This window comes from Papaver somniferum, chromosome 2 (assembly GCF_003573695.1).
Source record: "Papaver somniferum cultivar HN1 chromosome 2, ASM357369v1, whole genome shotgun sequence".
In the NCBI taxonomy this organism is placed as follows: Eukaryota; Viridiplantae; Streptophyta; class Magnoliopsida; order Ranunculales; family Papaveraceae; genus Papaver; species Papaver somniferum.
This window is the reverse complement of record NC_039359.1, coordinates 203006926-203079014: the sequence shown is the minus strand read 5'-3', so window position 1 is coordinate 203079014 and position 72089 is coordinate 203006926. Positions and strand designations below refer to the sequence as shown.

General features: G+C 35.9%; 4 protein-coding genes and 1 non-coding gene across 5 annotated transcripts; 2 read left to right on the top strand and 3 right to left on the bottom strand.

The window, feature by feature from the left end:
• Nucleotides 1-22060: 22060 nt before the first annotated feature.
• On the top strand, nucleotides 22061-22857 carry LOC113352598. The gene is made up of 2 exons (XM_026596405.1): nucleotides 22061-22670; nucleotides 22796-22857. Exons 1-2 carry the CDS (start codon nucleotides 22061-22063, stop codon nucleotides 22855-22857), a joined length of 672 nt encoding a protein of 223 aa, XP_026452190.1.
• Nucleotides 22858-23073: 216 nt separating this feature from the next.
• LOC113354396 (putative ubiquitin-like-specific protease 1B) lies at nucleotides 23074-26200 on the top strand. Its single transcript, XM_026597738.1, has 9 exons — nucleotides 23074-23887; nucleotides 23983-24062; nucleotides 24363-24456; nucleotides 24648-24746; nucleotides 24838-24930; nucleotides 25033-25152; nucleotides 25253-25356; nucleotides 25468-25540; nucleotides 25723-26200. The coding sequence occupies exons 1-9, from the start codon at nucleotides 23291-23293 to the stop codon at nucleotides 25783-25785; spliced, it is 1323 nt and encodes a 440-aa protein (XP_026453523.1). The 5' UTR covers nucleotides 23074-23290; the 3' UTR covers nucleotides 25786-26200.
• Nucleotides 26201-26906: 706 nt separating this feature from the next.
• Nucleotides 26907-26986, bottom strand: TRNAL-CAG. Its single transcript has one exon. It is a non-coding gene; the product is annotated as a tRNA-Leu (tRNA).
• A 1055-nt stretch (nucleotides 26987-28041) lies between these two features.
• On the bottom strand, nucleotides 28042-31202 carry LOC113352596 (uncharacterized mitochondrial protein AtMg00810-like). The gene is made up of 2 exons (XM_026596404.1): nucleotides 30426-31202; nucleotides 28042-28539 (listed from the first exon to the last, which is right to left on the bottom strand). Exons 1-2 carry the CDS (start codon nucleotides 31200-31202, stop codon nucleotides 28042-28044), a joined length of 1275 nt encoding a protein of 424 aa, XP_026452189.1.
• Nucleotides 31203-34998: 3796 nt separating this feature from the next.
• LOC113354394 lies at nucleotides 34999-37278 on the bottom strand. The gene is made up of 5 exons (XM_026597737.1): nucleotides 36960-37278; nucleotides 36746-36863; nucleotides 36421-36655; nucleotides 35694-35825; nucleotides 34999-35368 (listed from the first exon to the last, which is right to left on the bottom strand). Exons 1-5 carry the CDS (start codon nucleotides 37043-37045, stop codon nucleotides 35247-35249), a joined length of 693 nt encoding a protein of 230 aa, XP_026453522.1. The 5' UTR covers nucleotides 37046-37278; the 3' UTR covers nucleotides 34999-35246.
• Between the last annotated feature and the right edge of the window lie 34811 nt (nucleotides 37279-72089).

Sequence of the window (72089 nt, the reverse complement as noted above, 5' to 3'; positions counted from 1 at the left end):
GCTGATGTGCAAATTATTGCAAAAAGAGGTTATTTTTGACTTCAACAAGGAATGCAAGGATGCCTTTGATAAAATGAAAGAATTATTGACAACTGCACCAATTATCAAGTCACCGGATTGGAGTTTGCCATTTGAATTGATGTGTGATGCGAGTGACTATGCAGTTGGAGCCGTTTTGGGTCAAAGAGTAGAGAAGCTATCTCATGTGATTTATTATGCATCTAGGACCCTAAACGATGCACAAATCAACTATTCTACCACCAAGAAAGAATTTTTGGCTATAATATTTTCACTAGAAAAATTTAGATCATACTTGGTGGGTTCAAAAGTGGTTGTGTATTCTGATCACGCAGCACTTAGGTACCTATTAAAGAAGAAATAAGCTAAGCCAAGACTTATACGGTGGATACTACTATTGCAAGAATTTGATTACAAAATTAAGGATAAAATAGTTGTTGAAAATACTGTGGCAGATCACCTTAGTAGAATTGTTGTTTCCGAAGAAGAACTTACTTTATAAAATCGTTTTCCAGACGAACAACTTTTCTCAATTGAAGATTCAATACCTTGGTACGCGGATATAGTGAACTACTTGGTTACAAGACAAGTACCTAGTACAATGTCTAATTTTCAAAAGCTTAAGCTTAAGAAAATAGCCAAGCAGTATGTGTGGGATGATCCCTACTTATAGAAATACTGTTCTGATCAAATCATCCACAAATGCGTACCTAATTCTGAATTTCAATCTATTCTTACCTTTTGTCATACTTATGCATGTGGTGCTCACTTTGGTTCTAAACGTACCGCTTTCAAAGTACTTGAAAGTGATTTTTATTGGCCTACCTTATTTAAATATGCATATATTTTTTTCGCAAATCTTGTGATAGATGTCAAAGAATGGGCAATTTACGTGCTCAAAATCAAATGCCACTCAATCCTATTCTCACTGTAGAGATTTTTGATGTATGGGGTATAAATTTTATGGGTCCTTTTGTCAGTTCTAATGGAAAATTTTATATACTTCTTGTTGTGGATTATGTTTCAAAATGGGTGGAAGCTAAAGCCACCCCTACTAATGATTCTCAAGTTGTTTGTGAGTTTGTGAAGGAATATATTTTTCTAGACATGGTACACCAAGAGTGGTTATCAGTGACGGAGGCTCACATTTTCAGAAATCCTTCCATGCTCTACTCAAGAAGTACAACATAACACGCAAGGTTGGTACGCTGTATCACCCACAAACTAGTGGGCAAGCCGAAATCTCAAACCGTGAGATTAAGTCCATTCTTGAGAAAACCGTAAACACTACACGAAAAGATTTGAGTTATAGGCTTAACGATGCGCTTTGGGCGTATAGAACGGCGTACAAAACACCGATTGGTATGTCTCCATATCGGTTGGTTTATGGCAAAGCTTGTCATCTTCCGGTTGAACTTGAACACAAGGCATATTGAGCGATAAAGATGTGCAACATGGATTATGACAATGTGGGGAAACAAAGGAAGATACAACTCAATGAGCTAGAGGAGATATGTAATGATGCTTACGAGAGTTCTCGTGTATACAAGGAAAAGACGAAGCTTTTCCATGAAAAGATGATTTTTCGAAAGAATTTTGTTGTGGGACAAAAAGTTCTTTTATTTAATTCTCGTCTTAAACTATTTCCTGGGAAGCTAAGGTCCACATGGATTGGACCTTTTGTTGTTACTAATGTTTTCTCTTATGGTGCAGTTGAAATTTCTAGTCTTAGAGATGGGACAACTTCAAAAGTGAACGGCCATAGATTGAAACCATATTATGAAAACGTTGCTTATGTGAACATGGATGAAATTGAGATTCGTGATCTACTCCCTCTGGAGGAGTAGCATGATTGGAATGCCAAGTCGGGCTGAGGACGTTAAACAAAGCGCTAAATGGGAGGAAACCCATCGCTTTTGTATCTCTATCCATTTTGTTTTTAATTTTCTTAGTTTTTCATATCATATCTTGCATTCTCATCTTAGATTTTACAAAGTCCTATATCTATAATGAAAGTTTTGACGAATTCTCATTAGAAAATTCTGACTGCGCACTTGTCATGAAAATAGCTTTTGAGACTTCATACGGAGTCCGATTTGAGTGTTTGACCCCAAATTTTAAAGAGGACAGACTCAACTTTCTTTTCCAAAAAGAAAATATGAATTCAGATTTTGTTAAGTTGGAGCGATAGGCCTGAATATTTGAGTTTCGATATTTTTCTAGAACTTTTTCAGATTGCATGTCTGTCAGTCCGGAGGCCATGAAAGTCAGAAAGTTTATCGAATCATTGTGCCCTTTTGACAAGTTATATAAAAGACGTAGTCAAACAACTTTTGTTTATGATGTCTTTCCTAGTTCCCTACCCATTTGTACAGTGTTCTAGTTTTTCAGGGCTGTTATGTCAGAAATCAGAATTTTCGGTTTTGAACATTGAGGACAATGTTGAGTTTAAGTGTGGGGGAGTTTTTATGTATGTTTGGCTTTCATAAAAAAATAAATAAAGAATACTCTTTGATTTCTTGCATTCTTGAGACTTCAGCTTTTGTAGTTAATTATGAGCTATTTAGGATGACACTCTAAACCTTTTTAAGGTTGAAACAGTTCTTACGACTATAGATTGAGTTCCACTTTATCGTTCTAAAATCCTTAAATATATATATTCATAGTTGAATGCGAAATTCAGCTATGGTAGTCGTTTGAAAGATTCATCCTCGTAAATAATCATTACTGAACCACTTTCTTTTTATTTTTGCAGTTATATGTTTCTCTAAAGTGATTTGGTGGGATCCTGATACTGCCGTGAATGTTGTAGCAAGGTAATCATTGGTTGAGTATATAAAATCTCCATAGAAAATTTTCTTACACTTAGAAAGAGTGATCCGGAAAGAAAAAATTTTATATAAGGCTCCTCCTCATTTATCGATACTTGGATAGCAGTATGTGTGAGACGTTGTCCCTGTCTCCATCGCCTAAACAAGCGTGGAACGTAGGATCAAAGGCAACTATCATGTACTTGCTGAAAAAGAACATGCTCTTAGAGTATCTAATCATGTAGTCGATAAAAATAAAAACCTCATTATAGCAAGTCAAAAAGACAATTTATGAGGTTCTTGACACTTGGGTGGCAGTATGTGTGAAACATTGTCCCTGTCTTCGTCGCCTACACAAGCGTGGAATGAAGGATCCAAGGCAACTATCATGTACTTGCTGAAAAGGAAATGCTCTTAGAGTATCTAATCATGTAGTCGATAAAAATAAAAACCTATCATCATTATAGCAAGTCAAAAAGACTATTGATGAGGTTCTTGACACTTGACTGGCAGTATGTGTGAAACGTTGTCCCTGTCTCCGTCGCCTATACAAGCATGGAACGCAGGATCCAAGGCAACTATCACATACTTGCTGAAAAGGAATATGCGCTTAGAGTATCTAATCATGTGGTCGAGTTAAATGGGTGCTTCTCTCAACTATTGCGCTATAAATAGAATCCTTTGACGACATTCATACAAGTATTGTAGGTATTATATCTTTCACTTTAGTCTACATTTGCATACTTCACTTGTATATTTCCATTTTCTTATCTATCCATGTGATTTCAGTATGCGAGTGTTGTGACAAACGTGGCAACAAGTACGATGACTATATTAGTATAGTTTTGCAATCAGGTTGAATGTCACACTAAGTAATTTCTTATGTGTGATGATTGGAATGGTTATGGGATATTTGCAGCTAAAAAACATATGTAAGCTGATTATCTTATTAGCTACTATTTTGTGTCTATCCTTAGTGGTTCTTCCAAGGCGAGAAATTGGAGTAGGTTTTGTGGGTATACATCTTGTAAACCCTCAAGAGACTAAAACTCGTCCACTAGGGACACCTAGGGGTTTAAAGGCTTGTTATACATGCTAAGTGTAACCGTTTTCTCAACAAGATGGAGTTGTTGTATTTAGGAATAGTTTTATTTTGTTTGCTCGAAGACTAGCAAAAGCTAAGTGTGGGGGAATTTGATAAGTGCATAATTCATATGATTTTAGTATTCATTCCATACTTATTTTAGCTATTATTCTTTCATATTTTCATATTATTACTCTTGTTTTTTCTTATTTGCCTTTATTAGGTGAATCATCCAAAAATGAGCTACAAAGTGTTATAAATAGCTAAGAAGAGAAGTATTCCAAGTATCCAAGTGCCCAAGTCCAAGAGAAGTGGAAGAAGTGCGACGAAAAGGAGCAAAACGCTCAAAATCAATATAAGGGCCAAAGACCAATCTTAAACCATTCAAATTAAGGATTTATCATCACCATCTTGAAGATAATTGAAAGATAAAAAGAATGAGGTCATTCCGAGTTCAGACGAAGAAGTTGTGGCCAAAACAAGATTTTTATCAAATACCGAAGACAGTAAAGTATGCAAACGGGTACGCATACCTTAGTTCCGAAAATTTGTGCTGGAATTTGAGGTACGCATACTTAACAAGTATGAAACGGGTATAAATACTTGTGAAGGCCTAAGGTCACGTTTGGGGTCGTTATTTCGTTATTTCGGGCCGGGTTCTTGAACCGAACTAAATACGTGAAGACCAAATAATGTAAACCTATAAAAAGGTATTAGGTTATGTAAAATGATATCACATCAACGGATCACGAAATTGTAAGTCTTGGAGAGAAGAAACATCACACGGAGCGAAAGCTAGGGTTTCAGAGAGATTCCTCATTCGTAACGTTATCTCTTTACTTTTCTCATATGCATACCATGGATGCTTCTACATCCATGAGTAGCTAAACACCCATTGATTGAGGATGAATTCTAAGTTGTAAACAAGATTTGAGTCATTATATTAATCTACTTTGAAGTTCTTCATATGATTATCGTTTGTTTATACTATAATAAAAATTTATGATTGATTGATAGATTGTTTAGGTGGCCAACTAAATTGATTTGTTGATTCAATCTACTGCTAGTATTGAGTTAGGAGATAAGTAATAGTCGAATAACCTTTACACAAGTAGAGAACACGAGACCTTACAGAGGGATTCTGTGGAGCGATTGTGGGTATGAACAATACTAAAAAGTGGACCTTGAGCTAAGAGTCTAACTATTAAGATAAACCTACAAATTCACAAAAGATAAAAAATTCGACCAAATTACACCTTGAGTGAGCTACTACTAGGTGGTTTAGACGCATAGAATCTGGTATTAGAGATCTTCCGTACTCGGTGATAAAAGGAATTTAGGGAACAACACTGAGCTAGCTTTTATTCCACGTTTGGTGATAATCTATGATTAACGACAAGTAGGCAACTATAATAACTCATTGACTGTTTATTAACGAAGAAGGATTCCTCAATCATATCTCTCTCTGTTGATTACAATTCAACTTTATTTGCTTTGATTATTTATTTTGTTTAAAATCTAAAACAAAACGCCCCTTTGTGACACTTTGACAACTAAAACTCACCGCTCTTCGTGGGAACGATCCTTACTTCCATTTATTACCAGTTAATTTGGAAATAAGATTATTAATTTGTTGAGCCTACGACAACCATCATCTATATAGCAATACGACTTTTGTCTCAAATAGGAGATAGAATAGATAAACTTTTGAGTGATAAATGAGTTCAAGTCTCCACATACCTTTTGTTTGAAGTTCCACAAGTTCCCTTGAGTAGTTCTTCGTCTTTATTGGATGAACGCCGTGAAGTCTAAAGCTCAACTACACTTACTATCCTAATCCGAGACTTAGCTATAAGTAGACTAGAAATCAAGACTTATAGTTTTGGCAACTAAACTTGACAAACAAGCTTGAAATAGCAACGCTTGCGAGTTCGACCGAGCAGTGATCTAACACTTCTAAAGAGAACTGGTGTGTTGCTGGAAGACTTACAAGAGAAACTTCTAAAGAGTTTTGAGATTCTGCTAGAATTTTTACAGGTGATTGAATACCATTGTATCCGAGAAATTTCGTGAGTATACTTTGTCTATACATCTAGTCTGAAGATTGATAGTTGGTGTCGAAGGGTGATTTTAGTTTTTAGTTCTACCCGTCCTAGTCACACCAAATGACCTCACTTTTCTAGAAATAGTAGGAGACAAAGTTGCCTTTCCATTGTACCTTATCCTTCCTGATATAGACTGAAAAAGTGGGGGTCTAACAACACCACCCAATATTTCGCTTAACAATCTGTATGGACTAACTCCGAAATACTTTCTAGAGAATCAACTAGATAGTAAAACTCAATCTAGGTAAAGTATCTCGAGGAGTTAATATCTCTCTCTTGATTTGATTTACTCAAGCTAATAAAAATCAACGAGTCTTTAATCAAATTCAAGGAATAACTTGGATGGTACCAAAGACCAATATCCAAGGATCAATCAATTTAAATCATCAACCAAAGGTTGGATATTCTAATTGATGATCTACAACGCACAACCTGTATTATTTCAATTATAAAGATAAAAAATATAATGTGGAAATAGAAACAACACAGACACCAGAATTTTGTTAACGAGGAAACCGCAAATGCAGAAAAAACTCGGGACCTAGTCCAGATTGAACACACACTGTATTAAGCCGCTACAGACACTAGCCTACTCCAAGCTAACTTAGGACTGTACTGTAGTTGAACCCTAATCAGTCTCCCACTGATCCAAGGTACAGTTGTGCTCCCTACGCCTCTGATCCCAGCAGGATACTGCGCATTTGATTCCTTCAGCTGATCTCACCCACAACTAAGAGTTGCTACGACCTAAAGTCGAAGATTTGCCAATAAACAAATCTTTCTCATACAGACAAGTCTATCAAAGGATCAATCTTTCTCCCACAGATAAACCCTAAAAGGTTTTGTTCCGTCTTTTGATAATAATCAAGGTGAACAGGAACCAATTGATAATCCGGTCTTATATTCCCGAAGAACAGCCTAGAGTTACCAATCACCTCACAAAAATCTTAATCGTATGGTAGCGAAACAAGATGTTTCGGAATCACAAACAATGAGACGAAGATGTTTGTGATTATTTTTTATATCTTGCCTATAAGAGATATCAATATCAAGCCAATCAATCTGATTATACTCGTACGATAGAAGATGCAAGATTAGATCGCACAACTACGATAAAAGTAGTATCGGTCTGGCTTCACAATCCCAATGAAGTCTTTAAGTCGTTAACCTGGTTTTAGAAGAAGAAAACCAAAGGTTAAAGGAGAACCGACTCTAGTATGCAAACTAGTATCACACGTGAGGTGTGGGGATTAGTTTTGCCCAGATACTAGAGTTCCCCTTATATAGTCTTTCAAATCAGGGTTTGCAATTAATGTTAGCTTAGTAACAAACCATTCAATATTCACCGTTAGATGAAAACCTGATTAGATTCAAGCTAATATTTCTCAAACGTTAGATCGAAAACTTATCTTGTTACACACACTTGACAATGCACGCTTCTAGGTTTGTTAACCGTACCCAAACATATGCACTTGTTGGTTCAACAATAGTTAACCAAATAGTTAGCCATATGAGCATTCCATATCAACCACGTTCTTCTTCACCACAAGTAGTTTAAATGATTTCAAATGAACTAGTTAGAAGTTGTTCAATTGCAAGGAAATCTCATGTACTACACAAGACACAATTGAAGCAAAGATGATTTGATTAACTAGAATCGGTTTATGAACTTTTATAGCCACAATTTGCAAACTGCATTCCTTAGTCTTTTTAAGTTGAAGTTCAGAAATCATCTTCAGATATATAACCTTCTCAAGTTCCCAGACTAGGTTCGCGGAATTAGTTTCATGCAAATAGTTTGTCAACTCCAGCAGAAATTCTCGGGTTTGAGAACTTCGGCAGTTCGCGGACTGAGTTCGCGGACTTGGCTCGCGCCATTCCTCTGGTTCTCTTGATCAAAAAAGTTCGCAAACTTTGGTTCAAGGAATAAGTCTTATACATAAATGTGTTTCCACAACAATGCTTATGTACACCATTGGTTATGTAATCTAAACTCTCATTTCAATTATTGAAACATTCTTAGAGGATGTTATATGGTTGTTGCACCATCTCTCGTCAAAGAAATTTTCAAGATGATTGAAACATATGATGACTTTCGTCACATGGTAAAGATAAACATGGTCGAAGCGAAACGCTTACCAACAAATATTTCGAGATATAGATAGGTGAGGTATACTCGGCTCGAAATACCAAATGTGTATAATCTAAGTATATATATAGCATACGACTTTTTGTCTCAAGAATTAGGAGATAGAGTAGATATACTTTTGAGTGACAGATAAATTCAAGTCCTCACATACCTTTTTGTCGAGAAGTTCCACTGGTTCCTTGAGTAGTTCTTCTTCTTCTATGATGAATCTCCATGAAGTCCTTGAGCTCAACTCCACTTTTTATCCTAGTCCCAGACTTAGCTATAGTACACGAGAAATAAATACTTATACTTTTGATCACTAACATTGACAAACATGCTTGAGATAGCAACGCATGCGAGTTCGAACGAGAAATGCTCTAAGAATCCTCCCCCCTTTGTCAATTTTAGTGACAAAACTATCAATACATATGGAATACAAAAAAGATACAGAAACTTTAGTAGCTCCTATTCCACATGTCTAATCTTCAACATTCCTCGAAATCTTCGTCACTTCCAAGTACTCCAATGATCCCAAAGGTTGTAAGTTTAGCATCACCGCTGCTGAATATTCGTAGCTATAAAAATGAGAAAACATAGTTCTCGATCATTGTTATACAATGTCATAATATTATTACACATCGTCAAAGTTCAATTATATCATAACTTCAACAATAATACTATGGTGATATGTATCACTCCCCGTTAGTCAATACTCCATCTCACATGGAAACCACTCCCCCTTACACAATGATCCGAAAACCATATGTATTTGTAGTGTGAACTACATATTAATTCTCTCCCTTTTTGTCAATAAAGATTGGCAAAGGTACAAGAACGGGATCATAATGAAATTTCCGAGAGAGACATTTCATGACAAAAAGAAAAACACATACCAACTAATTTAGATGCAATCATAAAGCCGAAGCTAAATGCATTCATCAAGGAGTTTAAAGATACAAGATAACCCCTCTAAAATTCCACAGCCGCACGCCCCTCAAGATATGACCATTAAGCACAAGTTCAAAAGAACTCTCCTCCATTTGATGTCATTTCCGAAGGAACAACAAGAGCGACCTTAATTTCAAAAGAAAAGAATGATTTTTATTGGACACAAAAAACCATGAGACTGATTTCCTATATCCAAAAACTCAATCAAATTAATCACAAGTAAACCCATGATTAATTTAATCGGAATACACAATCAAATTAAACACAAAAAGTGACCAATTCAATTGATTATGCTCAACATAAAAGAACTTATGGAGACACGAAAATACTCAACTAGACTAATTACAAGAGAACCCATAATTAATCTAATTGGAATACACAACCAAACTAATCACAAAAGTAATCAATTTAATTGTCATTTGTTTTGATCGACATAAGAAAACTTACCGAGCATTAACTAAATAACCAAACAAGATGATTAGTTTAGTTCAATATGCTCGACATAACATATCTCATGGAACAACAACTAAGCTAAAAAATCAACTTGGTTGTATAGTGCTCAACATAATATATATTACGGAGCCTCATAGTAATACATAAAATATGGATCAGGGATGATCAATACTGCGGAATACACAAGGAGTCATTCTATTTTCCATCACTATTTGCATAACGATATTTAATAGACATAATCCTTGAAAACAAAAGATTTTAACCATCTTCCATCAAATATTTGACAATATAGGCTTAACTTTTGTATTTGTCAAAAGTTCATTCATTATTTTATCAATATGTGAATACCGATCACGAACGACTTTACTTTTGACTAAGTATGGGACAAACATAGTTCACGGTCGTAAACACAAATTTCCCATAACAAATTGCAATAGAACAAATCATAAAGATTAGTACTGCAAAAACAGCATCTTCCAAATAGTTTTTAGAATTTAAACCAATAAACCTAAAAAAAGAACAAGAAGATGAAAAATAATAGGTATGTGTAGTCACAATCATTTCTATTGAGAGCACTAGTTATTCTTCCAACTAAATCAAAAGAAGACATACTAGGCAACATAAATAACACAAGATAAAGGAAAACAGACTCCAGTGATATTCCGAACACGAACTAAGATCATATGGACGGTTCAGAATCCTCATGAGACAACGGGTCTTTGAGCTTGTGAACAACAACATTCATTGCAACATTAGAGAGGTGATTCTCTTTGTGAAGATCATTGATGTAAGACTTTATGAGACCAAGGTCAGCAGTAACCTTTTCCAACTCAGTTTTCAATGCATCAAGATTTTTCAGCGTAACAATGAGCTCTTGTTTTGCTTCCCCAAAATGTTTTAGAAAGTCATGAACCACTTCAGCAGAAATCATATCACCCTTCTCAGCATCCTTATAAGCATAGGCGTAGTAACAAAAAGCGTTATGATGATCTTCATCTACAAGAGTTCTTTTCTTCCTTTCCTTGGACTCAACTTCAAGACCTTTGTCAAGAAATCCTCTTGCAAAACCACCATAGCAAGATGAAGAAGAAGATATTCTTGACAACCCAGAAGCCAACCTAGAGTATGCGTACGAGACTTTCGTAACTCAATAGGTTGGTATTTAAGGGTCTCTTAGGGAAGGGATTCTAGGGTTTTCTTAAAAAGTTCACTCGTACCAGAACAAGGGTATCTGTTCGAGTGCAACATGACCCCCAAAAATAATAACGCCCAAAAGGGACTTTTGCAACAAAAGACTCGAAAAATTGCATAACTCAGGAAAGCAATTTTGAGCATAGTTGTAGCAAGAAACAAGAATCAAATGAGGACTTCATAAAGAAAAAGAGAATAAAATTAAGACATAACAATAATTTAAGCACATCAAATCTGCAATAAATAGTTTAGCTATGGACGATAAGAAGATAGCTCAACTCAACAGACGCAGATGCCAAAAGTATACCTGATTATTAACACATCTTACTCAACAGGGTTTTTATGAGTAAGCTCTTCAAACCTTGTGATTAATTAGCACAAGTATGATCCACGAGCTCATCAAGAGATTTGTGTTTATGGTCAAGTCTCTTTTTCCTCCTGAATCTAGAGAGGTATCCCTTTTGATGTGAGAAATTATCATAAAACTTATTGTCATCAAAATACGAGACATAGTTTGAGTTCTTACCAGAAGAATGTTGATTTGAGGAGGAAGACAACCTGTTGACAATTTCCTTATACCTTTCTATTATCTCTCATTTCATCAATTTTTCTTCTTTCTCCTGGAATTTCGTTCACATCAGGGACAACGTTATATCCAGATACCAAGACATGATCTTCCTTTAAACGATGTTTATTAAGATGTCTGTTCTGCAGTTGAGCGTTTGAGGAACTCATTGAACTGACTTTCCTGGTAGCATACACAGGGTAGGTACGAAAACCAATCGGTTTAGTCATACGAATGTCAGTTACACCTTCGAGAATTAAGTCTAAGGTGTTTTGAAGTTGAACCAAGGAGTTTTTATTCAACTTAGAGTTTCCCTTTTGTTTCACAGAACTCTTTGTCTCACATAAGAGACATACTTTCTGATCACAAAAATGATTAGATAGTACCGTCTTAATATCATTGTTTGAAGATTTCTTCCCTCCATCTGATGTGCAACATTCTTGATTGATGGAGATTTCAAGCACACCTGTTTTACAAGAAGGGGCTTCCGTTTTTACTTCTGAGCATGTAACATCTTTAGTTGTGTCAGAAGTACTTGGAATATTAGATTGCTTTGAGCATTCTTGAATAGAGATCTTACTCAAGCGATGTTCAATTTCCAAGGCATCTCTTTTGAGGCTAGCTTCAAGAATCGTACACGAAAAATGATCTTCAACATTACCTTTGGATTTGCAATATCTTATTACACCAAGTAGAACATTGACATGGTGCTTCAACCGATTAAATCTATCAGCTTGGATTCTAACAAGATTTTGAATAAATTCACTCTATTCGGCTGAATCCCGTTCATTAATGGAGAAGCACTGTTTTGAAGGGTAATCGGGATCACACATGTCAGTGTTTGTCTGTCTCGTCTAGTACAGAAGATTCATCTATATTCGAGATTCAGGAACCTTCCTTTTTAATAAAATTAGACGAGATAAAACTTTTATTTCTGGCGACGCGTTTATCAGAGATAGTACTCTTGTCCATAGAGTCAGATCGATACAAACACAGACTTGTAAGGTCTTGAACGTGTTTGCCTGCTCTGATATATACCAATTGAAAAAGCGGGGAACACCACCCAATATTTCGCTTAGCAATCTGTATGGGCTAACTCCGAAATACTTTCTAGAGAATCAACTAGACAGTCATACTCAATCTAGGTAAAAGTATCTCGAGGAGTTAATATCTCTCTCTTGATTTGATTTACTCAAGCTAATAAAAATCAGCGAGTCTTTAATAAAATTCAAGGAATAACTTGGATGGTACCAAAGACCAATATCCAAGGATCAATCAATTTAAATCAACAACCAAAGGTTGGATATTCTAATTGATGATCTACAACGCACAACCTGTATTATTTCAATTATAAAGATACACAATATAATGCGGAAGCAGAAATAACACAGACACCAGAATTTTGTTAACGAGGAAACCACAAATGCAGAAAAACCCCGGGACCTAGTCCAGATTGAACACACACTGTATTAAGCATCTACATACACAAGCCTACTCCAAGCTAACTTCGGAATGGACTGTAGTTAAACCCCAATCAGTCTCCCACTGATCCAAGGTACAGTTGTACTCCCTACGCCTCTGATCCCAGCAGGATACTGCGCGCTAGATTCCCTTAGCTGATCTCACCCACAACTAAGAGTTGTTACGACCCAAAGTCGAAGATTTGACAATAAACAAATATGTTTCATACGGATAAGTCTATCAAAGGATCAATCTGTCTCCCACAGATAAACCCTAAAGGTTTTTTTTTCCGTATTTTGATAATAATCAAGGTGAACAGGAACCAATTGATAATCCGGTCTTATATTCCCGAAGAACAACTTAGAGTTATCAATCACCTCACAACAATCTTAATCGTATGGTAGCGAAACAAGATGTTGCGGAATCACAAACAATGAGACGAAGATGTTTGTGATTACTTTTTATATCTTGCCTATCGGAGATATCAATCTCAAGCCAATCAATATGATTTTACTCGTACGATAGAAGATGCAAGATCAGATCACACAACTATGATAAAAGTAGTATCGGTCTGGCTTCACAATCCCAATGAAGTCTTTAAGTCGTTAACCTGGTTTTAGAAGAAGAAAACCAAAGGTTAAAGTGGAACCAACTCTAGTATGAAAACTAGTATCACACGTGAGGTGTGGGGATTAGTTTTGCACAGATACTAGAGTTCCCCTTATATAGTCTTTCAAATCAGGGTTTGCAATTAATGTTAGCTTAGTAACAAAGCATTCAATATTCACCGTTAGATGAAAACCTAATTAGATTCAAGCTAATATTTCTTAACCGTTAGATCGAAAACTTATCTTGTTACACACACTTGACAATGCACGCTTCTAGGTTTGTTAACCGTACCCAAACGTATGCACTTGTTGGTTCAACAATAGTTAACCAAAAGGTTAGCCATATGAGTATTCCATATCAACCACGTTCTTCTTCACCATAACTAGTTCAAATGATTTCAAATGAACTAGTTAGAGAGTTGTTCAATTGCAAGGAAATCTCATGTACTACACAAGACACAGTTGAAGCAAAGATGATTTGATTAACTTGAATCGGTTCATGAACTTTTATAGCCACGGTTTGCAAACTGCATTCCTTAGTATTTTTAAGTTTAAGTTCAGAAATCATCTTCAGATATATAACCTTCTCAAGTTCGCAGACTAGGTTCGCGGACTTAAGTTACGGGGCAGAGTTTACAAACTCCAGCAAAAATTCTCGGGTATGAGAACTTCGCCGGTTTGCGGACTTAGTTTCACGCAAATAGTTAGTCAACTCCAACAGAAATTATTGGGTTTGAGAAATTCCGCAGTTCGCGGACTTGGCTCATGCCATTCTTTCGGTTCTCTTGATCAACAAAGTTCGTAAACTTTGGTTCAAGGAATAAGACTTATACATAAATGTGTTTCCACAACAATGCTTATGTCTACCATTGGTTATGTAATCTAAACTATCATTTTAATCATTGAAACATTCTTAGAGGACGTTATATAGTTGTTACACCATTTATCGTCAAAGCAATTTTCAAGATGATTGAAACATATCATGACTTTCGTCACATGGTAAAGATAAACTTGGTTAAAGCGAAAAGCTTACCAACCCATATTTCGAGATATAGATAGGCGAGGTATACTCGGCTCGAAATACCAAATGTGTATAATCAAAGTGTATATATATATAACAGACGACTTCTTTTCTCAAAGAGTAGGAGATAGAGTAGATAGACTTTTGAGTGATAGATAAGTTCAAGTCTTCACATACCTTTTTGTCGAGAACCACCGGTTCCTTGAGCAGTTCTTCTACTTGTATGATGAATCACCATGAAGTCTTTAAGGTTAACTACACTTTCTATCCTAGTCCGATACTTAGCTATAATAGATTAGAAATCAAGACTTATAGTTTTGATCACTAACATCGACAAAAATGCTTGAGATAGCAACGCATGCGAGTTCGACCGAGCAATGCTCTAACATAGACTTTCCCAAAGGTCCCTCCTTTTATGACATCACGACACATGTCTTAAAACTCCTTAATTACTTATAATGCCATTCCTTAATATAACCTCCTCCTTATTTGTTAATCCCTTCCTTGTCCTTTATACCTCATGGGTATTTTCTCATTGAGCTTGGGCTTTGTGCCCAAGTCTCCACATCTCATGCTAGGCTTTACCTCCCCTCTTGAGGGTATCATGGTCTCATTAAGGGGTATCATTTTTCATGTATCAACAGTTGGAAAGAAGTGTGACGACTTAAATCAGTTTGTGTTCAATCTGGACTAAGTTCTAGAGTTTTTCTATCAAATTGTAGTTTCCTGGTTAACAAAATCTATGGTGTCATGTGTTATCTATTTTCCGCATTATATTTTTTATCTTTATAATAGTAATATTACAAGAAGTACGTAATCAATCTAGATAGTCTTCGAGCACTAATTGATTGAGATCCTTCAAGACTTGTTCTTGTTGAATTCGGATTTTGTACAATTCAACTACATACTAGATTGATCTTGGGCATTGATTTTTGAGATCTTCCAAGAACTCTTCTACACAATCAAGTATGAGGACCTTTGGTCTTTACATATTGATTGTGGAAGAGAAAGAGAGAAACCGTATTTATAATCAAGTACATGGATCTTTTTTGTAGATCTACTTGTCGATCGTATTAGGTTTTGTCGTATAGATTTCCGAACGAAAAAGTTGATGGTGTACTTAATACCCTCTCTTTTTCATTATTGATCTTTATAATGTGGGAGATTCAATGCCTGATGCGTTTACTGATATCGCTAAAGTGACAAGATCACACATACCAGGTGCAAACATGCCTCAAAGGTTGTAAATCCTTGATCATGGACAAAACACCTTAAACAGAGGTTTCAAGGATGCACTTGGTTGAAGTGTAGCTGAGGTTGTGACCGTGAAAAGGAAGAGGGGAAAACCACTTAGTTAGATTGATACTTATCCAAGGATGAAAAGCGCGAGTAAGGAAGAAACCGATCCATATATCGTCGATGCAGATAATCCATCTCATAAGATTGCATATGATTATAATTCTATTCATGAATCATTAATGGGCAATTATCTGAAGTTTGAATTAATTCCAGAGAAAAAAGAAATCTTTATGGACTGTGAAAGTGTATATGTGTTGATGGAAAAATCCGCCACGCATATTGATGATTTATTTGCATACACTGTTCCTAGAGAGATTATAAAGCACCATGATATCGAACCATGCTCTATTGCAGAATACCAAAAGAGAGCAGACTGGCCTCAATGGAGAGATGCAATCCGAGTTGAACTAGATTCATTGTCAAAAAGACAGGTATTTGGTGTGATAGTGCTAACCCCACCAAGTGTAAAACCTGTAGGACATACATGGGTATTTGTTAGAAAACATAATAATAAAAATGAAGTATTAAAGTATAGGGATCGCCTTGTGCCACAAGGTTTCTCACAACACCCTAAGATTGATGATGAAGAAACATGCTCTCCTGTAATTTATGTCATAACGTTCCGCTACTTAGTTAGCTTGGTAGTTTCATAAGGACTTAATATGTAGCTTATGGATATGGTTGCGGCATATCTCTATGGGACCTTGATTCATGAAAGTGTATGATGGCCTTCCATTGCCCAAATCAAGTAACTCTAAACCGCAAAGTGTGTTAAAAATTCAGTTTAAACGCTCACTTTACGGATTAAAGCAATCCGGACGAATGTGGTATAACCTCCTCAATCATTATTTGATTGGAAAGGAATATATAAATAATAAATATTTCCCCTGCATGTTTATAAAAATACAAGCTCCATATTTCCAACTATAAGCGTCTATATGGATGATATGAACATAGTAGATACTCTTGATGAAATAAGAGAAATCACAAACTATTTGAAATCCGAATTCGAGATGAAAGATCTTGGGAAAACTCGAATGTGTTTAAGTCTTGAACTATAACATCGAGCTTGTGGAATATTAAACCACCAGTCTACATATGCCCAATAAATACTCTAGAAATTTAATATGGAGAAAGTGCACCATGCTAGCACTCCCATGACTAGTCAAACTTTAGATGTACATAAATATCCATTTCGTACAAAGGAAGATGACGAAGATGTATTGGAAGCTGAATATCCATATATAAGTACAATATACAACCCCTTACACTAAAGCCTCAAATAAAATATTTTGGTTGGTTTTCCCGATGCTTGGTACCTCTCAGACCCACATAAAGATCGATCCTATACCGGTTATGTATTCACTATTGGGAATACAATGATATCTTGGAAGTCGATCAAGCAAACCCTTGTGGTTACTTCCACTGACCACTCTTAGATCATTGCCTTATATAAGGCGGTTCGTGAGTTTGTATGGTTAAGATCTATCATTACACACATTAGAGACATATGGCTTGATTTCTACCATTGAAGATCAAACCTTCATTTATGAAGACAATGCATCTTGTATCGAACAGATGAGGCAAAAGTATATCAAAGGTGATAATACGAAACATATATCATCGATGTTCTTTTACAATCTACAACAACAATGTCTTTTAAATTTTCAAGTCAGTAAAGTAAAGTCTGATGAAAATGTGGCAAATTTATTTATTAAGTCATCACGTAAGTCCACATTTGAAAAAAACGTGGGATGTATTTGACTAAAGAGATTTTCCAAACTTCTATGTGAAAATGTATATGACTAAATGAATTGTCTGAAGCTTGTGATTGCATGTGTATGACTGAAGGGATTTCCTAAACTCCCAATGAATGCTTTGGACTAAAGAAATTTCCATACATTAGAGGAGCATCTAATGGTATGTTTAACTCCTTTCCCTTCATCGAGGTTACATTTTTCCACGGGGTTTTGTTACTCAGCAAGGATTTTTATGAGACAACAGTAATATCATAAATGCAAATCATGGGGATATTTCGACATCAGGGGAGCATCTAATGATGAGAAGATTGATATCGAGGTTTGTTGAACTCTTTTCCTTCACTGAGGTTACTTTCCTACAAGGATTTTGTACTTGGTAAGGTTTTTAATGAGACAACGGTAACACCAGAAATATAACTTCTCGGTTAAGGTCATTCCTCTTCTTTTATGCATTCAGGTTTTTCTTCCTAATGTTTTTCCTGTCTCAGTTCTACCAAGGAGAAAAGTATTGGCAATCGACACCATTCCAGAAGATCAAATATTGTCTTTCTCATTCGACCATTTTTTGCCTCGATAAAATTTTCAGGCAAGGTTTTGACAAAGCAATAAGTTTCTAATGGTGGTCATCCAAGGTGGAGTGTGGTAGTGATACAACTGTCTAACCATTTGAGGTGGCGTTGTGCATGTACTTGTATCTTCCTTCTTGACACATGGTGTAGTTTTTCTATTACATGTAAAAATTACTTAACTAAGGTTTATCGTTGAGCTTTAGTAGTATACTGGTCTTGCTGAACTTATTTTCTATTAAAGGTTTATCAATGATCTTTTCATTAGTACATAGAATATATTAATATGGTTGTTGTACTGGTCTCATCTCTATGGACATAACACACCAAATGCTCCACAATTCAAGAATACTGCACTAAAGCACGCAAAGGAATTATTTCACTTGTTCGAAGGAGTGTTGGCCTCTGGAGAGAGTCATATGTTCACGTGGACACTGTAAATCTACATCCACATTTAGAAACATAGAAAGATAATGCCGATGTAGGAGGAGAAAGTGAGACATATGATGGTTATGGTGGGGGAATCTATAGTAATCAACAGAGCTCTAGAGCTGTAAATCAGAATGAAGACTCAAGTAATGCCAATTCTGGTACACAAAGCACCGCTGACACGTCAAACAACTCAGGAAAGAGGAAAAAAGCTGAACCAACCAAAGGTGGTGATGCGAAACTTGATGATGTTGTGGAGCTAGTTAAGGAAAAAATCTTAACCAAAAAACAGAAAGAAGAAAAGAAAGCTGAGCGAGAGGAAGGAAAACAATTAGAAATAGCTGAACATGATGCTTATTCTCTATGAGCGTGCCTGGTATACATCAATAACATGAGAAGATCAGGAGCAAGTCAGTTGAAAATGGAAGATTATAGTGTAGCAATGGTCAAACTTGCTCAAAGTCTTGAAATGACAAAGACCTTTATGATGTTGGAATTACTCGATGAGAAAGCACAATTCATTTTTGGGTTGGCGCCCTTAGGATGATATTGTTTCACATTTTGTTCCTTTCTTTTCTTTTAGAAAAATATTAGATACTCCGTCACTTGAATTTAATGTCACTTTTTGAATGTCTGGATAGGTGCTTACACCTTAATGTGTGAGGTCTTACTTTAACACAGTGCCTTGAATTGAAAACTCATCTACTTAATGAATTGCATTTACTCATCTAATTAATGAATTGATTTCGGCTAAATGTTCTTTCAGTTGTTATGTGGTTGGTATGCTTATTGGAAATTTTTGTTATGTTTGTGTATTTCTATATGCACTCTCTTTTCATTTATGAGAGGTTATTTCATTTATGAAATGTTATGTGATTGTGCGGCAAATTTTGCTGGTGTCTTTGGTCAGACAGATAGAGAGATTAGTAAAGTACAATAACAAGATCGTCGTCAAAGGTACGTACATCTCTAACTTGACTTTCACATTATTTTAGTGACTCCAATAATTTTGTTATCTGAATATTTTAGTGACTCCAATAATTCTCTTCCCTTGTCATGTTACAGGGGAAAATGAAAGCATTCTAGCTGATGTTATTGAACATGTTGTTGCTAGTGATACTCTTAAAGCGCAGGCAACAAAGACTACAGAGAAGAGTTCGGAAAAAGTTATATACCTCATCTATTACAGGATATTATACATGCGAGAACTATTAGAGGGATCCCTAGAAGTAGTCTACACTCTTATAAGGATGTATACTGATTAATGCCTTTGTGCACTTGTGTGACCATTTTCGAGAGATGGGGTATCTTTACTACAGCAAGCATCTCGATGTTGAAGAAAAAATGATGATTTTCTTACAGATCATAAGTCATCCGATGGGAAACAGACTTGTCCGTCATCGATCCCAGCACTCAGCATAAACAATTAGTAAGTACTTCCATGAAGTATTGTTAGGGGTTCTTGAATTTTCCAAGGAAATTGTGGCGGCGCCATCATGGGAAGCACCTGTACCTGTAGAACAGATTCGAAACTACAGTAAACTTAGGAAAGGTTCGTTTAAAGGTGTTGTTGGCGCATTAGATGGTACTTTAATTCATGCAGTTGTTCCACTAGAAAGGAAAACTCCTTTCCGAGGAAGAGGCGGGGGTGAGTATTATCAAAATGTGTTGGCAATATGTGATTTCGACATGAAATTTATTTATGTAGTTAGCGGATGGGAAGGTGTTGCACATGAAATGAAACACTATGGCAATTGTTCTTGACAGATCCTATGATTTTTTTTTGTTGACCAATTGTTGACCACATGCGAAAGCAGTAGCTAAACTAGTTCCCTTTTGTGTGAAGTTACAACCAGAGTTAGAAGACTTTGAAAGTTGGAGTGTAACCCTAAAAACCCAAACCCTCGTCTAGGCAGTAGCTAAACTAGCTAAATTATCATTGTCGTATATCTTTCTATCTCTGTATTTTTTGTTGTTGTTTTTACCCAAACCCGTGATGTTGTATATCTTGTTATATGTTGTTATTTTGCAGATACGTATTACTTGTGCGATGCATCATATACGCATACAAAGGGTTTTATGACTCCTTACAGGAACACAAGATACTGGTTAAGATATTTTTGACGTGGTGGTCGCCCTCGAACGAAGAAGGAAAAATTCAATCAGGCACACTCTCAATTTAGGAATGTGATTGAAAGAGCTTTCGGTGTTTTGAAGGCAAGATTTCCCATTTTGGGAAAAATGCGCAGGTTTAGTTTTACCTCCTAAAAGTATTAGTTGTTGCAACCATGGGTATACATAATTTCCTTAGACGCATTAGGTTGAATGATGAATTATTTCGGCGGTTTGAAGATGTTGGGGTGGAAGTGAACAACAATATTGAAATGAATAGAGAAAGTGCAGCATCAGCTACACAACATGTATTTGAACCACAAGATCGTACTTTTATGCATGAATTACGTGATCAGGTTACGACTGCATTGGATCTACTTGTTAGGGTATACAATGCTACTGTGGTTGTTGAGGAAGTGCAGGTCACGATGAAGGGGGGTTTGGTTTGGTCTTTTATTAGTTTGTATTTCACTTTATCCGTGTAACTGTTTGTTTGTTGAAAAAAAAATTGAATTTTTGAAAATGTTAATTTAGAATGATTCTTGGAATTTTTGAATTGTATAAGGGCAAAGAGTGAAACATATAAATTTAAATCTAAATAAAGAGTTATTAGATAATGGTTAAACAAACATAAATTTTGAAGGCTCTAGATAGTGGTATTCATATATAAATATAGAGGTAAACCTCTATGTAGAGCCCTCTATCTATATAGAGGAGAAAACAAACATGTTGTTAGTGTACTTAAAGAGAAGAAAAAAATGAAAAGGAGTATCTAATTCCCTCCCTCTCCTTTAAATTTTGTTTCTACATACTCTGTCTTCTCTTTGCAGTACACTTCATCAAAAATAAAATATTGGTTTGACAAGGAAAGAAATAGCAAAAAGCTTTTATCTGCAAGATTGCTGGTAGGGGTCGGTTTATTTGGAGATGTACCAAATTACTCTCTCCGTTTCTAAATAATAGGCTTGTTTGTGTGTAAATTTGCACACAAACCAGCCTATTTTTTAAAAATAGAGGGAATATGTATAAGATAAAATATCTTGTACCTTTGGAAAGCTACACCCCCAAGCACACTTATACTCCTATTAGCAGCTATGTTCATCGGGAGGAAAATGTTTGTATATTCCAAGGAAATAACTACAAAAAGACGATTTTTTTTGTTTCAAAGAAATTATTTGCATTCAGAGAAAAGGAAAATATTCATTTTCAAAGAAGTGGAATTTAACTTTAATTTTTGAAATCTTCCCTGCACACATAGCTCAGAAAATCATTAATATCAGAATAGCTAGTAACAAACCAGATACTCTGAGATGGCTTCTCACTACCTCTGGTGTTTATACAGTAAAATCCATGTACAATAAACTCACTGAAAGAACAACAAACCTCTATAACTTAGGACAACCTGCTACTTTTTGGAATAATTTGTGGAAACTCAATGTGTCACAAAAAATCAAAAATTTTGCTTGGAAATGTTTACAAGGCGCTAACTTTCTAAATTTATGGAGGATGTACATCCTAACTGCTCCTTTGGCTGTAATACATCTGAAACAATAGAACATCTTCTGATTACTTGTCCTTATGCCAAATCTGTTTGGGCTATAGAGCCAAATCTTATTTATGTTAATCCAGACAACACATCCTCTTTCTTAGAAATTTGCAAAACATGGATAAGGAGACTAGATTCTGGGATACCTATTGAAATAATCTTGACAAAAGCTTGGTTCATTTGGAAAGAGAGATGCAACAGAGTCTTTGAACAAAAACAACAAACTAAAACTCCATTAGGCTTAGAAATACAAAGATTTTTAGACTTCTGGTACAAGAGTAACATGCCACCAACACAGTTCATTAAGGGTAAATTGAAGATACAAAACTGGTCTCTGCCTAACACTTCACAGTTCAAGCTTAATATTGATGCTGCTTGGATTTCCTTAGATTTTCCTGCAGGTTTTTCTTTAATTCTTAGGAATGATGTAGGAGACTTCGAGCTTGGCAGGGCAGGACCGTTCACAGCATCTTCCCCTGAAAAAGCGGAAGCCATAGGACTACTACAAAGTGTTAACTGGGCAGTTGAAAAAGGCTTGTCAAATTTCACAGTGGAAGGCGATTGTATGAATATGTTCGGTTACTTAAATGGGAAAGCTTCTCAGATAAGTTGGCGGAATAGAGCCATTATGGATGAAGTTAAGGAAAAAAAAATTTCAAGTGTCAAATTTTTTTGGGTTTTTATTTAGTACCTAGAACTGCAAACAATGTAGCAGACGTATTAGCAAAAGAAGCTAAATCCTGTTCTTAAATTGGAGAACTAATCCTCCGTCTTGTATTAACTATGCTATGGAAGTAGATAAATCAAATGTTAGGAAAGCTTCCAATAACCTAACATCCGATGGCTCTACTCTTCGTGCTGCAAGGATACTAACTCCTAAGTTAGTCTTTTGGAATGCATTAACTTACAAAAAAAAATAAAAAAATAATCAAGATATTTCTAAATTTCCCAGTTCTTTTCATTTTCTCATAGGCGGGAAAAATTAGAGATTTTTGAGAAATTAGGGTAAAGATCTAATCGCTCAAACACCAAAAAGAAATTCTAGAAATCTTTGGTGGTTTTGTGACAATCAGATTAGAAACGTCTCAAATTTAGGGATTTCGGTATCATTACACAGACTTCTAAGAGTGTAACTGGATGCCCTAGATAGAGATTGGTAGCGTGGTGACTATCATCACTCATAATGTACATCAATCAGGAACAATATATGACTCCTGATTCTTTAAGGAGTACTACTACTAGTAGTAGTAGAAGTAGGAACAGCATTTCAAGAATCGATCAGTACCCAAAACCTACTCAAAGTATTAAGAGAGAAATTCATGGCCCTTGTCGGAACCACAAATTTCGCCGATCACCGGATGTCGTTACAAACACTTTCTCACAGGAAAATCAGTATAAGATGATGCTGATTCATCGGTATGAGCAGGCTAAGAGTTCAGCTCTTGATACTTTTCGGTATTTGAGAAAGAGTGATTTTGAAACTCGGAGTTCTTCTAAGAAGGATGTAATTTCTGAAGCTTCAAGTTTAGACGAAGATTCACTGCAGAGAACACCAGTGTCTGCTGGAAGTACTGATTCTTCGTTGCATAGAAAATATGCAAATTGTACTGATAATCGAAGCCGGGGTTTACTCTTTACTGGTCTGAGTGTGGAGTGGAGTCTGCGTTCATGCAGAAAGGGGCACGAGTCTGCAGAGAAGCAAAAGCTGGATGTGAATAACTTAACCTCCGAAGTTCGGGAAAGGTTAATAATTGCAAAGGAACCTCTAAATAAACAAGAGGTAAACTATTGCTCACTTGCATTGTGACTGAGATTTTTGTGAGAAGTTGGCTTGAAATAGTGCTTTTGCTAACTCGTTTTGTGTTCTCATTTCAGGAGGGATTCAGTGAGCTTTTTGCTCCACTCACGGAGGCTGAACAGAATCAAGTGTCTATTGCCTTTGCTAGAGTCAATAGGTAAGATTTTTTTTTGGCTGAATCACAAATTTTATTAATAAGAAAAGCTCAAACAAATACAAAATTGTGTTTACAAAAGACTTAAACAAAAATGACTAAGATGAAATGCTGGATGTTAAATTTGTTTTAAGTGGAATTGGATGTTAAATTTGTTTTAAGTGGAATTCTTGCTGATTGGTATGTTAGGTTGCGAGAATTTAAAATCTTAGCTTGGGTTTCTATTCTCATCTAAAATCTTAGCAAGTTGGGGGCTGATATTCTCATCTAATGATTTAGTTGTGTTTGACTTTCCTTTTGTAGGCAGAAGATCTTGGTTGCGCATCAGCATTCTAATATTGAAATTACAGGCCAAATTTTGCAGTGCTTGAAACCACGTGGTTGGTTGAATGATGAGGTGACTTTTGTTCCTTTTGGTTTTGGTTATACCTTATTTGCAACGAAATACCCGAGTGTCTGAGTTCCTTATACTTATGATTCTCTCCTGGAATATGCTTTTAATGGAAACATAAGTGGAAGAACTCTCAAGTGTCCAGATTCATGAATTTAACATACTTCCTTAATATGCGTTTATTTCCTTGAATGTAGGTCATTAATGTCTACTTCGGATTGTTGAAGGAGAGGGAACAAAGAGAACCAAAAAAGTTTTTGAAGTGTCATTTCTTCAACACGTTTTTCTATAAGAAGGTCGGCTTCCTGTTATTCTCTCCTGCATTTTTGGTTGGCTATCTATTGTTCTTATTCATCAATGGTGTTGGTAAATTCGTGTTCTCTTCAGCTAATTAGTGCGAGGGATGGTTATGACTTCAAAGCTGTCAGAAGATGGACTACTCTAAAGAAGATAGGATACCACCTTCTTGAATGCGACAAGGTAAAACTGCTACGCACCGTATTGCTTCATTCTTTTCATTTTGAACTTTTCTAATTGCTTATTGGTTAGTCTTCCAACCAAGGATCAGTTTTACTGTTGCAGATATTTGTACCTATCATCAAAAACCTACATTGGTGCTTGGCTGTTATCAATAAGAAGGATCAGAAGTTTCAGTATTTTGATTCACTCAAAGGCATTGATTACCAAGTTCTTGAAGCCCTGGTGCGTGTTCAGGATATATAAATGTGGATTTGATGCAAAAAACTTTTAGCGAACTTAACTGGTAAAATACCGATTCTGTTTTTGTTGTTTGTGGTTTTAGGCTAGATATTACATGGATGAAGTAAAAGATAAAAGTGGCGAAGACATAAACACAGCTTCTTGGACTTTTGAGTGTCCCCATGACATACCTACTCAGGAGAATGGGTATGTTCCCTATCTTTAGATTCATAAAATGAAAACTTGAGCTTGTCCAGTTGTTTGCAATTTTATATTGCACAACAGAGTCTTAGACTGAGTGCATGTTTCCATTAATAGGTCGGACTGTGGCATGTTCATGATCAAGTATGCTGATTTCTTTAGCAGGGGTCTGAGTCTGTGTTTTAGTCAGGTAAATTCAAGTTTCATCTCCAGCTCGTTTTGTTATTAGTTGTTCTTGGTAACAGACAGCATAACTTCACAAGTACAAAAATTACTATGTCGCGATCCATAATTTATGAAATAGGTTGCCAGTATAAGTTCGTTATCCTATGTGGAGATGAGAATAACTGCTTGGATATATTCTCATTGTAGAAAGATATGCCCTATTTCCGAGAAAGAACTGCAGTGGAGATACTGAGCTTAACAGTCGAGTGAATACGAGCCATCAAATTGGCATCCTACCACGTGGCCAAGTGTGGTAGTGAAGACTAAATGACTGATCTACATCAGAATCAAGATATGCAGAAGTTATTTCCAAAAAAGAAAAGAAAAAAAGATATGCAGAAGTTAACATTGCACATGTTGATAAGAAGTTCTGAAGTATACATCCACGTGATGATATTGGTTGAAGAATCTGGCTTTTGGCTGATTCCAAGAATTGGGGTTGGGGCTGGACAGCAATTTTATTTTTGTGTTGGCAATTTTCCTTTTCTCTTGCCAATTACCATAGACACACTAGTTGTACATGATTATTCAGTCAGCCACCATGTTTAGATCCTAGACATCATTGTACTAGTGTAGTATTGATATGTGAAGGGTCTAAAGGTGAAATTGAAATCCCTGTTGTGTATCCTAAAACGTTTTGGTCGGTTATTTCACTTGCACAAGTTGTTACTGCAGTACTTTGGATTCTTAACTCAGACACTTGGGGACTTCATTATCTCATTTTTTGAGATTCAATATTCACTGATATGATACTGCGATATAGATACACTTGTGGACGAATAACATCATGATTCACAAATTCAACACAAGGAAAAAATGGTGTTAGCTGGTAAACTTATCAAAATAAACGCATCAAGTGGTGAGGAAAAGGTGCAATGTGACACAATTCAACAACAACAAAAAAAGATACTTGGGGACTTCATTATCTCATTTTTTGAGATTCAATATTCACTGATATGATACTGCGATATAGATACACTTGTGGACGAATAACATCATGATTCACAAATTCAACACAAGGAAAAAATGGTGTTAGCTGGTAAACTTATCAAAATAAACGCATCAAGTGGTGAGGAAAAGGTGCAATGTGACACAATTCAACAACAACAAAAAAAGATACTTGGGGACTTCATTATCTCATTTTTTGAGATTCAATATTCACTGATATGATACTGCGATATAGATACACTTGTGGACGAATAACATCATGATTCACAAATTCAACACAAGGAAAAAATGGTGTTAGCTGGTAAACTTATCAAAATAAACGCATCAAGTGGTGAGGAAAAGGTGCAATGTGACACAATTCAACAACAACAAAAAAAGATTTTTGACAGCTGTGGGATTTGAACCCACGCCCTTGCGGACCAGAGCCTGATTCTGGCGCCTTAGACCACTCGGCCAAACTGTCTTTGTTGGACTCAGCGAGAATCGTTTTTATAGGTAATCATCCACTCGCCTTGAACCACAGTTTGGCATCTTAACCACTCGGCCAAACTCTCTTTGTTAGCTGTTGATCTCGCGGCGAGATTCTCGCCATCCGCATCTGTTTACACTAGTGACAAACGGTCCACGTGCAGAAGTTTTATCATAGTGGGGAAACTAGTTTGCCATGCCGCACCTCCAATACGAACCGGCCTTAGAACAACAAATATATTCTTATACCAAATTCTGGGTTCTAACGACGACAGAGGGGAACTACACAAACCTACTCTTATTACCGTGGAAAATTAAATGAATCTTGTTAATAGGTGGGAAAGATTACGAGGAGGGAACTAAAATTCTAAGGGAGGGATTTACTTCTTCAAATAGGGATAAAATGTCTAACATGTCCTTCCACTTTTTATCGTTAACTCTCTCTAAGAGACTGTGAAGAGGGGTAGTGGTCTTTAATGGAGATTGGTATTATCCTCACTGTGAAACCTAGAATCTGATAAACATGAGCATAGAGAACGACAACAACTCTGAATGAGATAAACTCTCTCTATATATTGCAATGGGCAAAAGCTGCCAACTTATAAAGGATTACAACAAATAAAAAGAAGAAGAAAATATACAAAGATATATGACCATAACTAATCGTACAACACCTAGATAACAAGAATATATACTCTATAACTGCATATATACATACAAGGCTGTCAAGATATTATGATATCTTAACACCCCCCTTCAGACTCAAGGTGGTACACAACTCATCTTGAGCCTGGAAACCAAGAATTGTAGACGAGGTGCAGGATGAGACTTGGTGAAAAGGTCAGCAATTTGAAACTCAGACCTCACACGAGGAAGAGTAATTGTGCCATGCTTGAAGTGATGCCTTGTGAAGTGACAGTCAATCTCTATATGCTTAGTTCTTTCATGAAAAACATCATTGTGAGTAATCTGTATAGCAGCCTTGTTATCACAAAACAGAGGTGTAGGTTTATGAAGATAAATTCCCATGTCAGTAAGAATCCACCGTAACTATATAATTTCAAATTTGGTATGAGCAAGAGCTCGATATTCTGCTTCAGCACTAGAACGAGAAACTATAGTTTGTTTCTTACTTCTCCAAGATATAAGAGAATCTCCCAAAAACACACAATATCCTGTAATTGAGCGTCGATCAGTGACATCTCCTTCCCAGTCAGAATCTGAATAAGCTCTTAGGGTGAGATCAGACTTAGATGAAAACTGAAGACCTTGATATAAAGTTCCTTTTAAGTAGCGTAGAATTCGTAAAACAACAGCATAATATGTAGAGCGAGGAGCAGACATGAATTGACTTACTATATGTACATCATGACTAATATCAGGCCTAGTAATAGTCAAGTAGTTGAGACTTCCTACTAGTTGCCGATACAATATTGGATTGGATAATAGAGTTCCATCTGTTGGACTATGTCTCACATTGACTTCAAGAGGAGTATCCACAACCTTAGTGTCAGTGATGCCTGTACGTTGAATGATTTCAGATGCATACTGATAAGCACGTAAGTGCAACGCTTTTTCACCCGTAATTACATTAGCTAGGACTCATTTTATTGATAATAAATTTGTTTAAGTCTTTTCCAGGAAATAAGTTTTTATGGAGAAATCAGCTCGAAAAGTGATTTTTGGACCTCACAAAAGTACTAAAGGCACCTCCAGAAATGCCTCCGAAATGCTTTCAAGGCACCCGGAGAAGTCGCTAAAGGCACCCAAGAGTTTTTCACTGTTCACAACCCAAAATTTGTCTTTGTACCCCACAAATTGTTATTCGCGCCCCAAAGAATTGCTATATATAACCCAAATTGCTAAAGGGACACCGAAACTGGATAAGAGATAGTCATCTTCAACCTTTTGAATTTCAAATTTTGGCGGGAAAATTGGACCAGAAGTAGGGTTGGTGATTTGGAGGAGTTCAATCGAGACTAAAGCGCTGAAAATAAATGGGTTTGTTCCTAAGGGATAAACATGGATGCTAATGCTCTTCGTTTTGATCAGAATTGGCTAGATATCGAGATTTCAAGAAAACAGAGTTCTTGGTTTTGGCGGGAAAAATGTTCTTCAAACATGCAGAATTAAGGTTTGCAAATTGAAGGTGTTCTGAAGGGACTAAAGAGCTGAGATCAATTGGGGTCGTTAAGCATAACCTAACAGGGCTAGTAATGGGTTTCGTTTGGGCTGAAATTGGATGGAATCATGTGTTTGAAGAAAACAGAGTTCACGGGTTATTGAAACTGTGTATTTTCTGTGGAAGATTCTGGAATGATTTGGTGGGATTTTTTCGTGGTGCTGAGTTGGAATAAGTCTGTTTGGATGCAACATGGATAGGGAAATCGACGTGGATTGAAGGAAACAGGGAAAGAAGATATTCCCTGTGATATTTTGGCGTGTGATTACAGCAAGTTAGGTTCAATCTGTGACGTATATTCAACGTATTGGAGTGTAATGAGACAAGAAAGGGAACATTGGAAGTTGCAAAGACGTGTAAGAAGAGAAGAAAGGAAATAAAATCTCGTAAATATGAAGGCAATTAAATGGAGAAGATATGGAGTTATTACGAAAATTTCCTTGGCCTGTTGAATATAAATAGGGTGCTTGGGATGAAGAGAGGGGATACGGAGAGACTGGGAAGAAAGTAGTGCTTAAAATCGAGAGAAATTGAGAGTTCCAGAAAGTTACCTGCTGCTGCAAACTCAAGATCACGAAGAACATACACATGTTACAGACAACGCAGAAGCTTATCGTTTTATAACCACACAAGTGTTGTATCGTTTACATTTTAGTTACATTAAGTCTTGTGTTGCTGAACAATTGCAACTGTGTAGTGGCTGAACATCTTTAGCGACTGGAAATCATTGTAAGCTATTTTAATTACTTTTTGAATACAATGAAAAATCAATATTTCTCCATTTTTCGATTCATGAGTAGCTAAGTTTCTTTTCTAGGGTTGGGATGAAGCTATTTTCTGATGTGTTTATTCAAATAATTATTTTCTTTATCAAATTTACTTCTCTTTTGTGCTAATAATTCCTTAAAAATTCTCTCTTCTTGCATGCCTCATTTAAATTGTTTTGAATAGTTTTAGACTATTGATTTTTTATAGGCGAAGGAGAATTAGGCCTAAGATTAATGACATAGTCATAAAAATAGAGCTTGTAACATTTTATTCTCCAAGGCATGAGATTGAGTTCAAAACTGCCTTGAGTAATTTGGAGTATTGTGTAGAAGCTATAATTAGTGAATTTGCAACATCAAAATAGTGGAATCCCAACCCTAGTTCTCTATCTCTTTGGTAACAAAAATCACATTAAATTAATATTATCTTTTATTTGTCTTAAACCAACCTTTTCAAAAGTTCGAGAATCGAACCATCTTCTTACCACTAGTAAAAACTGCATCACATATTTAACCTGAGATACAAGGTATCCATTGTTGGATTTGCCCACTTCAATCCCCAGAAAGTAACTTAAGAAACCAAGATCTTTCAAATGAAAACAAGAACTGAGATATGTTTTGAGATTATTAATTCCTTCAAGATCACTGCCAGTGATAACCATGTCATCCACATACAAAAGAAGAATTACTATCCCTTTGGAAGACAATCGAGTAAACATTGCAGAGTCATAAAAGCTTTGTATAAAACCATATTCAAGAATTGCACTGCTAAACTTCTTAAACCATGCACGATGTGCTTGTTCAAGTCCATAAATAGCTTTACGAAGTTTACATACCTGATTTGGAGCATGAGGTAAACCAGGAGGAGGTTGCATATACACCTCTTCTTGTAATTCTCCATGAAGAAAAGCATTTTTCACGTCCATCTGATGAAGGTTCCACTGTTGAACCGCAACAACAACAATGAGTGTACGAAAAGTGACCATGCGAGCAACAGGAGCAGATGTCTCCTCATAGTCAATCCCATATTCCTGAGTATATCCTTGAGCAACCACACGGTATTTTTGCCTTTCTATACTGCCATCTGACTTGGTTTTAACTTTGAAAACCCATCTATTGCCTACAACTGACTTTCCAGGTGGGAGATCTACCATGTCCCATGTACCAGCTTCTCTGTGTGATGTCAATTCTTCTTTCATCGAATCTTTCCAATCAGGTATAGCTGCTGCTTCTCTATAAGTTCTTGGTTCATAAAATAACATAATAGATGACAAGGAACAATGATAATCTGAGTACTTAGCTGGTGGTCTTCAATTTCTAGGTGGAAAAACATCATCTTTAGGATCTCTTGCCAGGTCTGCACTGTTGAGCCGAGTCATAGAGTGGTCTTGATCTTCAGTATTTGGTGGATCAGCAACTAGAGGAGATGGGATCTCATGAGTAGATATAGAGGGAGTGCTAGGATTGGATTCACTAGGAAATGGATCAGAGTAAGTGAAGGACTCAAAAGATGATGATTTGCTGCTTGGAAGTGACCATAATGGGACTTTCTCCCAGAATGTAACATGACGATAAACACGAAGCTTTTTATTAACTGGATCATAACAACGATACCCTTTTTTTGCAATACCATAGCCAAGAAAAACACACAAAACATTCTTTTGACCAAGTTTATGACGTTCACGTTCTGGAAGTAGCACAGAACAAGTTGAACCAAGACTCGAAGCTCAGAGTAGTTTGGTTTTTCACCATAGAGACGCTCATAAGGAGATATAACTACAATAACGGCTATTGGGACTCTATTGATAGTGTAAACTGCAGTAAGAACTGATTCTCCCCAAAAATTGGAAGGGAAAGAACCAGAGATTAACTGAGTTCTAGCTGTCTCTATAATATGACGGTGTTTCCGTTCTGCAACTCCATTTTGTTCTGGAGTTTCAGTACAAGACAATTGAAGAAAGGTACCTTGAGTTTTAAGAAATTCTTTGAATGGGTTAGAAATGTATTGCCCACCCTGATCAACACGAAAGACTTTGATCATTTTACCAAACTGAGTTTTTTTTATCATAGTTGAGAAATCAACATATAACTTAAGAAAATCAGCTCTAGAGCTGAATAAATATACCCATGTATAACGCGAATAATCATCAATAAAACTGACATAGTGTAAAGCACCTCCCTTTGACATAATTGGAGATTTACCCCAGACATCAGAGTGTATAAGAGCAAATGGTTCATTTGAGGTAAAAGTGTTAAGATTAAAGGAAAGAGATGGTTGTTTTGCCAGTTTACAAGAGATGCAATTTGGTTCTTTATCTAACTGAGTATCTCCTAGTAAACCCTTATTGATCATATATGAAAGACGAGAAAAGGAAACATAACCTAACCTAGAATGCCAAGACATGAACTGAGATGTGGTAGTGTGAGATGAAGTAGTATTTGTAGCAATGACATGATTCTGCACTTTTGAGGGAATGATTAGAGACTGGAGTAGATATAATCGACCAACTCTATGACCTATCCCAACTAGCTTCCCTGTTTTGAGATCCTGGATAGCACAACCAATAGGAGAAAAAAATGATGTTAAAACCTTAATCACACAATTGTCCAATGGAAATAAGATTTATTGTGATCATAGGAACAAGCAAAACATCTGGTACACATATGTTATTCGACACTTTTATCACACCAATATGACTTGCTGTAACAACAGACGCATCAACAGTATGTATCTTAGGATCTATAATGAGATGAAAATTATCAAAGACTTTTGAGTCATAAGTCATGTGATTTGATGCTCCAGAGTCTAGATACCAACCAGTTGAGAAAATACCTGATGGAGCTGAGAAAACAGATGCAACAGTAGAGTTGTTACCAATTGAGAGTGCCTGCTTGATCATTTCTTGTATCTCACTAAGATTTGGTACTGAAGTTGATAAGTCACAGTTTGTAGATGTTGGTTGTGCAGTTTGAGTTGATACAGACGAGGCTGGTGTAACATATGAGGATGGTGCAACAATGTATCTGGTTTGCCCACCAAATATTGTTTGTCCACCATATGAATTCTGCCTTCTCATGTTCTTGCATGATGGAGATGTACAATTCCTTGTGGAGTGTCCCAGTTCATTGCAGTAGTTGCATTGAATTGTAGGTGTATCATGTGGCACTGCTACTGGTGGAAGAGTGCAATTTCTTGCCATGTGACCAAACTTCTTACAGTTATTACATTGAACCTGAATCAAGTCACGCTGTGTTGAATTATTTGTTGGATTACTTCTATGGAAGTTGAAAGTTGGTCGGGAAGAAGGCATGGCAAACACTCCTGAAGGTTCTGGCTTGATACGTTTCCGTGTTTCCTCAGTAATAAGCTCTGACAAAGAAGACTCAACAGATGGAAGAGGTGAGCGATGAAGAATAACACCTCTAACAGACTCATACTCATCTGGTATTGCCATCAAAAGTTGCACCACTCTTGTTTCTTCTCTATATTTTTCCCACAACTCAAGATTAGTTGTCCATTTTGGCTCCATAAGAGCCAATTGATTCCAGATTACAGACATTTCAGAATAAAAATCAGAGATGGACTGATCATTTGATTGTTTCATGGAAAGTATATCTTGTTCAAGTTTATATCTTTGATTAAAGTTTATTTGTGTGTACCTTTTTGAAAGAAAATCCCATGCATCTTTTGCAATGTCAAAACTGGTAAGATGCATACTGATTGAGGTGATAACAGTGTTGCCGAACCAAGTTAAAATCTTGTGATTGTTGATGTCCCATGTTTAATTGAGATCAGTTGTTGAGTCCTTGTCTTTGCTGGTGAAGCTGCTTGTTTTAGGACATTTCTCTGTACCATCAATGTATTTCCACATACCTTTTCCTTTGAGAAAACTCCTCATAAGAAAAGACCAATGATTATAGTTTGTTCCATCGAATTTCTTAGTGATAGGTTGAGAATCTTCTCGAGACATGTTAACAGATTTGAAGAAGTAACTTGATTTTTTGATTTTAGGGTTTTAAGTAAAGATCGAGAACCACAGGAATTGAAAGGTATATCTTTCTTTGAATAACTAAGACAAAAGTTGTTTCAAAAGGTTATGCAGCGGAGGAATGGATCTCAGATCGTTGCTGGCTCTGATGCCATGATAAACATGAGCATAGAGAACGACAACAACTCTGAATGAGATAAACTCTCTCTATATATTGTAATGGGCAAAAACTGCCAACTTATAAAGGATTACAACAGATAAAAAAAAGAAAAAAATATACAAAAATATATGACCATAACTAATTGTACAACACCTAGATGACAAGAATATATAACTGCATATATACATATAAGGATGTCAAGATATTATGATATCTTAACAGAATCAACCCCTTTTACCCCTTTTTCATGAAGATGAACCATCTTCAGTTGATAGTTAAAAAGAGTGTTAATATCATCACTCAAATATTCTTCGAAAATCGAAATGATTTTTTGGCATTGTTATGAGATCGATGGAGTAGTGGTTTGATTAATGATTCTGGGATTTTCAATATGCATTTAAAAGTTAAGCTTTCACTGGTTACTGTCAAGTGTCGATGTTCATTTAACTATTATATTATGAAACTGCTCTATGCAAATGATTGCGGTAGTAACAATTCAATCCTTCTGAGTACAGTAGTATCGATTCTTACTATGGAACTTTAGTATTTTGGGAACAGGAAGTTCAACATCTTATCATTCTAAGATTAGATACAGGTAACGTAAAGGATAATTCTAACATATGGTTAGGGTTGAACTAGGGTATTAGTGGTATTTCTAATATAAGTCACTCTTATCATTTTATTTGATTTTGACTTGCCGTTGACTAGAGTTTAACCAATTTCTTTCCCTCCTCAAATCCATTTTATCCCTCCTAATAACAAGACTCGAAATTCCCTGTACCAATGAGGCCAGAGGGGAACTTTCCCAATCTAATTAAAGCCTGTCTGCTTATAGTCGGGATAACTTAATCTGTTAATCTTCCTTGACTCTAGGGAAAAGGATGATTAATCAGGAATTTTTACCGCCAATTTCATGTGTGAAGGATGAAGCTTGAATATTCAGGTTGCTATAAAACCCAGTTGCCAACAAAGTCAGATTAAAAAATCCAAATGCCCGACAAATTTACAGTGTAGGATTCATTCTATCCAGTATGACCCTAGATCTGCAACATACTGAAACGAAGAAGAGAAAAGGCACGCGTAAACGGAAGAGAACAAGTTCACAGTTGAAGTGAACATCAATGATGCTTTCTTTATGGAACGCTTGGATTAGATCATCAGTGCCAGTCAAGTCCTCCCAAAGTAGTTGAACCCATGCCTTCCCATGTTTCATTGCAGCCTACTTCTTCGTTGTCAACACCCTCCATATCACAGTCCCACCATCCACTGCCATTTGCATCTGGAGAAAACGGGAGAAGAGAAGGCATCTGTTTTAGTCCAGATTATTTTTCACCTTTCACTGGTTTAAATACAAGAATCTGTCATAGTTTTTCACTTATTTCACCAAACAATTTATGAATAATCGGTGCTATCAAGAACTTGATGACAGGTATGAGTAAAATCAAACATCATTGACAGAAAGATTGGCACACAAAAGCGAGCTTGCATGAACAACATACTACTACCTCATCATACGCAGAGACCAAATTTAAACTAAAGAATAAAATGTATTGAGAAATCATGGTACACTGACTGATGTAGGAAAAGGGGTACTGTTTGCTTACAGTGATTATAGAGAGGCCTTTGCTTCTTGTTTCTAGTAAATATCTCCTCTCTCTGCTTTTGCTTAGGTTTTGGATCATCTCCAAGAACTACCAAGTGCTTTGGAGTTGGAGCGGTAGTCCTTTCATCTCCACCTTATAAGAGAAAAAACAAAAACATCAAAACTTAAGAGATTATATGTCCCCAACAAGATAGACAAAGCAGTGTCCCAAATGTCGTAGTTATGAATCATATAACCGAATCATTCACTGCTTCATGTAAAACCAATGATTCTGAGAAAGAACATTGTTTCATGGTTTATCTCCCCCCACATTTGCAAGAGATTTTGGAGCCAAAAGAACCACATAATTCCCACCTAAATAGGACTTGAGACTAAGACTTGATCATCCAACTCAATACTACATAAGACAAAGCAGTGTCCTAAAGGTCATGGTGCATATTGTAAAGCCGGAACAAGAGTTCCTGTAAAATTCTCAGTATAGCTAGTGCTTCACAGTATCCTTTGATACAATCTCCTCTTCACACATTCAAGTATTCACCATCACCCAACTCAATACTCATTCATAGTGATTAGTGCATAATATTCTCACCGATACTCAAATGTGAACGGTAGTATGAACAAAATCATTGACGAAACTAACTGATGTTATTAAGCAACCTAAAATAACAACATAACTAAATAAAATTCTGAAATTCCAACAATAAAATGTTTAAGATAGACGAAAAAACCTTTGGAGGAAACGCGAAAAGGGTTGCATGGTGTCGTCAAATCTGGTTCAGTAGAGCCTTCGGGTTCACTTCCACCATCTATGTCTCTACATTCCTCCACTTCTCTCTCAGTTTGCTTTCTAGAATGATTAAACTGTTTGAAAACAGATTCATCAAGAACAACAGTATCAACCTCAGATATCCCTCTTTTCTTTCCAACTTTACCCTCAATCCCTAGAAAAGGTTTCTGCTTATTCTGTAAACAAAATTGGATACTTCACTAATCACTAAATTGTAACCAAATTAAAAAAACACATTAATTCTTCAGAAGAGATGAGAGAGATACCTGAATTGTTTTAGATGGATTGGAATTTGTGGTGACTTTTCGGTTTAGAAATTCAGAGAGGGAAATTGATGGATTCTTCTTTAATAGTTTAATTTTTCCTCCTTCATTATTGGAATCGCTGCAAACAACAACAGATACACAACAAGATTCGAAGATTTAATATCCAAACAGGAGATTATCTCAAAATGAAGGAATTTGAAGAAGTGTGCTTTACCCAGATAAGGGTTTGATCGGAAAAGACTTAGAAAGTGAAAGTTGCCCAAATCCTCCGTCTGATGAAAACAACGGTTTCGACTTCATACTTACTTTATTCGATTAACTTTTCGTCTCTTGCGCTCAAATAAGTACTGGCAATTGGGTTTTGGCGCCAAAATCAAAAGACTGAGACCTGTGTTTATGACTCTTGATATGTTAACCCATAAGAGTTCTTTTCTTTTTCTTTTTTCATGATAGGAAAGGAAATATGTACTAGCTATTAAGGGGGAGAGTAAAAATCTTTAGAAGGCAAATAACAAGACTCAAATTGAAGTGATGGATCAATCTGAAAATCGAAGGAGTAGAAAGATATCACCTGGGCAGTTCACCGCAGCAACAAGATACAAAGGCATGATTAGCAATTTCATTCAATTGCATCGAACTGTTCTAACGCCATCTAAGTTCCTGTGGACACTGTTGTGTCCACCAAAAGTACAACTTTTCTTGTGGAAAGCATTGACTGAAGGCCTTCCGACCTTCGACTCCAACATCTCTCACCAGTGCAACTCCAATCCGAAGACTGTTTTTCTGCTCCAAGATCATGTTGATGTGGATTCTTGGCTTATCAATCTTGTAACCGATGAATCTTGGGGTATTATGTACCCTCGTGTAATAGTCACTTAATAGTTTAATAAATAGTATGCTTCAAAAAAAAGGGCAAATAATATGGATAAAATACTGGGATAGCAAATCTGGGATGGGAAAATTAGGCTAAGGCCCAACCCATGGATAACCCATAATATGACGCCCTTAATTAAAATAAGTTTAAATCTAGGTCCCAAATTATTAAAAGACCTTGATACCCTTATACATATTGTCAAGCCCATAATTAAATAAAATTAAATTTAGACCCAAAATTATTAAAATATTATGTGATGATGTTCCAACCACCTCTGACCGCCACCGCCAACCACCTCCGACCGCCACCGCCACCAACCACAGCCAGCCACCTCCAACCACCATCGTCAAACCACCTACGACCACCACCGCCAGTTAAACCACCTCCGACCACCACCACTTCCAACCACCGCCGCCGCCGCCAACCACCAACCGCCACCACCGCCGACCACCACCAACATATGGATGTGTACACGGAACTTACATATGCATATGACATGTGTATCCAGAAGTTACACATTCAAATAAAATGTGTAATGCAACATTACACTTGTACATAGATATGTACTGTGTATCTACAAGTTACACATCCATATGCATGTGTAACTTTTTATTACACATGCTATATGTAAGGTTATCTACAAGTTATTCATCATAAAATACATGTATTACTTTAATTTTCATTTACAATAATTTTTCCATTCATCAATTACTACCATCATAGTAATTAGTTGTTTGAACACAATAAACGAATTAAAACACGAGATATGGGAAGCGAAATCCAAGAAATAATTCACTAGTACACATAAAAATGCATGTGTAATTTGGAGTTACACATGCATATGAAATGTGTAATCAACAATTACACATATCATATCAGGTGTGGTGGCTGTGGTAGGCACTCCAACAGCTGCAACCATTCTTCAGTATAGCACCAACCATCACTCTCTAAGCACCATCACCTGCACTGCCTACCACAACCACCAACTTGTATCTTCTCAGCACCAGTACAACCAACCAGCTGCAAACTAACAACCACAAGTACCTGCTATTGCACTTCCCTGTCCTAAACATGCATCTAAACCAGCAACTCCACCTGCATATGCACTTCACCAGGACCACTATGAGCACCTGTAACTGCACATCATGTCCAACAGCACTGTGCACACCTTCAACAACATTTATCCTACCAGCTAGAGCTACCACCATGGCTCATATCATCATTCTCTACCAGCATCACTTCCTGTCAAATCCACTGCAACAACAACACACGTTGGAAACTCTGCACCTGTTTATCCTAACATGCATCTAGCCTGCAATATTGAGTTCTCAGACTCTGGTCATAACTGATCACATATCAATTCCATCGGAACCCATGTCCTGCAACTGCAACCAACACCAACTGAGTACAAATCTCAGCACCAGCCAACTTCATTTCCTCTATTCCATTACCACTGTCTTAACTACAACTGTACCAGTACCTGTAATCATTCAACTGAACGCACTCCATCATACAAAAAACCAAGCAGAATGCAAGCAATAGGTAAAAATAAAACACTGAGACACAAAAGAAAGTTCTTAGGCATACCACAATATCTTCCAACTACTCTTTAGCCTCATCGGCTCATGCAATGTCAGCAAATGTGATACTTCACTGTGTTTTTTGGACTGTTGCTCCACCAGAACCCCTATTTTCACGATTCCTCGGCTGCACAGTTGTATCATGTATGAATAACATAATTAACATGTGTAACTAGTAATTACACATCCATACTCTAAACACTACTAAAACAGCATGTGTAATTAGATGGTACACATACAAAATGCATGTGTAATTTTGAGTTACACATGCACATGGCATGTGTAATCAACAGTTACACATCCACACAGAATTAAACCGTAAACCAACAAAAGCCCTATGTAATGTTGTTGAGTTCTTATCTGCAGTAATAGAATTAGAGGGATAAGACATCCTAAACATGAAAAACTTCCACATGAAGCTGAAGATACAAAGCATTACCTATTAGTAAACGTGCACAGCTAACGATACACTGCAATATATATGAAACTAACAACATAAAACAAGCAGGAAATACTGTTTGCAACTTCAAATAGCCTAGCAACATTCTTAGTAGCTAATAACATTCTCAGTAGTTTGTAATATTCCAAAAAAGATAACCATACCAGTAAAATCCCAGGTTTCACCAACTAAAAAATGATTATCAGTATAAAAAAGTCTGCAATCATGAAGTACAACAAGTATTGAAGAGCTAATAAAGAATCAAAGCACAATATCTTAATGGATCAAGTAAGATCCACCACCATCACTGTTGTAAGAAGGGGATGAAGTAAGAGAACTAGAAATACAAGCTGAAACAATCATTCAAGAACGAAAAGCAAGTTCATATTTTGGTCAACAAACAAATATAAGTTCATATTTAGGTCAAAAAAGCAAAAGTTAACAAATTCAAAAATAATTGACGGGTAATAGAGATTGAGATACTATTATTACAAATCTAAATTTTAATTTGCAATCAGGAAAGTGCATCGAGAGATCGATCAAATCTCAGTTACGAATCAGAATAAAAGAAGAAGAAATTACCTTTCGATTTGATGGTGAATCCCACTATTTCATCCCTGTTATTCTTCTTCTGCAACCTACAAATAAAAAGCGATTGATTAATTCATTCGTTTTTTGTAGATTTGGTAAATTAATCAATTGAAATTTTTCTTTGAAGATTTTTACTCAAAAGTACAACTGAGGTGAGATTATAACAGATCTTATTCCAACTATGATTTCAGTAACATATTTGAGATGAAATCAAACTGTTAAAGTTTTCCAAATGATTTTTGAGGAAAAAAAAATTCGAAATCAAAGAATTAAATGTTAGAGATAAATAATTCAACTTGATTTTGTAGGCGATTCTTCAGATCTATTTGTTGATGAAGATTATCACTTCTTTTCCATTGATTTTCACCGAATCTACATAGAAAAAGTGTTGATGATGTTGAATTTAAGTTTAGATAATCAAGATCTTTGGTTGTAAACCTTAGATTTAGGTTTTGAAATGGATTTTCATTGCAAATCTCGATTACAAAATGTGTATTCTCCGTCCAGATTTAGGTTTCTCCACCCTGTTTCTTTAGCAGATGAGAGAGAGAGTGAAAAAGAAAATGAAAATGAAACTGGAATCTATAACTAGTTTTATTAGGTATAAATACTAAAGGGCAGTGTTGTCATTATTAAAATTCCTAATAATTAATTATGAGCCAGATCTGAAGAAAATTTGATTTTCTGGGACTAGTAATATCATTTTCTTAAAGCATGGAGTTGACAGTGGATGATCCATTTAGTGGGGCTTCTATATATTGAACCCATATAGTAGGGGGTTCTAGTATTTTTCACATCTGGGATATCTAAAAATAGGAAGTAATATTAATATAACCAGAAATACGAAGGCCAAGCACTATGGTACCCAAATTCCCTACCCTATCCTTCATACGTAGGGAAAAACCAAATTGGAAACCACTAATAAGGTCTTCCATATCTCTACTTGAGTAGGGATATCCCTTCTATAAAAAGGGAATGTACACGAGCGTACTATAAAAAGCGTTCGTAATAGGTTTAGCGTAATCAAGAAATAAGTGGATAACTTTTCTAAATGTGTTGCAAGAGTCGTTGCAAGTAATCTGGAGTTGGACTCTAATAACCCTGTATGTTATCTAAATATGTTCATTATAGTTGTTGTATATGTTGTTTGTAAGTAGTTTTATTTATGCGTATCTTATTTATGGTTTGTTTACATTGATGTAGATGATAATTGAGAGAAGCTTTTATATTGAAATACAGAAAAAAAATTACTCGAGATAGTGAGTATGAGATGCTTAAAGATGTACCAAATGTACAAGTAGGTGTAGCTGAAGATATGGATCAAGATTCTAATCCTATGTCATCTGAATATCATGGAAATTTCTCCAATATGTTTAATACTCAAACCCCATCTTCTCATAATCCATCTATAAGCCAATTTGTCGAGACTCCATTTGCAAATCCAATTCCAAACGCTTGTAATGTCCCTAGCGGTATCCCTTTTCCATTAGGATATACCCTTATTACGAACCCAAGTACAATAACTGGGACGTCGTCAGGTTGTAATCTTGTTGCTATTTTGTTAAATTTCAATTTTAGTTATGTTAAACTTTATTAAATAAAAGATAGAACATCAGATCATATTTAGATTGCAAGAACACATAAACATAAAAGATTACATTAATATAAGATAAAACATTCAAATATAATCATTATTCGGGATTATAGATCTGAAGACTTGATTAATATCTGATGCAGAAACACATAAAGACAGAAGATTACATAAATATAAGATAGAACATTCACATAAAATCATTCTTCAGGATTGTTATTCGGAAGACTTGATTAACATATGATGCAGAAGCACATAAAGACAGAAGATTACATAAATATAAGATAAACCATTAACATTTAATCATTCTTCAGGATTGTTATTCTGAAGACTTGATCAACATATGATACAGGAAAATCTCGGCGATAAAGCTATATTTCGTCGGGATTGTAGGTATCATAACTTTCTTTCAATAGATGATAACATTTATCATGAGGAAAATTGTCGCCTGTCTGGTTAAGATAGTCTAAACGAGCAGCACTTTTCTGAAATTTTAAAAAAGAAACTTAACTTAAAATAGTTATAATTTTAGGAAATAATCGAAATTTGTTATAAAATTCTTACCCTTTGTTCATATGACATTCCAGGATTACGTATGTTAACTTCGGCCTAAATCGTGACAAAAGTGATGACCTCCTTATTGATCTTGCTCCAGCTAGTTTTAAGACCTCCTTTGTCTCTCGCATTTGGATTTCCGGATATGTTATCAAAAAATGCAAATACATTCTTCCAGAATTGGTTGCTAGTGGCTTGAACTGTGTTCAGAATATTGTTTTTTGCTTCAATCCATGCTTGCGCAAGAGCAACATCTTCTTCTTTGTTGAATCTCATTTTTATAAAAAAAAGTAGAATTGAATGTTTGGATAGCTTCATTTGGAAAATGATTTGCTATATATAGAGATATGATGAGAGCATATAAAATTAAAAAAAAAACTAGCCATTATACAGTAAAAATTACCAGTACATATAAAACCAAAAAAGTAGTCGTTATACAGTGAAAATGGCCAGTACATATAAAATATAAAGATAGCCGTTAAAAAGTAAAAAAAAAAAAAAAACTAGCCATTAAAAAAGTCGCTAAAAGGATTTGAAATTTTTTCCGTTCTATTATTTTGATTATACGGCTCTGGAATTTGCAACCATGGATCTTGTTCATTTCCCTGATGTTGGTACGTTGTTGTAATTTGATTGAGTTGTTTAGAAAAATTATAAGGATGGTATAAAGAATCTTCTTCACTGTTTGGAACACAAGAACTCGACGACGGTCCTGAATCATGAGACTGGCCTGGGGTAGATGAATCAAATGTATCTGCAAATCTCTGATGGAAATCTGAACCGTATTTGATTTTGTGTTGCAGTTCCTCTGTATGGTCGAAATAGAATTATTGTAGAGCCCTGTTTTGTTGTTGTGCATCCTAATATGCGTCGCACCACATCTCCTGTATACATTAAACACCGACATGAGTTTAAAATTTTTTCACAAATTAAAAATATAAGAATTAAAAGACATATGATACTCACCGTTGTACCCTGATTGACATTATAATTGGGTTTAAGATACTGTCTCAAATACTCCATTCTAATAGGTATATCAATCGCCTTAAATTCCGTACCGCATATTCGAGCTGTCGGATTTGTTGGTGGATATGGGAAGAGATGACGATCGACGGGCTCCAACTCTTCTGTGTATGTGCATTTTCGTGGACGTGCTGGTTGGTGTACATAAGCTTCGGGATCTTGCGTACCATACACATCTCTGTTTTCTTCATGTACAATTAAACCTGAGTACTTCACAACTAACCTCTTGCTCCACCACAGCTTATACTCATGATCAGGTACTTCCACATAATGCAAGGGATTAAGTTCAGTATCGGCGTACAAGTAGTGGGTGTTGATGTCTACTGTTGAATCAGGAGGATTGAACGGTATTGCTGTCATTCCAAGAACTTTTTGAGACATCGTTCGCCCAAGTACGAGGCGGTGTGACCAAATGGATCATAAAATACCCTCCGTGTTACATAGATTCGTTTTGCCTCTAACACCTCGGGGTTAGTTTTCCATTCATTGTCCTCACACAACGACTATACTACAGAGTTGAATGAGAAGTTGTCTATCTGATTACGCAGAAGAATCAGTGAATGGGTACCTGTATCACTTTGTGCGCCTCTGTTCAAGTATCTTTGGTGTTCATCATGTAACCTACCCGCCGGCCACGGATTTATAAGTAACTCATTCTCCGTCTTTACATAGGGAAATAGACATCGGAAATATGACCAAAACCAAGGCTGCAACATTATTAGTTATTATTAACGACTAATTACATTATACGGTCACCAATAATAAACAAGTAAAGAAAGTAAATTTACAAGTGGGTATGAATTTTTACCATCAATGGATACGAAAAGAACTGCAACTCAGGCGAGTTGCTCGTTACTCCAGTACTCAAGCCCCATAACATACTACAATACAATGCCGAACCCCAATCATAAGAGCTCAACACATTTAAATCCCTCGTTATACGTAGCCATTTAATCTCAACAACATCGTTCTTGTTTGGGAAAAGGACATTCCCAAAACACCACGTCAAAAACCATTTTGCAATTTGTTCCTGAAATACAACATCGTTGTGTAGGCCGACTCTATGGTCAAGAAACATTTTAATCAAACTTTTCTTGATACCCTTGCATCTACTCACAACTTTTTTTCTCAAGTCGACTAAGTCTTCTTGTATTTCTGTTATTTCTCTAAATTCTTGTCCTCTCCTTCTTCTTCTTGTACCTTTCGCGGAAATATATGGGAGCAAACAATCTATGGTTTCGGGAGCAATCTCATGCAATTTCTCAGGACTCATATCTTCCAATGATATGGGATTTCCTTGGCCAATATGAATTCTGGTAAGTTGTGTGAAGTCTAATGGGGTAAACCCTATTTCAAAACTAGGGAAGTGAAATGTATTGGTGGTATTCCACCACCTTTCAAATATACCACTAGTTAGGTAGTTGTCTTGTAGTTTTGGATAATGTATTTTGAAAATTAAACCAAACCCCCAGTCGTCTACAAGTTGTCTACCATGTGGAAATCTACAAATTGCGGTATACATTTCATGAAGACTTCTTACACTACTTCGATGTTTCAGTGGTTTACTCCTCAACTTGTTGAAAATTATCGGAGTACATCTACAACACACATATACACAAAGTCATCACAAAACAATCCATTAAAAAAAATTCTACAATGTATTGTCTCAAGCAACGAAAAATCTTAGCCACATTATCTATCACATTACAACAATATCATCAATCAATCCAAAATTATCCATCCCAATACAATTTATCTGCAAACAATCTATCCTAGACATAATACATATTCATTTAATCATCCATCAATCCAAAATTATCAATAACAATACCATATCTAAATCAAAAATCAACCATAAACATCAAGCACTTTGATTAAATCAAAAAAATATGATAAATTCAATCAACAATGTCTCAAACTTTCAAACAACATACAAGGAGACATCATAATCAACCTAATATCTCCAATTTAATCAAAATCAAAATCAAATTAAATTTAAACCCTAAAATTGAAATACTCACTTTGGAAGATTTTTTGATGAAAATCAAAATTGAAAAAGGGAAATAGTTCACTGGGTAGTAAGGATCAAACCCATTGAATTTTATCTCCTGAATCGCACCTCAAACTCTTGAAATCAAAGTGGGTTGTTGACCGGTTGTCAGCCGACAAATATAATTTCACTTTCTTATACTTAACTACAATAATATAGTAAGTGGTAGGAAAGAGTTCGTTCCCACAGAGAGGACTGAGGTTGTCAAGTTGTTTCGGTTTCCTATGTAAAACAAGGGGGGTTTTCTGATTTTTATATATCTAAAATAAAATAAAAGCAAACAAAGAAAAGTGAAGCACACAAATCAATCATGAGAAAGTATTGGTTAAGGACTTCGTTTTCATTCACTAACATGTTCTTGTCTTAATAACTAGAATTGATATTTAATCTCTCATTATCAAAAGCCCTAGAATACCTTGATCGCAAGAATATCCCGCTAATTCCCTCTTGTCATCAACAAACACATTAAAAGATGCGAATATGAATTCTATCTAAGAGAACAACCTAACGTGTAAAAGCACTAATCAAGTTTAATTCCCTAGATGCACTAAGGTTTATGAAATTAGGCTAATCAATGCAATCGAACGTGTAAAAGCACTAATCCTATTTAACAAAGGTCAAGATTCACATATAATTACTAGGATATATCACTACAAGCAATAACCATATTTGTGCTACTTGTATCCAAGATACATCACTTTTACGTATGAAACACCCTAAACTAGCTTTAGATGTGAATAAAGTTCAATTAATTGGCCACTCAACTAAACAAATATTCAAGTCATACATGGCGATATATATAGTGAATCAAGATCGATAATTGTGAGGCAAAACTAATTTATTAATAAAAGGAGCATGCTTTATGAAATCAATTTAATCCATAACCAATAATAAAATCTAGCTCATATTCATGGAGTTCATAACAAGAATAAAGAGAGGAGTTTCCATAAACCCTAGGCAAAAGGTGAAGAAGAAGATAACCAAGAGAATAAGAAGACTTTTCTCTTTTATAGGTGTCCAAGTAGTAAAATTCCCGTGCATTCCATCTCCTGGCAATTTGTTGCCAAAACTTAACCAAGTCTAGCCTAGCCGTGAAGTTGATCCCACTACTGAAGCCCAGTCCAACAAGTTCATTTGAGTCAGCTCACCTGAATCGACGGGTTAACTCGCCTGAATCGGAACCCAGCCGAGTTATGGATGTCTTTGTATAGTTTCCCATCCAGAATTCATTCTTCACCCCTGCACAGTCCAAACATATATCTAAGTCATTCAATTTCATTTTCCCATTTGCCTATAAATCTTCATTCATTCTCTCGCAAGCAACAGTAGCTTTTACTCTTCATGAGACTCAAAGTCCTCTCGCAACCCACACATCCATGGCAGCATCTCAGCACCAGCTGCATAGACTAGCCCCTCTTACTGTTGTCATCAGATCCCATCACAAACTCATTTTCTTCAATTGCACCACTCTGTGACGCAATCTTCTCAATATCATTCTCTGCAACAACACTTGCTCAGACCACTGCATCACTGCAGATTCAACTTCAAATGGCAGCAGCTGCTCACCAGTTCAACCAGTTGATTCCCCTTCTCAGCTCAACCAATTCTAACCACAAACATCAGCTTCTGTTTCTTGTCTCACCTGAACCTGCAACGCTCTCTTACCTGCAGTTCAGTCACAGATAGCCTTTGCACCACAAATCCCAGTAACTGTAATTCAATGCCACCACCAGTATCATCACTGCTCAGCTCACAACAAACAACATCCCTTCAACATTCTTCCAGGCATCACTTCAGTCAAAACCCATAACAGCTGCACAACCAACCCTGCAATTTAGCTTAGCTGTATCATTATCAGCACCACCTCAACATCAGTTCCATTTCCACTGCCAACATCACATTCCCCTTCATTGCAGCTTAGCCCACATCATCACTGCCTCAATCTCATTACAGCACCAACAGTTCAATCTTCTCTTGTTCTGTGTATTCTTCAAATCCAACACAAACCCATTCTTTCATCTTCAATTTCAGATCAAAACAAACCTTAAACTGAAATCTCGAATCGTCAACTGTACCTGCAATTTCCCATCACTGCACTGAGAACAACCAATTTCTCCACCATTTCTTCATCCTTCCAAACAACAAAATCAGGGTCTTCTCGTTCTCAAACAAACTCAAACCCTTAATTCAATTTCAGCTCTTCGATTCACAACATCCACTAGACCCTCGAGAATCAAGGCAGAGCGGCAGCAAAGCAAATAGGCAGTAAGACTGGTCACAACTAGCTTGAAATATGAAGAACTACTCGTTCAGGCCTTTCTACAGACAACCTGTGTGCAGTTTTTTGTTCTTACAGATATGAACCTGCTGCTGATCCTAAATTCATTTCACAACTCCTTCCCTGCAGTCATACACACAAACCCATATTCTCAATGCATCTGAAGCACACAAATAGGCCTGAATCTCCATTGATACTTCAACCAATCGACTGCAAACTTGTTTCTTCTCTGATTTCTTGGCTTGAACAACGACTTAAATATATGAAACTCGATCATCTGCTCATTTCCATCTTGTCGCCAATATCCTCTCCTCACGAACCCTTGGTACTCAGCTATCGTACCCATGGAGCACAAACCCATTAATCCTCCTTTTCCGGCCACAGAGCTCATCGGCAATACCCAATGGACCCAAATCTCTAGCCGACAACGTTATTGGTGCAGCTAAGTTTCTGCTCGAAGAGAGGAAGATGAACTTGTGAAATAAAACCCTCGACCTAGCTCTTAGTTATAAAGGAGTGGGTGCCCCTTAACGAACTGTAGCCTGCAATTCTGTCAGCAGGTTACCCCTTATCCTCGGCGGGCTCCAAATATCAATCGCCTGCGAAGTGACGACTTTGCTCCTTTTTGCTCTAATTGAATGATTTTTCATTCTTTCGAGTTCTTCCACCAACATCATCCGTCTCTTATTTCTCAGATTCACTTATTCTCTTCAATATCTCTTCATCACCAAAGTTGTCATGCTTTTCAGACAAATGAATATGCATCACTAAAGCTGACATACTTTTCAGACATAGATGAAGAAATAAAAGCAACGAATGAGAAATAATCTGCCTCCAACAGTATTTGCACCTTTTCATCTTTTAAGCGACGTTTCCTCTTCTTTTGTTCCAAATGACTCCAAAGTACCTAAATACTCAAAAACAAACATAAGATACATAATTTACAAGAAAACTTAGCAAAGAAAGCATAATCAATAAATAATAATCTAGGTGTTTATGACACCTATCAGATTCCCCCGCACTTAGACTTTGCTAGTCCTCGAGCAAATTAAACAAAATAATTATAAAACGTACATACAACTCCGTGTCGCTGAGGATACGGTTACTCTTAGCATGAATAACAGGCCTTTGAACCCCTAAGTGTCCCTAGTGGACGAGTTATAGTCTCGTGAAGGTTTACAAGAAGTGTACCTACAAAACCTTTACTTCCAAAATCCAGCTACCTGTGAAAAGTTTAAAAAATGACACTAAACATTTTGTAATTGGCATACTATCAATGATTACAGGAGGAAGTACCCACTTTCAAATCAAATTCATAAATTAGTAATATAGCTTTATCAGAAAGTTGAACACAACCACAATACTCGGAATCTAATCAACCACAATCACATGAAAAGATTAAGAAGATGGATATAGAAAGTAGATGGTGGCGGACTGTTGACTAAGGTGAACGGTGTTTCCCATATCTGTCTGAAGGTCACTGCCAAAACAAACCTAAAAATCCTATTGGATTGAGCTACTGGTCTGAATTCTAATATCAACACAGCTGGCATATACAAGGGAACCAGCGGTCGACAAACCTAAAAATCCTATTGGATTGAGCTACTGGTATGAATTCTAGATCAATTAACTGGCATATACACGGGAACCAGTGATCGATTTTATTCAACACAATAATAATATTTTTTCTTTTCCTTTTTTTTTTCAATTTTTTTTCAATTTTTTTTTTTTATTTTTGACATCATGATTGGATCTTGTGGATCCAAGCGCATGTTTCTTGTCAGCAGATTACATGATAGTTCCCTTGGATCCTGCACTCCATGCTTGCTTAGGCGACGGAGACAGGGAGAACACACACATATTTCTTTATCCAAGTGTCATATTTATTCCTTTTGGTCAATTGGTCGGTCTTTTTTTTTCTTTTTTTTTAGTAACTCAATCACTCTATTTTATCCTAGCAGTGATAACAATTCGATGTTTGTGCCCCACCAATTCACTTAGAGAAACAATAGATAAATATGGAAAAATAAAAATAGAACGTGATGTGGTGACGACTCCGAGATATGGTGACAACTAACATGTTACTTTATATTTTGTTCGTTTTCATATGAATATACTCCACTAATGGGTTCCTCAACTCCTACAACCACGATGTTTCCATTAGTGTAAGGCACAAGTTGCTAGACTTACTCTTCTTCGTTTTTTTTTTCAGTTTTTCTTGACAAGGCTAAAAACTCTATATGCAAAAGACTCCCCCACACTTAAACTTCACATTGTCCTCAATGTGAAAAACCGAAAATTCTGAATTCTGACGTACCAGCAGATAAAACACAAAAACTGTACAAATTGGTAAGGAATTTGGCAAAACACTATTTCACGAAAGTTGTTCGCCTATGTCTTTTCTACACAGTTTCAAAAGGGAACAGTGTTTCGATAAACGGTCTGACAGTTATGGTCTCTGGACTGAACTACGCGCAGTCTGAAATTTTCTGACGAAAAGGTATTCGTCATCATTTTCTTCTAAAATAGATTATCGACTCAAGGAAGTTAAACATGGGGATGAAAATATGATATGAAAAACGAAAGATATAAATACAAACTCAGTGGGTTGCCTCCCATTTAGCGCTTAGTTTAACGTCTTTAGCCCGACTTGCACGACGAATTCCCCATACACCAATAATCGGAAAAGTTGGGGATCCACCCATAGCACCTGTTTTACAAACACTAGCTTCACACACATATTAGCACAATAAAACTGAAACGAAGCTATTAACCGATAAAATTTCCCCCCACACTTATTCTTGTCCACACTTGGAAGTGTATAAAGAATTTAGAAGTCGGGTACTTCCACGGTTTCTTGTTCCAAGACCTGCATACTTTGAGAATCAAGTATCTTTAATGGCGGAAATCGAGAAACAAAGTCATTCAACAATATTCTCGAAGCACATACATTCAAACCAATAAGTGGTAAAGAAGAAGAAACAATATGCAAAGGGTTAGACAAACCTTGCACAATCTCTTGTATCACATAATCCTCGTCATCCTTAAAAAATTCAAGTGAATTACTCACCTCTTTTATATCATGGTCCTCTATCAAACCTTGCAACCATTCTTCATCCGTTTCTACCTTAACTAAAGTCTCGGCATTAACATCATCATTATAATCCTTTGCAAGATCAATTGGGTCTTCCACAATATTGGTCGTAACGGTCACATTCTCAACATACTCGTCATCATTAGGCTCAAACTCTTTTGCGGCTGCAAATTTTGCTATAAGGAACTTTTTTAGAAGACTCAAAAATGCATTATCCTCAAGCTCCACCCTTTGAATAGGATCTTGATCATTATTAAGATCAATGCTTGAGTAATTTACACAAGTGTCAACATATTCCTCTTCGTCTTCATTTTGATCCCAAAAATATTCCGTTGTACACCTTTGGGAAATGTCACCATGGGTTGGTTCAAGCGACGTATCTTCATAATCATCATCACTTTCATAGTTAACATAAGATTGGTTGTCGCTGAATTTAGTGTTGCTAACCTCAAACTCATCCTTTTGAATAGGCGAATGATCATTATTAAGATCAAGAGTTGAGTTAGCTACACAATTATCAACGAAAGTCCCCAAAGGTTGGCCCTTTTCAACATTAGCATCAATCAAATATTCATCACAAACCACAGGCACATTAAAATAATTATTGCTTTGAAAACAAAATTATTCTTCATACATTTCTTCCTTGTATTCATCAATGCTTCTTCGTAAGATAGCCATACCTTCACGAAGTTCTTGGAGTTGCTCGTTTGTAGCCTCTTTATCTTTTTGAAACTCTCGTCGTAAAAAGTTGGAAAAGTTGTCTAACAAGTTAGAGACTTGTTGTTCACGAACATAAGAATCCTCCAATCCTTGTGGTTGTTCACACACATACCCGCCATAAGGTTGTTGAGGAAAACCATAAAGATCCATGGAATATTGGTCATAACTAATGAATTGGTTTTGATTATACCCTTGGAATTGTTGGAAGTTTTCATGTTGTTGAGATTGTTGGAAACCGTATCCATTGTTCCAATATGCTCCATCCATGAGAAATAAGTACCTGAAACACGATTCTCAAAACAAGGTTAAAAACCAGAAAATAAAACAAAACTAAATACAAGAAAATAAGAAACCAAAAACAAGTGACAACCGCTGCCTCCCCGCCAGCGGCGCCAAAATTTGACCGGTTGTCAGCCGACAAATATAATTTCACTTTCTTATACTTAACTACAATAATATAGTAAGTGGTAGGAAAGAGTTCGTTCCCACAGAGAGGACTGAGGTTGTCAAGTTGTTTCGGTTTCCTATGTAAAACAAGGAGGGTTTTCTGATTTTTATATATCTAAAATAAAATAAAAGCAAACAAAGCAAAGTGAAGCACACAAATCAATTATGAGAAAGTATTGGTTAAGGACTTCGTTTTCATTCACTAACATGTTCTTGTCTTAATAACTAGAATTGATATTTAATCTCTCATTATCAAAAGCCTTAGAATACCTTGATCGCAAGAATATCCCGCTAATTCCCTCTTGTCATCAACAAACACATTAAAAGATGCGAATATGAATTCTATCTAAAAGAACAACCTAACGTGTAAAAGCACTAATCAAGTTTAATTCCCTAGATGCACTAAGGTTTATGAAATTAGGCTAATCAATGCAATCGAACGTGTAAAGCACTAATCCGATTTAACAAAGGTCAAGATTCACATATAGTTACTAGGATATATCACTACAAGCAATAACCATATTTGTGCTACTTGTATCCAAGATGCATCACTTTTACGTATGAAACACCCTAAACTAGCTTTAGATGTGAATAAAGTTCAATTAATTGGCCACTCAACTAAACAAATATTCAAGTCATACATGGCGATATATATAGTAAATCAAGATCGATAATTGTGAGGCAAAACTAATTTATTAATAAAAGAAGCATGCTTTGTGAAATCAATTTAATCCATAACCAATAATAAAATCTAACTCATATTCATGGAGTTCATAACAAGAATAAAGAGAGGAGTTTCCATAAACCCTAGGAAAAAGGTGAAGAAGAAGATAACCAAGAGAATAAGAAGACTTTTCTCTTTTATAGGTGTCCAAGTAGTAAAATTCCCGTGCATTCCATCTCCTGGAAATTTGTTGCCAAAACTTAACCAAGTCTAGCCTAGCCGTGAAGTTGATCCCACTACTGAAGCCCAGTCCAACAAGTTCATTTGAGTCAGCTCACCTTAATCGACGGGTTGACTCGCCTGAATCGGAACCCAGCCGAGTTATGGCTGTCTTTGTGTAGTTGCCCAGCCAGAATTCATTCTTCACCCCTGCACAATCCAAACATATATCTAAGTCATTCAATTTACTTTTCCCCTTTGCCTACAAATCTTCATTCATTCTCTCGCAAGAAACAGTAGCTTTTACTCTTCATGAGACTCGAAGTCCTCTCGCAACCCACACATCCATGGAAGCATCTTAGCACCAGCTGCATAGACTAGCCCCTCTTACTGTTGTCATCATATCCCATTACAAACTTATTTTCTTCAATTGCACCACTCTGTGACGCAATCTTCTCAATATCATTCTCTGCAACAACACTTGCTCAGGCCACTGCATCACTGCAGATTCAACTTCAAATGGCAGCAGATGCTCACCAGTTCAACCAGTTGATTCCCCTTCTCAGCTCAACCAATTCTAACCACAAACATCAGCTTCTGTTTCTTGTCTCACCTGAACCTGCAACGCTCTCTTACCTGCAGTTCAGTCACAGATAGCCTTTGCACCACAAATCCCAGTAACTGTAATTCAATTCCACCACCAGTATCTTCACTGCTCAGCTCACAACAATCAACATCCCTTCAACATTCTTCCAGCCATCACTTCAGTCAAAACCCATAACAGCTGCACAACCAACCCTGCAATTTAGCTTAGCTGTATCATTATCAGCACCACCTCAACATCAGTTCCATTTCCACTGCCAACATCACATTCCCCTTCATTGCAGCTTAGCCCACATCATCACTGCCTCAATCTCATTACAGCACCAACAGTTCAATCTTCTCTTGTTCTGTGTATTCTTCAAATCCAACACAAACCCATTCTTTCATCTTCAATTTCAGATCAAAACAAACCTTAAACTGAAATCTCGAATCGTCAACTGTACCTGCAATTTCCCATCACTGCACTGAGAACAACCAATTTCTCCACCATTTCTTCATCCTTCCAAACAACAAAATAAGGGTCTTCTCGTTCTCAAACAAACTCAAACCCTTAATTCAATTTCATCTCTTCGATTCACAACATCCACTAGACCCTCGAGAATCAAGGCAGAGCGGAAGCAAAGCAAATAGGCAGTAAGACTGGTCACAACTAGCTTGAAATGTGAAGAACTACTCGTTCATGCCTTTCTACAAACAACCTGTGTGCAGTTTGTTGTTCTTACAGATATGAACCTGCTGCTGATCCGAAATTCATTTCACAACTCCTTCCCTGCAGTCATACACACAAACCCATATTCTCAATGCATCTGAATCACACAAATAGGCCTGAATCTCCATTGATACTTCAACCAATCGACTGCAAACTTGTTTCTTCTCTGATTTCTTGGCTTGAACAACGGCTTAAATATATGAAACTGGATCATCTGCTCATTTCCTTCTTGTCGTCAATATCCTCTCCTCACAAACCCTTGGTACTCAGCTATCGGACCCATGGAGCACAAACCCATTAATCCTCCTTTTCCGGCCACAGAGCTCATCGGCAATACCCAATGGACCCAAATCTCTAGCCGGCAACGTTATTGGTGCAGCTAAGTTTCTGCTCGAAGAGAGGAAGATGAACTTTTGAAATAAAACCCTCGACCTAGCTCTAAGTTATAAAGGAGTGGGTGCCCCTTAACGAACTGTAGCCTGCAATTCTGTCGCAGGTTACCCCTTATCCTCGGCGGGCTCCAAATATCAATCGCCTGCGAAGTGACGACTTTGCTCCTTTTAGATCTAATTGCATGATTTTTCCTTCTTTCGAGTTCTTCCACCAACATCATCCGTCTCTTATTTCTCAGATTCACTTATTCTCTTTAATATCTCTTCATCACCAAAGTTGTCATGCTTTTTAGACAAATGAATATGCATCACTAAAGCTGACATACTTTTCAGACAGAGATGAAGAAATAAAAGCAAAGAATGAGAAATAATCTGCCTCCAACAGTATTTGCACCTTTTCACGTTTTAAGCGACGTTTCCTCTTCTTTTGTTCCAAATGACTCCAAAGTACCTAAATACTCAAAAACAAACACAAGATACATAATTTACAAGAAAAATTAGCAAAGAAAGCATAATCAATAGATAATAATCTAGGTGTTTATGACACCTATCAGTTGTAGAAAGGAAAAAAATAGAGAAGAAGAAGGAAAAAGAAGAAATGGCCGAGCGGAGCGAGCTTCTGATGACTTATACCTATAATAAGGAAATTGAGAAGCCGTATTGGTCAAGTCAGCGAGTTGACTTAAACGGAAACTCAGTAGCCGTATAGCATTATTCATACGGATGCTGCGTTTCCGTATCGTGTAGGGAAGGGAAAAAAGGGCACCATAGTGAGGCTGCCATCCTTGTGATATCCCTTCCCTTTATTTGAGGGATAGGGAAGGGATGCACTGCACCATAGTGCTTGGCCTAATGTACCAGAAGATAGAACATACATCTTACACTTTGCAAGGAAGTTCTATCTTCTGATAAATAGTCATAAACAATCACACTTTATAGAGCCTATCACTCTGATCTCAACCCCTTCTCTGTTTTTCTCCCTAAGATCAACTCTTTTCCTTTATTTTGTGATCGAAGCAAGACTGGAACGACCATTTCTTGGTTTAGGCAAGGATTGTACAGAGTGATCTCTCGAATCTAGAGTACTCATGTGTTGTATATTTGTTCAAGGTTTAGACTTGTTTCTCATCTACCTAATCCACTTTTACTCTTTTCTCTTGAATCAGTTTTTTCCCTACTACAGAAATGTGAAGATTTTATTTTCTTAAAAAATACTGTTTATTTGAATACGTTGTTTCATTTAGTTCACTTAACTTACTTACCTAGCAGCCTTTTCACTTGAAATTTTCTAATTTGCTGAGTAGTATAAATTCCAGCATTTAAATTCTCGATGTTGGATAAGAAAAATGAAGAGATTTAAACCATTTAGAGCTTAGAATGTTGTAAGAAATTATATATCGTGAAATAACGAGGGTACCAAGTACACCACAATATTGTTATATCAACATACTACAGACACACCTTGTGTAATCTTACAGAAATAATAGATGTCAAAAGATTACTTTAACAAGGTGTAACTTGGTACATAGTATGAGTTCAAAACCACCCCAACTATGGGATCGTACCAAGCTTGATTAACATACAAGTGTTACTATTTAACTATAACTATAAAATTAATAATAATGCGAAAAGTAAAGTAATGGCACAACACATAAAATTTTGTTAACGAGGAAAACGGCTTGGCAAAAACACTCTGGGACTTAATCTAGTTTTAAATACTATCAGAGTTAAACCACTTTACAAATTGACTACCCAATTTCGTATAGTTGAGACCAGGTAAACTACTTTTAGTTACTCAGTTCCTTCGGTATCCATGCACTTACAACCAATTTGGTCTCTTCACATGAACCCTAAACAGAGTCCACTATCTTGATTTGCTTCACATGTTGTAAAAACTTTTGCTTTCAGCTCCTTTGAATTGTAACCTAAAATAGTAAATGACTAACATGCTCCAATAACCACATCACTGTATGTCTCTCATATCTGGTAATGATAATAGATAAAGTTTAGTATAAAGATCCTCCCTTTATTCAATACTAATCTAGACACATGCACGATGCGCCTGCTGTTCATTACATGTAACCACTGGAAGTCCCATCATCACATAACACCGTTCATTATATTTATTAGCCTCACATGAAACTATTTCCTCATTGACAAAGGTAAATCAGTTGGTCTACATGTGCAAAACTCGTCAAAATAACCTATTTTCAACCATCACAACAATTACAACTGCACCAATGTGATTCCTCTAAAGATAAATCAAGTTTACCTGAAAACCCATACCTGGATCATCTGTCTCGAGGATAGACATATCTCTAAAGAACATTTTCAAGGAAAGTTCATTATCTTTCAACCCCTCCCTACCTAATAACACAAATTCTTCATCCTCTTTATTTGTTTATTCATCTTCTTCATCTGCACAATATCTACAAATATGTTCTTCTTATTCTTCATAGTCCTGCTCCAATATCACTTCATCTACAACTCCTACTAAACACCCAAATCTAAGCCCACTTGTATCCCCCACTATCTTACACTAATACAACCCTGAGTTAGAATCCAATTAGTTTCTTTCTCCATCAAAATGAGATATATAAAATCATTTTTTAACTAATCAACTCTAAAAAGGCCTTGCATTTATCCATTCCCACATCCAATTCAACCAAATTAGTAGCGGATTATTGGAAGAAGAAAACTTTATTATAAATATAAATTTCGTATTTCAATTAAAATCAAACAAAAAAAAAAATACAAATTTTCTCATCAATGATCTTTCAATTAAAATCTATGGTTTTTCTTTTCCTCCTTCTGGTTTGGTGTTGTCTCCGACTGAACTATCTTTCTTATCCCTGATTTGGTACCTTGGGTTAGATGGTAATCTAAAAGGTCTAGTTTCTTAATCTAAAAACTGCATTGCTCTGATTAGTTTAAAAATTGCATATAGTTTTTTGATGCATAGACAAAAATAAAAATGCTCGGAATAAAAAAATTTGAATCTGAAGCAAGCGAGATTCGAACCACCCACCTTAATTTAACTATTTTTATAAATTTATTTTTCATACCTTTTTATTATTACGAAAACGCGAACACAAAACCTGAAACACAGAGGGGTATTTTTGAGAGTTCACTATAAACGAGTGAAAATGACTATTTTATTTATATTAGATAGACTAGATAAACTCCTTTGGTCAAAGATCAAACCAAGACAAATATTATATAAATAATCTATCTCGGGGAATAACCTTTTTCTAAAAAACTCTATGAGGAGAATCAACTAGGCCGTTTATTCCATCTTTTAACAAGTCTATTAAACTGCTTGTTTGGACCCTTGATACTAGTACTTGTCTCAAAGTATCAGTGACTTGGTCATTAAACTGCTTGTCAGGGTCGTGAATGTCTATTAAAATGCTTGTTTGGATCTATTAGGTTAAACCGTTAAAGAAACATAACAATCGAATGTAAAGAATTAACATAAACATAAAAAAAACAAATTAAAGAAATAGATGGATGAATGCACCAGATGTGACAACGAAGGAGATGGAATTTGGAGGGGGAAGTGTTTTTAAGTTTTATGGTTTTTTCCCTTTTATTCCCAGGTAAAAGTGTTGGAATCTTGGAAGTATTGTGAGAAAATTTCGGTTTCGCTCTTGTTTCTCCAATTATGTGGTTGAGCAATACTAAGGGTCGGTATTGTTCACCGTTCAATGGTGAAGTCCTATAGTTTTTCTGCAGGTGCAGTCACGTTAACAAAACTTATGGTGTTATGTGTTTTCTATTTTCCGCATTATATTGTTTTATCTTTATAATAGGAATAACACAAGTAGTACGTAATAAATCTAGATAATTTAGATTCTTTTTAATTGAAATCAAAGATAAGACTCGTACTTGTTGAATTCGTATCTTAAAATATAGACGGAAAGTTTCATACCTGTTGGAATTAGGATCATCTTGACTTGGATGCGACTAGATTTATCTTGGATATTGATTTGTGAGATCGTCCAAGAACTCTTCCACACAATCAGGTTTAAATTTTTTTGAGTCTAGACATATTGATTGTGGAAGAGAAAGAGAAAAACTTTACATACATATTGTTCAATGATTTTTTTAGATCTACTTGTAATTGTATTGGGTTTTGTCCATACAGGTTATCGAACGAAAAATTTGGTGGTGTACTTGGTACCTCTCCCTTTTCAATCCTTACTTGAAATCGCGCCTTACCACTAGGGGTCGGTCTTCTTCAGGGATCGGTTCTGAACTCACTTTCAACTACGAATCATTATTTCGCAAGTCTACTTTCTTAGATTATGTTTATGATATCACGTCGAATCATAATTCCAATGGTTGAATTCATTTCGTAATTTCAATACACTAAATAATAACAAGTTACCAACTTGTTTATGTCGATTCACAGTTGTAACTTCATATACTCAAGTTGTAAGAAATAAATAGTGTATCTTTCCTAGATACTTTGATCATATTATAATGACCAAGTCACCGATACTAGAGACCAGTAAACAAACTTTACTTTGTATGTTATGTTTCCAATAAATACTGACTTGAAAGAACAAAAACAGAAATGGAACAAGTCTAGTTTTTGATACTAACCTCGAACTGAAGGATGATGTGTGTATTGATGTCAACACGTCTTCAGGTTCTTCATGAGTAACAAGAGTGAGTCTCAACATTTCTATGTTCTTAATCTAACCTAACAAAATTGACTCTAATTTTTAAATTATGCAGCTTCGAGTTTTGAGCTACAATATGACAACCAAACATGACCTGGCGAGAAATGGTCTAGCAAGGCGTAAACGGAACTCTCTATAAAATAAACAAGGAGATATCACTCAGAAAATAAACTGAAATTAGCCAAATTTTGACGGAGTACTTCCAAAAACATATCACTGCTGATCCTGTGGATACCTATCAATGGAATTCTATCTTCTGCAAAATTCTTTCCTGTGTTAATGGAAACGAAAACATAGTCTTGTCAAATATCCCATATGGGGATGAAATTTATGGATTTCTAAGAAAAATAAAACCCAACAAATCTCCTGGGCTGGATGGCTTTCCATCTAGAATCTTTAAACGTAAGCGGGAAACTTTAGGTTCTCAAATCATATTGATGGTCCAACAATTTTTCTCTTACAAGATTGTGAATCAGGACATCAATAATACTCATATATTTTAGATTCCTAAATCCAATCACCCAAAGTATCCTAGTCAATTTAAACCCATAAGGTTGTGAAAAAGCGGGGGTCTAACAACACCACCCAATATTTCGCTTAGAAATCTGTATGGACTAGCTCCGAAATACTTTCTACAGAATCAACTAGACAGTCAGACTCAATCTAGGTAAAGGTATCTCAAGGAGTTAATATCTCTCTCTTGTTTTGATTTACTCAAGCTAATAGAAATCAGCGAGTCTTTAATCAAACACAAGAAATAACTTGGATGGTACCAAAGACCAATATCCAAGGATCAATCAATGACAATCAACAACCAAAGGTTGGATTACTCTAATTGATGATCTAACACACAACCTGTATTATTTGAATTATAAAGATAAAACAATATAATGCGGAAATTGAAATAACATAGACACCAGAAATTTTGTTAACGAGGAAACCGCAAATGCAGAAAAATCCCGGAACCTAGTCCAGTTTGAACACACACTGTATTAAGCCGCTACAGACACTAGCCTACTCCAAGTTAACTTCGGACTGGACTGTAGTTGAACCCCAATCAGTCTCCTATTGATCTAAGGTACAGTTGTACTCCCTACGCCTCTGATCCCAGCAGGGTACTGCGCACTTGATTCCCTTATCTGATCTCACCCACAACTAAGAGTTGCTATGACCCAAAATTGCAAGATTTGATAATAAACAAATTTGTCTCCCACAGACAAGTCTATCAAAGGATCAATCTGTCTCCCACTGATAAACCCTAAAGGTTTTGTTCCGTCTTTTGATAATAATCAAGGTGAACAGGAACCAATTGATAATCCGGTCTCATATTCCCGAAGAACAGCCTAGAGTTATCAATCACCTCACAACAATATTAATCATATGGTAGCGAAACAAAATGTTACGGAATCGCAAACAATGAGACGAAGATGTTTGTGATTATTTTTTATATCTTGCCTATCAGAGATATCAATCTCAAGCCAATCAATCCGATTGTACTCGTACGATAGAAGATGCAAGATCAGATCACACAACTACGATAAAAGTAGTATCGGTCTGGCTTCACAATCCCAATGAAGTCTTTAAGTCGTTAAACTGGTTTTAGAAGAAGAAAACCAAAGGTTAAAGGAGAATATACTCTAGTACGCAAACTAGTATCACACGTAAGGTGTGGGGATTAGTTTTGCACAATACTAGATCTCTCCTTTATGTAGTCTTTCAAATCAGGGTTTGCAATTAGGTTACCTTGGTAACAAAGCAATCAATATCCACCGTTAGATGAAAACCTAATTTAGATTCAAGCTAATATTTCTCAACCGTTAGATCGAAAACTTATCTTGTTATACACACTTGACAATGCACGCTTCTAGGTTTGTTAACCGTACCCAAACGTATGCACTTGTTGGTTCAACAGTAGTCAACCAAAAGGTTAGCCATATGATCATTTCATATCAAACATGTTCTTCTTCACCATAACTAGTTCAAATGACTTCAAATAACTAGTTCAAATGACTTCAAAATGAACTAGTTAGAGAGTTGTTCAACTGCAAAGAAATATCATGTACTACACAAGACACAATTGAAGCAAAGATGATTTGATTCACTTGAAACGGTTCATGAAATTTTATAGCTACGGTTCGCAAACTGCATTCCTTAGTCTTTTTAAGTTTAAGTTCAGAAATCATCTTCAGATATATAACCTTCTCAAGTTCGTAGACTAGGTTCGCGGACTTAGGTTACCGGGTAGAGTTTACAAACTCCAGCAGAAATTTTCGGGTTTGAGAACTTCGCCGGTTCGCGGACTGGGTTCGCGGACTGAGTTCATGGACTTAGACTCACGCAAGTAGTTTGTCAACTCCAGTAGAAATTCTCGGGTTTGAGAACTTCGGAAGTTTGCAGACTGAGTTCGCGGACTTGGTTCATGCTATTCTTCCAAATCTCTTGATCAACAAAGTTCGCAAACTTTGGTTCAAGGAATAGGACTTATACATAAATGTGTTTCCACAACAATGCTTATGTCCACCATTGGTTATGTAATCTAAACTCTCATTTCAATCATTGAAACATTCTTAGAGGATGTTATATAGTTGCTACACCATTTCTCGTCAAAGCAATTTTCAAGATGGTTAAAACATATCACGACTTTCTTCACATGGTAAAGATAAACTTGATCGAAGCGAAAAGATTACCAACACATATTTCGAGATATAGATAGGTGAGGTATACTCGGATCGAAATACCAAATGTGTATAATCAAAGTCTATATATATAGCATACGACTTCTTGTCTCAAAGAGTAGGAGATAGAGTAGATAGACTTTTGAGTGATAGATAAGTTCAAGTCTTCACATACCTTTTTGTCGAGAAGTTCCACCGGTTCTTTGAGTAGTTCTTCTACTTGTATGATGAATCTCCATGAAGTCCTTGATCTCAACTACACTTTTTATACTAGTCCGAGACTTAGCTATAATAGGCTAGAAATCAAGACTTATAGTTTTGATCACTAACAATGACAAGCATGCTTGAGATGGAAACGCATGCGAGTTCGACCGAGCAATGATATAACAATATCCCCCTTTGTCAATTTTAATGACAAACTATCAATACATATGGAATACAAAAAATATAAAAAAACTTTAGTAGCTCATATTCCACATGTCTAATCTTCAACATTCCTTGAAATCTTCGTCACTTCCAAGTACTCCAATGATCCCAAAGGTTGTAAGTTTAACATCACCGCTGTTGAAGATCCGTAGCTATAACAATGAGAAAACATAGTTCTCGATCATTGTTATACAGTGTCATAGGATTATTACACAACGTCAAATTTCAATTGTATCACAACTTCAACAATAAAACTATGGTGATATGTATCACTCCCCCTTAGTCAATACTCCATCTCACATGGAAACCACTCCCCCTTACACAATGATCCGAAAACCATATGTATTTGTAGTATGAACTACATATTAATTCTCCCCCTTTTTATCAATAAAATTGGCAAAGGTACAAGAACGAGATCATAATGAAATTTCCAAGAGAGACATTTCATGACAAAAGTAAAAAATACATACCAACTAATTTAGATACAATCATAAAGCCGAATCTAAATGCATTCATCAAGGATTTTTAAAGATACAAGATAACCTCTCTAAAATTCCACAGCTGCACACCCCTCAAGATATGACCATTAAGCACAAGTTCAAAAGAACTCTCCCCCATTTGATGTCATTCCCGAAAGAACAACAACGAGCGACCTTAATTTCAAAAGAAAAGAAGGATTTTTATTGGACACCAAAAACCATGAGAATGATTTTCTATATCCAAAAACTCAATCAAATTAATCACAAGTAAACCCATATCTAATTTAATTGGAATAGGCAACCAAATTAAACACAAAAAGTGATCAATTCAATTTATTATGCTCAACATAATAGAACTTACAGAGTTATGACTAAGTTAGCCATAAGATAATGATTAGCTTAACCGTTCATATACTCAACACAAGAAAACCTTATGGAGTCACGAAAATACTCAACTGGATTAATTACAAGAGAACCCATAATTAATCTAATTGGAATACACAACCAAACTAATTACAAAAGTAATCAGTTTAATTGTCATTTGTTTTGCTCGACATAAGAATACTTACGGAGCAATAACTAAATAACCAAACAAGATGATTAATTTAGTTCAATATGCTCGGCATAACATATCTCACGGAACAACAACTAAGATAATAAAATCAACTTGGTTGTATAATGCTCAACATAAGATACATTACTGAGCCTCACAGTAATACATAAAATATGGATCAGGGATGATCAATACTGCGGAATATACAAGGATTCATTCTATCTTCAATCACTATTTGCATAACGAAAATAATAGACATAATTCTTGAAAACAAAAGATTTTAACCTATCTTCCATCAAAGATTGACAATATAGGCTTAACTTTTGTATTTGTCAAAAGTCTATTCAATCTTTTACCTGTATGTGAATACCGAACACGAACGACTTTACTTTTGACAAAGCATGGGACAAATATATTTCACGGACGTAAACACCAATCCCATAACCCATTGCAATGTAACAAATCATAAAGATTAATACTGCAAAAACATCATCCTCCAAATATTTTTAGAATTTAAACCAATAAACTTAAAAAAGAACAATAAGATGAAAATAATAGCTATGTGTAGTCACAATCATTGCTATTCAAAGCACTAGTTATTCTTCCAACTAAGCCAAAAAGAAGACTTAGTAGGCAGCTAATAAAACTCAGTTTTCCTTGATGATTTCATACCTCTGGAATGGTCTATCGAAATAGGAGTCAATGATATCCTTGATTTTGTTGACCGTAGAGACACCATGTTTATGAGTCAGAACGTTAGTTTTTCGATCAACAATGCAAAAAAAGTTTCGAGCCTTAGCGCAGTCAAGAATAAATTTCTTCTGATTCCTGATCAAGATGTTCTGAGTACCAAGGATTTTTGCCTGTACATCAATAAGCTGGTTTATCTGCAGTTGAAGGTTGGCAAGTTCGTTCTTTACTTTATTCTGAATGAGAATTAGATCCTTGACAGATTCTCCAATCCAAGAGTTATACTCTTTCCTTTCAAGCATCTTCTTCAGAATAAACTCTTGAGAAGGATCATTTCCTTTGAGATCATCCTCTACAGTAGGGTTAACTTCTTCCTTGGGAATAGTTTCCATCGAGTTCCTTTCTGAAGATTAATGAACGCATATATGAGATATATATATATATATGTTCAAGTGTACACCCTAGATAGAAACCCTATAGTTCCTTGAGGAGATATGGACGTTCGTGGACTAAGACATACGCCAAAGACTGGATCCAACCAGGAAAACTGCATACTGTGATGCTTTCAAACTTTCTCCAGCCCTAGAAAGAGAGGTCACAGTGATGAAAGAAAGAAGTACTAAAAACTCACGTCATAAGATACATACAAACTGATGAAAATCAGCTAATTACTTAAGCATCTCTCAAACATCATCCTTGTATCTCTCAAGTTAGATACAAGAACGGAACTTTCTGCTACTAAGTAGCAGAGGGAGACATAGTCTCACCATAGGTTTTGAGAGAGTAGTTGTGATTTCCACCAGGATATCTGACCTCAGTATTTCTTATCTTCCCTTGGCTGTTTTCAGATTTAGAGAAATTTCTCACATCTCTTCCTGAAGGCTCAAGAGAAGAAGCTTTCTGATTACTGAGTTTAGGACCTCTAGAGATCGGTTCTAGAAGATTTTCCGAGATGGGTTTCCAAACTCTAGACTTAGATTCACTATAGTTGTTCTTATAAGCACAGGTCATGCTTTCATCAGTAGCATAAGACTTATACTACTAGAATGCACAGAAGTCCTGTAATGATTCCTAGGAAAGAGATCATTTTTATAAGATGTCTGGTTTCTTGTGAGCACGGGATTCACTGCAGTAGTCGACTGACTATTTAACCCATTGACAGTGGAAAGAAGCAGAAGCTTAGAAATTTGTTTCTTCCTGGCAAAACAACGGATATCATAGTGATTCCCTTTTCCACAGAAAGTACAGATTCGTGGAGAAGACGCAACAGACGGCATCTGTTTTATCTTTACAGCCCTGTGAGAAGATTGTAAGTTATATAAAATTTTCTCGACACAATCTATTTTTGGAGGATATTTCTTCATGTACTGTATATCAAGAGGAACATTTGGAACAGAAGAATTTTTCCTTAAGACAGAGTTTTCCTTTTCCAAGGTCATACACTGTTCATGGGCTAGTGACAGTGTTGCTTCGAGCTTCTCTTTTTCAACACGAAGTCTGTCAAGATCAGATGAATGCGTCCTGATCAAATGTTTTTCTCTAATTGATCCTTCTTTGATAACCTTTTCAAGATCACAAATCTTTTCACGCTGTAGATTATTCTCTTGAAGAAGTTTCTCAATATCCTTAGAGAATGACTTAGTAATGTTATAGAGTACACGTTCTCGATCAATAAACTTTTCAAATTCATCGATGAATTGATCATGATTTTGAAGATCAACAAACTCAGTAGAATTTTTTGCGATTCTAGTGAGCTCCATTTCAGCTTTCGCCATTGTGTCCAATGTCTCATTGGAGGAAGAGTGATCCACACAGGATGAGACAATCTTCCTACCTCGGGATTCAGAAGAATCAACTAAGGAACAATCCTTTGAGGTATTCCCGAGACAACTGACATAGTTGAAAGCTTTAGGAGGCATCTTGGTATGCGTAAGAAATTCTGTCCTCAGACTCAGATTGCTACAAACACATACTTGTAAGGTCTTGAGCGTGTTTTCCTGCTCTGATACCAATCGAAAAAGCGGGGGTCTAACAACACCACCCAATATTTCGCTTAGCAATCTGTATGGACTAACTTCGAAATTCTTTCTAGAGAATCAACTAGACAATCAGACTCAATCTAGGTAAAAGTATCTCAATGAGTTAATATATCTCTCTTGTTTTGATTTACTCAAGCTAATAGAAATCAGCGAGTCTTTAATCAAACACAAGAAATAACTTGGATGGTACCAAAGACCAATATCCAAGGATCAATCAATGACAATCAACAACCAAAGGTTGGATTACTCTAATTGATGATCTAACGCACAACCTGTATTATTTTAATTATAAAGATAAAACAATGTAATGCGGAAATTAAAATAACACAGACACCAGAAATTTTGTTAGCGAGGAAACCGAAAATGCAGAAAAATCTCAGGACCTAGTCCAGTTTGAACACACACTGTATTAAGCCGCTACAGACACTAGCCTACTCCAAGCTAACTTTGGAATGGACTGTAGTTGAACCCCAAACAGTCTCCTACTTATCGAAGGTACGGTTGTACTCCCTACGCCTCTGATCCCAGCAGGATACTGCGCACTTTATTCCCTTAGATGATCTCACCCATAACTAAGATTTGCTACGACCCAAAATCGTAGGCTTTGACAATAAACAAATCTGTCTCCCATAGACAAGCCTATCAAAGGATCAATCTGTCACCCACTGATAAACCCTAAAGGTTTTGTTCCGTCTTTTGATAATAATCAAGGTGAACAGGAACCAATTGATAATCCGGTCTTATATTCCCGAAGAACAGCCTAGAGTTATCAATCACCTCACAATAATCTTAATCGTACGGTAGCAAAACAAGATGTTGCGGAATCACAAACAATGAGACGAAGATGTTTGTGATTACTTTTTATATCTTGCCTATCGGAGATATCAATCTCAAGACAATCAATCTGATTGTACTCGTACGATAGAAGATGCAAGATCAGATCACACAACTAAGATAAAAGTAGTAGCGGTATGGCTTCACAATCCCAATGAAGTCTTTAAGTCGTTAATCTGGTTTTAGAAGAAGAAAACCAAATGTTAAAGGAGAATCGACTCTAGCACGCAAACTAGTATCACACGTAAGGTGTGGGGATTAGTTTTGCGCAATACTAGATGTCTCCTTTATATAGTATTTCAAATTAGGGTTTGCAATTAGGTTACCTTGGTAACAAAGCAATCAATATCCATCGTTAGATGAAAAACCTGATTTGGATTCAAGATAATATTTATCAACCGTTAGATCGAAAACTTAGCTTGTTATACACACTTGACAATGCACGCTTCTAGTTACCAAAAGGATAGCTTGTTCATGACGTATGCACTTGTTGGTTACCAAAAGGATAGCTATATGAGCATTTCATATCAACCATGTTCTTCTTCACCATAACTAGTTCAAATGACTTCAAAATGAACTAGTTAGAGAGTTGTTCAATTGCAAGGAAATCTCATGTACTACACAAGACACAATTGAATCAAAGATGATTTGATTCACTTGAATCGGTTCATGAACTTTTATAGCCACGGATTGCAAACTGCATTCCTTAGTCTTTTTAAGTTTAAGTTCAGAAATCATCTTCAGATATATAACCTTCTCAAGTTCGCAGACTAGGTTCGCGGACTTAAGTTACCGGGCAGAGTTTACAAACTCCAGCAGAAATTTTCGGGTTTGAGAACATCGCCGGTTCGCGGACTGAGTTCGCGGACTTAGCTTCACGCAAGTAGTTTGTCAACTCCAGCAGAAATTCTCGGGTTTGAGAACTTCGACAGTTCGCGGACTTGGCTCATGCCATTCTTCCTGTTCTCTTGATCAACAAAGTTCGCAAATTTTGGTTCAAGGAATATGACTTATACATAAATGTGTTTCCACAACAATGCTTACGTACACCATTGGTTATGTAATCTAAACTCTCATTTAAATAATTGAAACATTCTTAGAGGACGTTATACAGTTGTTACACCATTCCTCGTCAAAGCAATTTTTAAGATGATTGAAACATATCATGACTTCCGTGACATGGTAAAGATAAACTTGATCGAAGCGAAAAGCTTACCAACACATATTTCGAGATATAGATAGGCGAGGTATACTCGGCTCGAAATACCAAATGTCTATAATCCAAGTCTATATATATAGCATACGACTTCTTGTCTCAAAGACTAGGAGATAGAGTAGATAGACTTTTGATTGACAGATAAGTTCAAGTCTTCAGATACCTTTTTGTCGAGAAGTTACACCGGTTCCTTGAGTAGTTCTTCTACTTGTATGATGAATCGCCATGAAATCCTTGAGCTCAACAACACTTTTTATCCTAGTCCGAGACTTAGCTATAATAGACTAGAAATCAAGACTTATAGTTTTGAACACTAACATTGATAAACATGCTTGAGATGGAAACGCATGCGAGTTCGACCGAGCAATGCTCTAACAAGTTGTGTGATACAACATATAAGATCATCTCAAAAATTTTAGCGAACAAAACTAAACCCCTATTAAACTAAATTATATCTCACTTTCATTCAACTTTTCTCTCTTCTAGAGAAATATCTGATAATATCATAATTGCATATGAAATGGTTCCATACTTTTGAAAAGAAAAAGGTTAGAACAGGGAGTCTCGAGGTCTAGATTGACATGTCCAAAGCACTTAAATCCTTTAAACCATGAATTTATGATTAAAGCACTTAAATATTTTGGTTTCAATCTTTTGCTTTCTTATTGAAAAACGAATCTCTACCACCTCTATTTCTTTTCCTAAGTGGAATTCCATGTGAGACCTTCTACCCCTTAATAGGTTTCAGGCAAGGGGATCCTCTCTCGGCTTATCTATTCATCATTTGTGTGGAAATGTTTTTTAGATTCCTCCTTTTTAAGAAAGAGATAAAGTATTACATGGCGTAAAACTGTCTCAGAGTAGTATATGTATCTCTCATTTGTTCATTGAAGATGATTGCCTCCTGTTTGTGAAAGCTAATTCAAAAGAATGTAAAATCTATTAAATAAAATAGAAATCTTCAGTAGGAAGTCAAGCCAATTGATAAACTTTGATAAACCATGAATCCTTTTTTGTAAAAAAAGAGTTCATCCTGAACACCAAAGAATGATGGCCGAACTACTTAAATTAAAAATAAATCTAAAGGACTTATCTAAGGCTCCACTCTTCGTAGATATAAAACCAACACTTTTGACAGTATAAAATGGACAAAATGGCACAAAAAGTACAAAGCTAGAAAAGTAAATTGCTCCCTCAAACTACAGTAAAACTTCGATAAATTAATAGTCTCGAGACTGTCAAATTCTATCAATTTAGCGAAGTATTAATTTATCGATAAATTAATAAGTTATTAATATACCGAAACATACCAAAATTTAGATTTCAAAAATAAGTTTGTAGGATATTTTACCATAACAAGATTGAAAAATTAAGTGTGTAGAACAATTTTCCTACAATAACAAGTATTTAGAGATTTTATTTTCAAATCAAATTATTTTCTAATTATTCTATGACATGATATCAGATCATATATAATATATTGCATATTATATGTGTAAATATATAAAATCTAATGTTAAAATTAAAAAAATAAATAGAACAACACAACTAAATCACCGCGGAATTTCTCATCAGACAACAAAAAATTAGATATCATGTCCAATATTATGTAAATATGAACAAGAAACTAACAATTTTGGATTCTAATTTTAATAAAGCACCATAATATATAGTGCTACTGTACTTATTATTAATTTATATATTAGTTGGACCCTATTGTAAGCTTAGAATTTTTATCATCTTATAAATTTATCGGGGTTATTAATATAACACACTGGCCCAAGTCGGGACTGGCTAAAAATATTATTTTAGAGAAGTTACTCCCTCCGTTCCATTTTACTTGACATTGTAGAGTTTTTCACGCAGATTAAGAAACATCATAGAGAATTATTTTTTTCCAATTCTACCCATATTAACACCTTTTAAAAATATTATAAATGACCTAGGTTTTAGTTTCTAGATTCTTGAGAAAGTTACCAATTTCATTTTAATTTACTTGGGAAGTACCAAATTTTATAGATTAGTGCATATATCCTCCATGGAAAATATTTAAAAATCGGAGTTATTGTTTATGTGTTGATTACGATGAGAATTTATGCTCTAGTGTAATTCCAAAGCAAGGGTAAATCAGAGAGAATTTGGGAAAAATACAAAAACTATCATCTATTTTGGAACAAAAAATAAACCCTAAAACATCAAGTAAATTGGAACGGAGGGAGTATTAATTAATCGCGGATTAATTTAACGAAGTTCTCCTGTAGTAAGTGGTTATAAATAAATAAATATATATATTGCTAGTTATAGTGTATTCCAACATTTCAGATGGGATACTTTGTCATACAAAAAAAACAACATAAAATAAATGTTATTCAAAGAGACTTTTAGTGGGACAAAGAATCTAATGCCAAATGTTTTCATTAAAAAGCTTGGAATAAATTGTGTAAACTAATGCACAAAGGAGGTTTAGGCTTCAGGGATGCTCCACTTTGCCAACATGATATGTTAGCAAAGGTTTCTTGGAGATTTGTTGCTGATCTAACGGATTCGGTCAACAAAAATTGGAATTCGTCTCTCGCAACTCTTTGTTTCCTACATCTATCTTTAATAATATTGTTATGTTTAATATGTTCATTGATATTATTAACAATTTTAATAAAGACGTAATTAGATAGCTATTAAGAATCTATGGAGAATTGATGGTCAAGTCCATACACAATAAAATGAATTCCCCATCTTTGGAATATGCTAATCTCAATATGCAGGATAGTTTTTGGAATCTTGAAATTTCCCAAAGAATCAAACTGTTTTTCTGGAAATTTCTGCAGAATGTTCTCGATACTAATTTCAGGCTTTACGACATTATTAAAATATCTCTCCGATTTGTACTTTCTGTTAGAGCATTGCTCGGTTGAACTCGCATGCGTTGCTATCTCAAGCATGTTTGTCAATGTTAGTGATCAAAACTATAAGTCTTGATTTCTAGTCTATTATATCTAAGTCTGGGACTAGGATAGAAAGTGTAGTTGAGCTCAAGGACTTCATGGCGATTCATCATACAAGTAGAAGAACTACTTAAGGAACCGGTGGAACTTCTCGACAAAAAGGTATGTGAATACTTGAAGTTATCTATCACTCAAAAGTCTATCTACTCTATCTCCTACTTTATGAGACATGAAGTCGTATGATATATATATATAGACCTTGATTATACACATTTGGTATTTCGAGCCGAGTATACCTCGCCTATCTATATCTCTAAATATGAGTTGGTAAGATTTTCGCTTTAACCAAGTTTATCTTTACCATGTGACGAAAGTCATGATATGTTTCAATCATCTTGAAAATTGCTTTGACGAGAAATGGTGTAAAAACTATATAACGTCCTCTAAGAATGTTTCAACGATTGAAATGAGAGTTTAGATTACATAACCAATGGTGGACATAAGTATTGTTGTGGAAACACATTTATGTATAAGTCTTAATCCTTGAACCAAAGTTTGCGAACTTTGTTGATCAAGAGAACCGGAAGAATGGCGTGAGCCAAGTCCGCGAACCGCCAAAGTTCTCAAACCCGAAAATTTCTGCTGGAGTTGGTAAACTACTTGCGTGAAACGAAGTCCGCAAACTCAGTCCGCGAACCCAGTCCGCGAACCGGCGAAGTTCTCATACCCGAGAATCTCTGCTAGAGTTTGTAAACTCTGCCCGGTAACTTAAGTCCGCGAACCTAGTCTGCGAACTTGAGAAGGTTATATATCTGATGATGATTTCTGAACTTAAACATTAAAAAACTAAGGAATGCAGTTTGCAAACCGTGGCTATAAAAGTTCATGAACCGATTCAAGTGAATCAAATCATCTTTGCTTCAATTGTGTCTTGTGTAGTACATAAGATTTCCTTGCAATTGAACAACTCTCT

Bases quoted from the DNA above. Each gene is read 5' to 3' on its own strand.
- LOC113352598 (XM_026596405.1), top strand. From the start codon at position 22,061: ATGGAGGATGTACATCCTAACTGCTCCTTTGGCTGTAATACATCTGAA. The intron at 22,671-22,795 runs GTATGAATATGT...GTTTTTATTTAG, and splicing joins TTTCACAGTGGAAGGCGATT to TACCTAGAACTGCAAACAAT.
- LOC113354396 (XM_026597738.1), top strand. From the start codon at position 23,291: ATGTACATCAATCAGGAACAATATATGACTCCTGATTCTTTAAGGAGT. The intron at 23,888-23,982 runs GTAAACTATTGC...TTCTCATTTCAG, and splicing joins AACCTCTAAATAAACAAGAG to GAGGGATTCAGTGAGCTTTT. The intron at 24,457-24,647 runs GTGACTTTTGTT...CCTTGAATGTAG, and splicing joins GTGGTTGGTTGAATGATGAG to GTCATTAATGTCTACTTCGG.
- LOC113352596 (XM_026596404.1), bottom strand. From the start codon at position 31,202: ATGTTATTTTATGAACCAAGAACTTATAGAGAAGCAGCAGCTATACCT. The intron at 28,540-30,425 runs GTAAGAAGATGG...CGTGCTTATCAG, and splicing joins TGATGCAGTTTTTACTAGTG to TATGCATCTGAAATCATTCA.
- LOC113354394 (XM_026597737.1), bottom strand. From the start codon at position 37,045: ATGAAGTCGAAACCGTTGTTTTCATCAGACGGAGGATTTGGGCAACTT. The intron at 36,864-36,959 runs GTAAAGCACACT...TGTTGTTTGCAG, and splicing joins CCGATCAAACCCTTATCTGG to CGATTCCAATAATGAAGGAG. The intron at 36,656-36,745 runs GTATCTCTCTCA...TTTTGTTTACAG, and splicing joins ATCCATCTAAAACAATTCAG to AATAAGCAGAAACCTTTTCT.